The sequence below is a fragment of the Sorex araneus genome, chromosome X, assembly GCF_027595985.1.
Source record: "Sorex araneus isolate mSorAra2 chromosome X, mSorAra2.pri, whole genome shotgun sequence".
NCBI classification, from domain to species: Eukaryota; Metazoa; Chordata; class Mammalia; order Eulipotyphla; family Soricidae; genus Sorex; species Sorex araneus.
The window spans coordinates 84912351-84984439 of NC_073313.1; the positions used below are offsets into that span (position 1 = coordinate 84912351).

At 38.8% G+C, this 72089-nt stretch overlaps 1 protein-coding gene across 1 annotated transcript; it reads left to right on the top strand.

The window, feature by feature from the left end:
• Positions 1–24186: 24186 nt before the first annotated feature.
• Positions 24187–40610, top strand: IGSF1 (immunoglobulin superfamily member 1). The gene is made up of 20 exons (XM_055121568.1): positions 24187–24286; positions 26707–26812; positions 26966–26992; positions 27417–27698; positions 28053–28340; positions 30320–30604; positions 30847–31137; positions 31609–31887; positions 32230–32350; positions 34611–34681; positions 34766–34798; positions 35189–35479; positions 35807–36085; positions 36796–37083; positions 37901–38188; positions 38364–38651; positions 38782–39069; positions 39187–39465; positions 39881–40004; positions 40190–40610. The coding sequence occupies exons 2-20, from the start codon at positions 26779–26781 to the stop codon at positions 40323–40325; spliced, it is 3972 nt and encodes a 1323-aa protein (XP_054977543.1). The 5' UTR covers positions 24187–24286; positions 26707–26778; the 3' UTR covers positions 40326–40610.
• The last annotated feature ends 31479 nt before the right edge of the window (positions 40611–72089 follow it).

A 72089-nucleotide genomic window follows, 5' to 3' on the forward strand; every position in this document is an offset into this window, starting at 1 on the left:
CTCAGTGGGTAGGGCATTCGTCTTGCATGCAGCTGACCCGGGTTCGATTTCTCCCCCACTCTCGAAGAGTCTGGCAAGCTACCAAGAGTATCTCGCCCGCACGGCAGAACCTGGCAAGCTACCCATGGGTATTGGATATGCCAAAAACAGTAACAACAATGTCTCAATGGAGACGTTACTGGTGCCCACTCAAGCAAATCGATGAGCAATGGGATGACAGTTACTGTTTTTATGGACAGGAGCAATTTCACAGTGGGTAGGGTGTTTTCCTTGCATGCGGCCAACCCAGGTTCGATGCCTCCATCCCTCTCGAGAGCCCAGCAAGCTACCAAGAGTATCCTGATCGCACAGCAGAGCCTGGCAAGCTATCTGTGGTGTATTCAACATGCCAAAAACAGTAACTACCAGTCTCACAATAGAGACGTTACTGGTACCCGCTTGAGCAAATCGATGAACAATGGGACGACAGTGCTACAGTGCTACTGATTTCATAGAGGTTGAATTAGACCGTATTCCTAACTCACAGTGAAACATCGCTGCCAACACTAGTTGTTTTCAATATTTTGATATATGACATTCTCACTGGTGTGAGGTGATATCACATTGTTATTTTGATTTTCATTTCCCTGGTGACAAGCAAAATACATTGAGGAAACATATATGGCACTCTCAGGAACTGAGTCTCAGAATTTTTTAATAATTTGACTCCACTGGCAAAGATTTAAAAAATAAAAATGGAACCACATAAAATTAAATTGGTATTTTAAATTATTAGTTTAGTTTTGAATAAATTAAAATTTTCTCTTACATGGCAAAAGCAGCTCAGGATAAAATAGACACCCTTCTGAATGAAGAAAATATTCATACAACATGCTTCATTCAGATTAAGGATTAATATACAAGACACATAAAGTGCTCAAGAGCTCAAAAACAACAACAAAAAACAATAATGCCATCCAAAAATGGGGAGTGGATATAAACAGAAACAAACATTTTTTGAGAATCCATGCTATACTTAACACTGGATAGGGCTGATGAAGTAAAAAATGTCTCAGACAGACCAAAGATTCCAAATATTTCCAGTCCTTAGGAAGTACAAGAAACACCAAAGTCCAAAGGAATATAACAGGCTTTAGAATTTAACAGATGGAGGTTTATATGGTTGAGAATAATTATAAAGTAATTACTTTATAATTGTACCCTTGACCCCAAGACTAAATTTGTGTACAATTATGGTGTAATTGTGCCCTTGAGCCCCAAACTGAATTTGTACTTTTCATTCATCTGGTTACCTCTTCCCCTTTTTCATTTAGCTAACTAAGTGAATGGAGTAATTCTGTGTACCACGTTTTCAAAACAAACCCAAAGTCATTCTTTTTCACTTGCTTGTTTTTGAGGCACGTCCAACAGTGCTCAGGAATTACTCTGGTTCAGTGCTCGGGGATCGCTACTGGTATGGACTCAGGTGCCATATGTAGTGCTTGGAATTTAACTTGTGTGTGCAATGTAGCTGCGTGCAAGAAGTGACAAAGGAAAAAGTAAAGTGCCTGCTGTGGAGGCAGGCTGTGGGAGAGGAGGAGAGGCAATGGTGACAGGACACTGTGGACACTGGTGGGAGGAAATGTACACTTGTGGAGGCATGGGTGCTTGAACATTGTATGACTAAAACCCAACCATGAACAGCTTTCCTCCCCAGTTTTCCTCCCGTCACCGCCAAACCAGGCTGTCCCTATGGCAGACACCACTTCTCTCTCTTTCTCCTTTGCTCTTGCTCTCTCACTCTTGCCCACTTGCACACACATGCGTGCACGCACTCTGTCTCTTCCCCACTCCCTCCATCCACCAACCCCTTTGTGCATATGGTTTGCAATATAGATACTGAGAGGTTGGCATGCTTGTTCCTTTACCTACTTTCAGCACGCAGTTCTTATCCAGAGTGATCATTTCCAACTATCATTGCCATTATGGTTCCTTCTCTATCCAAACTGCCTTCTTCCTCAGTGCCTGAGTCAGGCTTCCAAACATGGATCAGTCCTTGCCTTTGTTCCTACTGTCATTGGGTATTAGTTTCATGCTGTGTTTTCTTTTATGTCCCACAAATGAGAGCAATCATCCTATATCTTTTCCTGTCCTTCTGACTCATTTCGCTCACCATCATACTGTCTATGTCCATCCATATATAAGCGAATTTCATGATTTCATTTTTCCTAACACTGTATAGTGTTCCATCGTGTAGATGTACTATATTTTCTTTATCCAGTCATCTGTTCTGGGGCACTTGGATTATTACCAGATTCTGGCTATTGTGAATAGTACTGCAATGAACATAGAAGTGCAGATGGCATTTCTGCTTTGTGTTTTTGTCCCCAGGGTGTATTCCCAGAAGTAACATTACTGGGTCATATGGGAGCTCAATTTCTAATTTTTAGAGGATGGCCATATAGTTTTCCATAAAGGGTGGACCAGTTGGCATTCCCGAAACAAGAGTCACTTTCTCCCCATATTCTCACTAACACTGGTTGTTCTTGATCTTTGTGATGTGTGCCAATCTCTGTGGTGTCCGTCTTTTGTCTCTTTTATCCTTCATGTTCATGGTATACACAAATTGTTAAAAAATATTTAACTTCCTTCCCATGTTTTTGCTTGGCTCCAGACTTTTCAGAATTCTAGCATTGAGTACTTCCTTGTGACCAGAGAATACCAAACTATTTTTCATGTACTTTTATGTTATTTTCTTAGAGAAACTATCCTGATCACTTTTGTTAAATTTAGGTTTAATTCCTTTTTCTGTGTAGTACTAGTATTCTACGTTGTTCACTACACATAATCCTTTCAAATTACATAGAAATAATTGACTCATATGTCCTTGTATTCCAATAGCCCATGAGATATATGAAAGCATAAAATTTAGGAGGCTTTATAATGTGTATTTGAGTATTAACACTTTATTTGACTTGCAAAACAGTTGAATGAATAAGCATTAAAGGCATACCAAAACATGGAAGTAGATGAGAGTCAAGAAAATATATTGAAATAATGAAATTAAGATGGCATATATATGCTCAGGTCGCAGGTAGGTAGGGCATTTATGAAATTATATATACTGTATCACTGTCATCTCGTTGTTCATTAATTTGCTCGAGTGGGCACAGGAATGTCTCCATTCATCCCTGTCACATGCTAGTGTAGCCCAATAGCATCTGCTTGCTCCGGGAACACAAAGAGCCTGAGATTTTAGCAGCCTCTCCTTACTCGTCCTTCCCAATGCTACCGCATTGGCAGCTCTTTCAGGGTCAGGGGAATGAGGCCCGTTATTGTTACTGTTTTTGGTATATCAGATACGTCAAGAGTAGCTTGCCTGGCTCTGCCTTGTGGGCAGGATACTCTTAGTAGCTTGCCGGGTTCTCCGAGAGGAAAAACTGCGTCACTCTCTTCAGGGAACTTTGTTTTATGGTCTCTGGATGTTGGCCATTGATGAGATTACATGGCGCCAGGGGCAGTTTGTGGGTGTGTGTAAAAATATATACAAGTGCTTGGAAGGGTGATGTGTATTGTTCACAGGCTCTCAGTGCAGCTCTCTCGCCACCCGCATTCTGTGCTCTCGAGCAGCTGTGTGTGGACTCGATTGGGATGGCTGTTGGCAATGGGCAGGCGAAAGAAGAACATGGACCAAGCTGGTTGCTGATTAGTTCCTTTTCACTCAGTCTCTCGTCTCTCCCATCTCACACACTCTTCCTTCCTAGTTCCCAGATTTCTTGATAAGTACATATACATATACAAATACATATATCATAATATACATATATTTATCATATGCATGGGTATATGCATCCTTATCTATGTAATTCCTTATAGGTATACCTAAATGGAGGCAGTTATTATGCTGTGGCGTCAAAAAGGACTAAAATTATAGAGGACCTTGAATGCCAGGATAATTAGTTTCAACTGATTAATAAGACAACATGAAATTCCACAGATTCCTCATTGCTTCAGGCTTCCTTCATATATTATTCCTCCTGGAATATAAGGGGGAAATGAGTAAAGTAAAAGTAACACAATTAATTAATAAAATGGCCTGGAATAAATTTTGTTTGCTCATTTTTATCAGCCATTACTAAGGTATAACTTAGAATTTGCCAATTCTAAAGATATACAAGCTATGATAAATATACAACCACTGCAAATTGATATACAGATCTTCAAATATATTCTTTATCTTCAAATATTTTATTGTACCCCATTGTGTAAACCCCTTATTTCAGACCAGCTCTTGGCAATAATTGATCTATTCTCTGTACCTATAGGTTGCCTTTTCTGGAATGTCATATAAGTGGAAACTTTTAGAATACATATAATATTTTAGGTCAGACTTCTTTCTTCTAATATAAGATATCTTTGAGATTGATCTATGCATCATATTTGCATCAATAATTCACCCCTAGAGATTATAACACTATTTACTTTTTCCTTAACATGTTGTTGGGCTTTTAGAGTGCTTGCCTTTGGGGTCACTATGAAAAAATGTTGCTAGATGGCTGAAGAAATTGTACAGGGTTAAGGTGCTTATCTTGGATGCTGGAAACTCCTGTTAAATTCCCAGCACCATGTGGTCCCCTGGGCACCACTGGCAGTAAGCCCTTAATACAGAGCCAGGAATAGCCCCAAATATTGCCAGGTATAGCTCTAGACACTATCCCCAATTTTGTTATAAACATTCAAGTAACAGTTGTGGTGTGCTTCCCTAGCGTCTCAACTCAGAAAAAGCAACTAGCAAGAGAATTAATGGTCCTGAAACAGTGTTGAACATATATGCCTCTCCTGCTCCATCAAATTATCATTTTTATGGCATATGAATATTGGTGACTATAAGTTTGAAAATGCATGAGTGATTTTGCCATTGAATATTTTTGTGAATACAGATATATTTTAGCTTCTCAAATATTTCTCTTTTCTTTCCATCCTGTTTTCTGTATTTTCTGATTTAAATTTACTTTGTTCTATTTCTATAGCTCTTTTCTCCTTATTTCACTTTTTTCCCCTATATTTTCCATCAGTCCTTCTCTTCCTTTAGTACAATCTCCATTTTCTTTCTCTCAGTTCTTTTTTCATTTTTAATTAAAGAACTATGATTCACAAAGTTATTGATAGTCATTGATAGTTGCATTTAAGGCATATAATATTTCAACACCAATCCCACCACCAGTATCAACTTCCCTCCACCAGTATTTCCATATTCCCTCTCCACCCCATCCCAGCCTGTCAATTTGACAGGCATATTACAAAGTATCCGTTGCTGCAATCTTAGATCTCATATTTTCACTTTTGTTGAGTTTAGGATATATGGCTCTTCCACTCACCCATTTCAACAGTATCACTGAAGCCCGGATGCCTGTTCACCCATTATTTCCCATTCTCTTCTCCCCCAGACCCTTGATTTCTTTCTTTCTCTGTCTTTCTCCTCTCTAAATTCTTAGGTCAAAGGTCATCCTTTTCTTTTCATCCTGTCACCTTCTAGTATAAAAATTTACATGTACAACTTTTTTAAGTTAAGGATGTAGCCAATTTATGTGAACTGTTATACATACAACATAAGCACTTTGCGCACCACCAACTCATTTTATTTGCTTGTTTAACTGTGAAAATACTAAGCACTCAGACCAATTTCTATCATAAAGATTACATCAGTCAATTATACCTAATTTCCTATAGTGATTCTGAGAATTTCTGACAGATAGAGCTTTTATGTTTTGTTTTAAGTAACACGTTGTTGATTCCTATGCTACATTCCACCACTAATACTCCCTACCCCCTCTCCCATTAAAACTCACATGTTTTGATAAATTGGAGTCATTAGTATTTCAGCCCTCTCTAATAGGTTTAATCATTCTGGCAGTGATGTTCTATGTTCAAACTTTTATATTAATGGATCCACCTCCCTTTTCCTTGTTAAATCGTAGCCTGATATTTAAGCATCTTATATTAGTGCTACAGATGCTCTTTCATCCACTCATCAGGATGTGTATTCAGATTGTTATGTGCATTTCCAATGAGCACCTGTGGGATCTAAGGGGTTAATTTCATAACTTTCTTAGAAATGCTTCTTTTTCACCTATTTTTTATTTCACAAAGGTCTGGCTTATATCTCTGTACTAGCTAACTAATATTCTGTTTCCTTTCCCAGGGCCTTCAAGTCCTTTCTAAAAATGAAATATGGAGACTGCAGGACATAAGTGCTTTTTGTTCTACAAGTGCAGAAGCATAAGAAAAAGTAAGGAATGTAAAGGAAGTTCATGGAAGTGTGGTGTTAAGGGCATGCATGGAAATAGTTCCAATACCAATTATTGAATTGATAGAACTGTAGCACTGTCATCCTGTTCATCGATTTACGATTTACTCGACCAGGCACCAGTAACTTCTCCATTATGAGACTGTTGCTACTATTTTTGGCATATCCAATATGACACGGGTAGCTTGCCAGGCTCTGCTATGTAGGCGGATACTCTCAGTAGCTTGCCAGGCTCTCTGAGAAGGACGGAGGCTTCAAACTTGGGTCTACTGTGTGCAAGACAAACGCCCTACCCACTGTGCTAGTGTATAATTTTATTACTGTATTGTTTGCTATTTTTTGTTAATGACCCATATTCATCAAAAATAAAGTTTTCTTCTTTTACTAGATCTTTGCTTCAGGTATCAGGGCAATTAGGGTGAGACATGATGGTGGCAGTTCGGTGGGACCCTGAGACAATGATTGAGAGAAACGGAACTCTGTAGGTTGGATGTGATGTTGGAACATTGTATGAAATCCTATCATTGGAGGTATTAGAAATCATAGTGATTAAATATTTTTTTAAAAAAAATTAATGAACTAGGAACCATGATTTACAAAGTCATTTGAAATTTTTAAAATTTGAGTAAAGAAAGAACAAAAGCAACCGCTGTTGGAGAGGACGTGGGGAGAAAGGGACCCTTCTACACTGTTGGTGGGAATGCCGACTAGTTCAGCCCTTTTGGAAAACAATATGGACGCTTCTCAAAAAATTAGAGGTTGAGCTCCCATTTGACCCAGCAATACCACTGCTGGGAATATATCCCAGAAAAGCCAAAAAGTATAGTCGAAATTACATTTGCACTTATATGTTCATCGCAGCACTGTTTATAATAGCCAGAATCTGGAGAAAACCCGAGTGCCCTAGAACAGATGACTGGTTGAAGAAACTTTGGTACATCTATACAATGGAATACTATGCAGCTGTTAGAAAAAATGAGGTCATGAAGTTTGCATATAAGTGGATCAGCATGGAAAGTATCATGCTAAGTGAAATCAGTCAGAAAGAGAGAGACAGACATAGAAAGATTGCACTCATCTGTGGACTATAGAATAACAGACTATAAGACTAACACCCAAGAATAGTAGAAATAATTACCAGGAGGTTGTCTCCGTGGCTTGGAGACTGGTCTCTCATTCTGGGCAACTCAGAGAAGGGAACACCAAGTAAAATGTGGTCGGAGGCCATGCGGGGGAAGGGTGATGTGTGCCGAATATAGACTAGAGACTGAACACAATGGCCACTCAACACCTTTATTGCAAATCACAACACCTAATCAGAGAGAGAGATCAAAAGGGAATAGCCTGCCATAGTGGCAGTGTGGGGTGGGGGTAGACGGGACTGGGGAGGGTGGGAGGGATGCTGGGTTTACTGGTGGTAGAGAATGGGCACTGGTGAAGGGATGGGTTCTCGTACTTTGTATGGGGGAAACATGAGCACAAAAATGTATAAATCTGTAACTGTACTCTCACGTTGATTAACTAATTAAAAATAAATTATTTAAAAAAAGATTTGCAATCTTCAAAAAATTAAAATAAAATGAAATTTGAGTAAAGAACAGTGATTTACCAAGATATTGAGAGTTGAGTCTTAGACATATAATATTTCAACTTTAATCCCACCACCAGTATAAACTTCCCTCTGCCAGTGTTCCCATACTAAGTCCAACCACTTTCACCCCCCACTCCTCCACCCCATCTCTTGCCTATCCCCTTTGATGGGGACATTTCAAGGTTCTGTGGTTCTAATTTAGATATTATAATTTTAGTGTTTTTGAGTCTGTGATTTGAGTATTTAACTATGCCACTCTCCCACATAAACAATATACCTGAGGTCCCTAATCCCTGTTCCCCCATTATTCATTATTCACTTTTCCCATATTCTAAGAAATAGCCAAATTGGAACATCACTATCTTAATAAATGGCTTCAGGGAAAAATAGGAGAGAATAAGGGCAAAGGGGAGAGAAGGGGAAAAGGAATGGGTGGGAGAGGGGAAAGGTGGGAGGAGAAATTTAAAGATAGTTTCTACCTGCACTTCTTCCGTATGGATTCCCTGTTTTGCAAATTAAGAAAGTTGCAAACAGACTCTCACTAGCATAGTTTCTCTATTCTTGCTCTCTCTTTTAGATGTATTTTAGTTGTGGTTTTACTCAAATGTCCTCCCATCCTGCTATTTTCATTGAACATTTCAAGTACAGGTCTTCCAAGTACAGAACTGTGCCATGCTATCACTCCAGTTTGTGACTCTATTTTTCTATTAGTGCGGGTGAAGATAAATTTACTTTGCCATGCACCCACAGACCATACCTGAATAATATTGAGCTTAAAATCCCTTAAATTTAGGGGTTGAGCTTTTTAAGTCTTTTTTCCCTAAGTCTTTTTTAACATGAGTTTCTTTGAACTTTGAATCCACATATTTCTGTCCTTTTTGTACTTCTGGTGCTTTGGGGATCCCCAAAACAGGATTCCGTATTTATTCCCTATACTTTGTAAATGTTTGCAAAAGGTTTGGTGCATGTATTATTGAGCTTATTTCAGAGACTTGTAAAGTAACTTTCGTCAATTTTTCGTCAAGGAAATGTTCTATTTCATTTTGGTTTTCATTCCAAATGTAATCACAGATAATTAAACTTCAAGGAACTTCACATTTTCAAAATAAATCTTTAAAATGTAAATGCTCTCAAATTTTACCTGTTGACAGATAATAGATTTGAACTATTCATGTTGTTGTCTATTTAAGGACAAAATATTTTTAAAAAGTGGTATATGTTTATGCTTTTTCTCTTCTCCTAAATTGGTACAATCCTAAAAAACACTTATAGTTCATCATTTCTCGTAAATGGACAGCATCACAAATCAAATTACTTTAATTTTCACATATACTTATCTAGCTTACTATTGATATGGTCACAAATAATGTATTTATTATATAAATGAAATGGATAATGTGTTTCAAGAAATTTTCAGATTTTACTGAGTGTTTATGTGTATCTAGTGTGATTTTAACCTGGGTAAAGATAAAATTTAATGTAATTTAAATTTCATTTTATTTAAAGATAAAATTTAAATTACATTAAAGTTCACCATCTATCCTTATTGCAAAACGTATGAATCTTAGATAAAGATTTCTGTTGATGTTGTACATTTGAATTATTTCTAGCAAGCGGCATCCAATTTTAAGGTGGTAGATGTATGGAACTACAAGATGATCTTTTCATTTTAAAGGAAATTTCATGTTATTATTACATTTGATTTCTCTCCCTAAATTCTGAGGGAACACAAATTCAAAGAAAACTTTTTCAATTTAAAATACATAATTACTTTATTTCTATTTCTAAACTTATGTCTAGTCCTTTTATAACTGGTTTGAATACTATTCAAGAAACATCATTCAAAGGTATCATAAGTTATTATGTTCATCATCAGTTATAATAACTATATTATGTATGACAAATCAAAATTCAGTACAAAGGCACCATCTCCTATAAATAGATTTGGTCTTTTTTCCTCCTGCAATTAGGTGCATATGCTAAACTACCTAAGAAAATAAGCTTTGGCCCCCTGTTCCAAGCCTGTATTTAGTAGTATTGTTGTGAAGTTAAATGAACAAAATGGATCTATGAGCACTTTGGGGGAAAGGAACAACGGTGCTGTACATAGATAAAGAATTATAATAACAGTAATGACAGTCATCAGATATGACCTAATGAAAATTGGACAACTGAGCTAAAAGCAATTTTAAAAACCTTTCATAACTATCCTCTTTTGTTGTTTGTTTTTTTGTTTCCATGGTGATCTGTATTTGACAAGAAAAAAAGCTTACAATTTGGATTAATTGTCCCTATTAGTTCAACCTCTCTCTCTATTTCACTCTCCAAAAGTTCCCTACCAACATTTTATTTAATCAAACCTAAGTAAAAATCAACTAATCAGCTAATTATCTTAATAAAATGTTCAAAGTACATCTTGATTATCCAAGATGATTTTTTAAAGAAGTTGAACAGAAGTTTGCCCTGAAAATGTTCTCATCGCCACGTGTAAAAGCTAGGAATGGTTTTCTTATGTTACCTAAGGAAGGATAATTTGACGGTGCAAGAGAAGAAAAAGCAACAGAATCAATAGTAAGAAAAAAATTGCTTTGACTCCATGTCTAATTTTTCCTTCTTTTTTCCGAAATTATATATATCAGCTATATACACATACAAACAGTGCATTTCTTCTTGGTTGTTTTGCTTTGCTTATTGAAAGTAATAATTTTTTAAATATTAGCATTAAATTGCATTTAGAGAAAGACTCCCAAGTATTGTTTTTATTCTAGAATCTCTACATTTAGACATTCTAGTGTGTTTATTCACTCTGTCTCTTTCTCTAGCAAGTCTTCAATGTCATTAATGAGATTTTGAAAACTGAGTCTTTAAGCAAAATGACTAATAATTAAAGGAAACAAAATTCTAGAGTAATTTCATTTTATTATAACACTGACAATAAAACAATCCCAGTTGGTGATAAATTATATGACATTATTTAAAGTTCTACTGCATATATATTTATATATATTTATAAGTGTGTGTGTTTGTGTGTCTGTAATTCTTGAACAACACAGGATTGAAATAACCAGATCCACTTATAAAGTGCCCAGATCTTCTTACAACTTATGGTTTAATAAAACAATATATTACTGCTAATGCATTTTCTCTTCCTTATTATTTTATTGCTAACATTTTCTGTGTAACTTGCATTATTGTGAGAATACATAATATGTAACATGCAAAATATGTGCACATTTGTAGGATTACATAGCCTCATGTAGTTTAGATTTATTGGGTTACTCCCGTCACAGTGCTCCAATTCCTCTGTGTTTATTTATAGCTTCTTTCTTAGTGTTCAGTTGACTTGTAAATATTGTTTTTCTCTTCTCCTTGAGTCCTTTGCATAGTTTATTCAGAGCAATGTCCTTTTTGTATGACACAGGAAGACTTAGCAAATGCTATGCTTTTGTAACCTGGGAGTCATTTGACTCTACATGATATTTTCCTCCTGGGCATCTATTCTCTCAACCTAAGCCTCAGCTGCCCTTACTTCCTAGCACCCTCAAAAGCAAGGTCCCGACGAGGGACGAGATGGACCCAGGGCAAGCGGTGAGTTGTGTGCTACCCTGGCATCGAGATGGGCCTGGCCAAAGTGCCTAATGCTTAACTATAAGTTAAGAGCTTGATCATGGACAAATGTTGTCATGATCCAAACAGTGATAACTAGATTTGGACCCTGCTAGGGTGAGAAATAATTAATCTGGCCTGAGTGCTGTGATCTGAGCCTGTGGCAAGATGTTGCCAGGAGAGCTGCCTTGCAAGCCTCAATGTATCTCTTACTATGTCCATACAAAAATAACTAGTATTAAGATGTTAATGAGTGTTTGGACTAAGGAAAGGGGAAAAACACTTTAAGAGTCAGGAAGGACTTTGGAATGCACAGCCTTCAGGAAGGGCTTTCTTATGTTGATTTTGCTACCTGGCTGTGTGTAACCTAGGGGCAAGGGCGAGAGAGGAAAAGGGGAGGAGAGAGATGTGAGAGGGGCTACTGCAGTAGATCCAGAGAGAGGACGGACAGAGCTGGGAGTGTGGGAGATGAGAAAGATGGAAGATTGAATAAACGGTAACTAATCAGCAACCAGCTTGGTGCTCGTTCTTCCTTCGCCTGCCCTTGGCCAACGGCCGTCCTGATCCAGCCCATACACAGCGGTTCCAGAGCACCAAAAGCCAGCGGCGAGACAGAGCCGCCCCGAGAGCCGGGGAGTGCACACGCCCTTCGGCGTGCCTTAGTTTTTTACACGCATTAACAGTTTATGTTATCAAAATCCATAAGGTTATTGTTAAAGGAAGTAATTAAGTTCAAGTGACTCAAAAGTTAAATGTGGGGTTGAAGTGATAGTACAGAGTTTAATGAGTTTAACTTGCATGCAGCTAACTCACGTTTAATCCCTGGCACCACATGGACCCCAATCATAAGAAGCTACACTGAAATACCATTGATATGGTAATATCCCTATCCCTTACCCCCAAAATTGTAATGTGGATTTTTACTGCACAGGGTTTGGTTCCCTAACCCCCAACATTGTTCAAGGATCAACTGTGTCCATGTAAATATACACAAACATATTTGTGTGTGTGTATATATATATATGTATATACTTTTCTATGAACCATAAAGATTAAAGTGAAAATATAGTTTGGGGTATATCATTATATATACATACATAAACATCACAATATTTCTAATTCTTCATATTAACATTCCTTGGTTTTGACTGGAAATATAGTAGTAGTTTTGCCTTTCACGGCCTATTTCATGAATGAGTTTATAGATTCCATGATTATTACAATTTTTCTTTCTTCTTTTTAAAATTTTAATTCAGTTAATTATTTAAAATTTCAAGTTCTTTCTATGTAGAAGATACTGAATGCAAGGTTTGGAATCAGAAGCACTAGATTCAAATTGCAGTTCTATTGCTGAATACACTGTGTGTTCTTGGGCAAGTTCCTTGACCTCTCTAGGCTTCAGCTTGCTCATGTGTAAGAAAGATACAACTAGCTACATATCTTTCTTAAAGCAGTGTCTGGCTCGCTCAGCATTCAACAAATGTTCCTGTTGTTTTTCGGCTGCCCTTTCTGCTATTGCTCCTGTTGCTGTATGAATTCCACAGAAGGGTTGTGAAGGTAAATATGACAATGTATAGAAAATGTTTAACATTGTGCCCAGCAAATGATAAGCCTATAAATGATAGTTGCTATTGTTAGCATTTATTTTGGTTAAGCAGAAGATATATATATAAATAAGTAAATAACCCTTTTTACTAAGAAAACTAACCCTCTAGTATTTATAGCTGCCAGATTAATCAGAACATATTTCAGAGTTCTGTTCAAATGTGACTGTATGCATGAAGCTTTCACTGATCCCCTTAGCTGGAACGAATACTAAGAATACTGCGCTCGACTAAATTTCCATGACCCCTTTTGCCCAACTCTTCTTATCAAAATTTAAGCACAGTGTACTTTTGTTTTCATTTGTTTACATATCCTTGTCCTACTTCTGATATTTAGTTACTAGAAGGACACTGAACGTGTTGCATTAATATTTTAGCACTCAACATACCCAGGGAGTTGCATTATTTTGTACTTCTTTCCTTCCATTTAATTCCACTTAATATTTCAGAATGCATTGTTTATGGTTGGATATGCAGTAGGTTGGTTAAAAGAATAAGCACTGGCGCAAGAATATCTTTGTCTATCTCATATTGATTTCAAATATATATAACAAACTATTTCTTGTGATCACTAGATCAAATTTCCACTTCGTTTTTTGTCTGTGCTAAGTTCTACTTGGTAACTTTTTGGAGCCATATTAAAGCTATTTCAAGTGGGATTCTTTCATGGTGTACATATTTTTAAAATATTGTCATGCTTTGCCCAGGATAGTCACAGAACTTCCACAGCAAGTGCTCCTTGTTGAAGTACAGAGTTATTAATAATGGCAAGTCATTTGGATACTTTAATTAGTATCCAGTACTATTTCCATTAGTGAATATGTATTTTTAACATCATAATGCCTAACAACAATTACAGTGTAGATTCCCTTGGCACTGCAACTTCTGGAAAATGTGATCCAAGGTTTTTGAAGAGTTTGTTAAAATGCTTTCAGATATTCTGCAGGTAAAGTTCACATGTTTAATCCAAAAGATATTTATTTTTAAGGGTCAAACTTTTCCACAACTACTTATTAAACACGTAGAAGACTTTCTATAATCTTTCTCCAACACATATAATTCTCCTCTCCAACTTATTTATTTAATTATGAATGAAGGATGTCAAGGAAAGATTTAACAGGATCATCAAAAAAATCTCTTCTGAGTCATGAACTGCCTAGACACTATTAAATGACATTTAAAAAATTCAGTGACCATAGTTTATAGCAAATGCTAGTTCTCTATTTTTAATTATGGGAATGGTAAACTTATAAAAACAACTTTTCAAGCATTTGGCAGTATATTTAGGAAGATATTTTGTAAAAAATAATTCCCCACTATTTAATGTGTGTTTTTTTCTATTTTCATCATTGATATAACCTCAGAACTAGAAATTAAAGGAGGTATGAAATACTTTTTTTGGTAATTATACAAATGAGTAAATCTTATTTGCTTAAGATGTCATAGTGCCAAAATACTCTGAACACTAAAAACTATTTTAAATCTGCAGACACCAAACAGCTCTTCTAATTTTATTAGGTGAATCCAATTCAGTAGTCACACAAATTTTTTGAAGCAATTTTGTGTACCACTGAGTATTCAGATGAAATCATCTTTTGCATTTGAAATTATTGAGCCTAATTTTTATTTTCTTTTTTCTTATATGTACTATAGTCCTCTGTAGTACATTAAGAGTTATATTTTTGGACATAAGACAGAACCAGATTTGAAAATTACCAAACCTCTGAACAGGGTCAGCCATTTCATACATGGGTATGTAATACCCACGTAACTCTAATTGTAGTTCCCCATATCCGGTTTTTGTTTACTTTTGAAACAGAAACCTGAACTACTTGGAGCATGAATAAGAGGGACAGGTGGACTGTCAGCTCAAAAAGTGGCCTCTGAACTCTGTCCCTGAGGATCTGTGCCCAGGATAGCATGACTAACATCAGGGACCATTAGAAGCTAGAGAAGGTCATTTTCTGCTTGGTTAGAAGCCCTCCCTTCAGATCTAGATCATGACCTGGCTTTTCAATTTGGCACAAATAAGAAATGTTACTAAAAAGTGCTAAGGGGCACACATGGTCCTTAATGATCTGGCTCCTGTCCATTCCTCAAGCTTCATTTCCAGCAACTTTCCACAAACCTTGTACTGACATATTATGTACTTCTTTGCTCTGTGTATTTTTTTCAAAAACAATGAATCATACAGTGAAAGTCAGGGAGATATCATGTGGGCGCAGTAAAATAATTTGAAGAAATAAGCATCACTGTGCCTAATGAGAGTCTGAGAGTTTGAGTTTCGAGAATGTAGATGAAGAACATCCTAATTATTGCCGGTCTGAATTAAATATTTTATTCTTTTTATTTCCATAATGACTAGTTTGATGTTCTGTCTTTCACAGCTTACCATTTTCTGTATTATACTTGTCTGTGAACATGGATACATGCCCCACTGGATTATAATCCTCCAGGCAGAGTTTTTCTCTCTTTTTGTCACACTCTGGGTAAAAAACACAAATATATAGCATTTAATTGATTAAAAATAGATACTATGCTATAGAACCTAAAATATTTGGAACCTTTGCTAATTTGGGACCTTTACAAATTTCTCCCTCCTCATCACTGTTGTGTTTTCATTCTACCATTTACATTAATCTAAATCACAGTTACTATTGGAAGGAGATAATTTTAAAATAACATGGTGAGGTTGCGGCTAACAGAGAGTTCTATATTCAGAATTAACTTGCAGTTATTGAATACTTATTTCACTGATGAGGAGATGGAGACTCAAATAACTTTCAGTATCTTGCCAAATGTCACACGATTACACAGCTAGTAAGAGGCTCTGCCAGCAGTGAAACTCAAGCCCTCTGACACAAAGTCAAAATACCTTTCCAAAACACTAAAAGGAACTCTTCTTACTCTGTATAATTCTAATGTACCTAGTCACTTAATCAGAAACATATTTAGTCGACCCTCAGTCAGGAAAGATCTGAATATTCTGAACACAAAAAGCTCATTTCATGTATATATTTATTTACATGGTTATGTATTTGTAATTACATTTGCATTATGTTTGTGTGCGTGTTTGTATATTTATGAATTTGGGTATTTAGCATACTTATGTATTTATATCTCTGTGTTTATTTTTTATTTATGCATTTATGTATTTTTTCATCTTACCTATAAGGCTATGAAATGCTTACTCCCAATACTATTATAGGAGAACACATCTATTAATTATGCTTTAATTTATTATAGCACTTCTGAGAATTTCAGCATGAAATTTGATTAAAAGACCTAGTTCTTTTTTTAAGCAAGATAGTTTTTATTGAAAGAAATTTTTTTAGAAAGACATGAGGAAAGAGAAGGAAAATATGTGTTCTAGAGAGAACAGTGGCTTCTCCAGAGTGGAAAAGCAGAAAGAGAGAAGTACGTGTTCAAGGCAAACACAGGCTTTAAAAAGCAAGCCCAAAAGGACCCAGTTCTTGAGCTTCTGGGAGAAAAGGACAAAAAGAGAGCAGCTTTGTTCAGAATCAAATTGCCTAGCTTCAGAAATATCTCAAAGCTAACAGAAGCTGTAGCTATGAGAGCAGGAAAAAGGAAAACAAAAACTAAAACGAACTAAGCTACAAAAAGGACGAGAAAATGGTGAAAACAAGCTTAGGAGCAAACAGGAAGGACTGTGATACCACAGAGGAACCAGGGGCTTCAGAGAGTTCAAGAGATCTAGCTAGCTTGGACGAGCAGCAGGGAGGATCCAGAGAAAGGACCAGTATGAGGGAGATGACATTTTCCACCCTAAAAGTGACAAAAACAATGTATAAATTTTAAAATGCACACAAGAAAGATACATCAGAAACTACTGGGCACTGATGAATGAGGTCACTGGATTGAAAGAAACCCTATGAAAGGAAAATTCCCAAATGTATACCATCAAAGACAGGATCAATACAAAAGAGTTATTGATAGAATGTTATTCTATATTGAGAGAGGAAACTTTAACAACCTTTAACAACCAAATTGAGCTTTAATCCACAAAAAACATAAGTAGTTTTAGGAAACTGGGACCAGAATGATAGTACAGTGGGTAGGGTGCTTGACGTGCAGGCGACCTACCCAGGTTCCATCCTTGGCAACCCATATGGTCCGCCAATCCCTGCAGTAGTGATTCCTGAGTGTAGAGCCAGGAGTAATCCCTAAGCATGACTGAGTGTGGCTTCTAAACAAAAATGTCTTATTAAAGAGCTTTGCACATTACAAGAAAATATAGATTTTGAATACATTTCAAAGAAACATAATATTTGTATATCTGGCATCCCTAGAAGGTGCAGCAAATGAGAATACCCTTGAACCCATTATTAAGGAAAATTATTGGAAAAATATTTTTTCATAGCTAAACACATTTCTCAGCTTAACAGAGAGAAAATTAGAGGTCCCCACTGAAATTTGATTCTCAATGTCCAAAGAATATAATTGTACAGTTCTTAAACTTGAAAAGAAAAGAAATCATCCTACAAGCTGTTCAGAAATAAAAAGAACTGATTGTCAACAACTTAAAGATAAGGCTCACACCTGACAATGCCTTAGATACAGAGGAAGAGAGGCAAAGTTGGGGCAAGGTCTACTACTTGCTGAAGTTCCTAGATCTAAAGTCCTCAGTTAACTATCCAGTCAAGTTCTCCTCACTTGAAGATGAGAGAGGAATCTTTTTTTAAAAAATTTATTTTATTTATTTTTAATTAGTGAATCACCAGTAAACCCATTAGTAAACCCAGCATCCCTCCCACCCTCCCCAATCCCATCTCCCCCCACCCCACCCTGCCACTGTGGCATGGAATTCCCTTCTGTTCTCTCTCTCTAATTAGCTGTTGTGGTCTGCAATAAAGGTGTTGAGTGGCCACTGTGCTCAGTCTCTAGCCCTCATTCAGCCCGCAACACCCTTCCCCGGCATGGCCTTGACTTCCATGGAGTCAACCTCCTGGTACTTATTTCTACAATTCTTGGGTGTTAGTCTCCCACTCTGTTATTCTATATTGAGAGAGGAATCTTTAACAATCAAGAAGACTTTGAGACAAAACTCCAAAATTACTGGCTTGACTTCAAATAGTTGCAGACCAGGGCAAGCATGTTTCTAGAGATAAGCAATTAAAATTATTATAAATTCAAGTTTGTTTTTTTATTATTTATTTATTTTTTAATTGGTGAGGATACAGTGAGGGTACAGTTACAGATCACACATTTTAATGCTTGTTTTTCCCTCGTGCAATGTTTGAGAGCCCATCCCTCCACCAGTGTCCATTCTCCACCACTTAGGAACCCAGTATCCCTCCCACCCCCCTATACCATCCCCCCCACCCCACTCCGCCTCTGTGGCAGAGCATTCCAATTTGTTCTCTCTCCTTTTGGGTGTTGTGGTTTGCAATAGGGGTTTTGAGTGGCCATCATGTTCAGTCTCTAGTCTACTTTCAGCGTGCATCTCCCTCCCCGCTCAGGATTTCCAATCACATTTTACTTGGTGTTCCCTTCTCTATCTGGGATGACTTTCCCCCAGCATGTGAGGCTAGCTTCCAAGCCATGGAGCCAACCTCCTGGTATTATATACTACTATTCTTGGGTATTAGTCTCCTATTCTGCCATTTTATATTCCACAGATGAGTGCAATCTTTCTATGTCTGTCGTCCCTCTCTTTCTGGCTCATTTCACTTAGCATGATACTTTCCATGTTGATCCACTTATATGCAAAGTTCATGTAAAGTTAAGTTTCTTGATTAAATTTTTATGCCATGATAAGTCGTAACAATTGTTGATTGGTGTAAAATGTGATATTGACTGAATTGTTAAGTATCTCTGTATAAAACTGTATATATACGTACATGTATATATGTGTATATATACATACATATGTCTCTATATGCATATATATATATATGGGAGTGTAAAAATATATAAGGGAAGAAAGAAAGTGAAGAATGGGAGTATAAACATATATAAGGGAAGAGAGAAAGTGAAAACAAAAGAAAATGAAAAGGTGACATTATCCTAGGGTTCAAAATAAGTAAAACTTGAAGAAATACATATACCTTGAAATGATTGTCTATAAATGTCTATTTGTAGAAACATTATAAACAGTGGTTGATGTTGCAGTGATGTGTTAATAAATTACTAATTTGTGTTGTTCTTGCAGTTTTGGACATCTCCATCTAACTTCAATGATATAATTGATTAATCATAACAATAAATGGAGCTAAAAGAACTCAATTGTTCACTGTTATACTTTCCTTTGGACAAGTGATTAAAATTCCCAAGTAGCATTCCCTAGCCATCCTCCCCCATTGGCCATGAAAATGCCTACAATTTGGACACACAGGAGGCTAGTCAGATTGAAACAGAAAAAAGCTTTCCTGGCACTGAAACTTTAAAGCATTCTGCTTGAATCAGACCTACACTGTTCATAGGAGCCACTTTACAAGTTTAGCCCAGGCAATGGGACTGAGCCCTTTTTCCTTCTGGGGCCATTAACCTTATCCAACACATGAAAGTGGGACACCAAAAGACTTTTTAACCCACCCTCCAAGCCTTTCTTTATTGGATGTCTTTTCTTATGCCCTTTACCCAACGTACTCAGTTGCACACAACATGCAAGTACACATGTAGCTTGTTTCTGTTTCTCATAAAGAAAATGCATCTTGTGGTGCTAGGAAGATTGTTATTTTGGGACAATGGACCAGTAATTTACCATTTTTGTAAATGGTGCATGAGCCAAACAGAACGTTGTATCCTTATTAGATCGGAACACAACAAAACCTCATCTTCTCTATTTACCCATAAAGCTTAAGCTAAATTCACCCTGGTTATCACACTGTTTATTTTCTTATCTTTGAGACCAGAACTCTGATCATAAAGACCTCTATATGACGTTTGGCTCACAATCCCTTATAGCTCACAACAAATGTTTTGATTAAATAAATTTCTGTTCTGGTTCAACACTTGCATTTGATTTATTCTTGGAATCTTCCTGCACAGTCCTAAAAATGCCCTCAGCTTAGCTTCTGGAAGTGACAATACCCCAAACTGTACCCTTAATTGAATTGCTTGACAAAGGGTATTTTGAAACCTGAGCTCTGTATGTGGGACTCTTTTTATGTCCAAAAGCAGTTACTTCCCACTTCTGAAGCACAGCACCCCAGTAGGTCTATCTGATTGAGCTACTTCAGTCTCCCAGAAGAACATCATGAGTCTCAACCTTCGTTCCTTGTTTCCATACTCCACATATACTTTCCATTGCAGAAGCGGATGATCAATAAAACTTACTTGGGGAGTGGGAAGGGCTTATTAAGCATACAACCTTTCAATGTACCAGAGATCTGACACCGTTCATTTGTGATTTAGCATAGCAATGAAGAGAGGAAGGAGTGTGAAACACAATGCTCCTCACTTTTTGGGGAGTGTACAAAAATTATCTGGATGCTTGATTGTTTGGAAAGATTCCAGAAGAATGTACTGAAACATCAAAAATAGAGGAACATGGTTTTCTAGTGAATATTTAACGAGTAGCTTTCTAAGTAGTGAAAAGTACTGATTTTCAGTATTTGCTTATTCCATGGGTCAATTCTCTGGCCATGGTAAAATTACAAATCACCAATGTAACATTTTTGAATACCAACTTGAGATATGATGGGTACCTATGGCTCTCTCGAGCCAGTACTAGCCAGCTCCAACACATCACTGGGTTGAAGTTAGCGTTACCCTGTGATTTTGTGGTCATATATGTTTAGGTCCAAAACAGAATTCACCCTATGACCAGTTAGTACAGGAGTTAAGGTGCATGTTTGATATGCAGCTAATCCTGCTTCAATTATTAGTACCACATGATTTCCCAGAGAATTGCCAAAAACAGTTCTAGAGGCCTCTAAGCACTGTTGGGATGTTCCCTGAGACCCCAAGCACTACCAGTGTTTCCTGGGTAATCCCTGGCTTCAGGACCCTAATACTCAGGTCACTGAATACCTAGTGCAGTTGGCCTAGAATCTCTGGAAGGGCACTTGCACCACACAAAATTATCCTCAACTAAATTCAACCATCCTTTTCATATGCCAGGTCCTTGGTATTTCACCTCCTTTGAGAACCACTTTATTGAAGCTTTGTGCGGGCTCCTCTGGGTCCCAAAACCAGTTTTCTCTTGCCCATTTTTCTCTCAATATTTCGAATTAGGAGAGCTTGGAAGTTTTTCTTACAAATCATTTTAGCCAACCTCTATACTTCACCACACTCCCCACCTCAATGTGTACAGTAAGTACTCAGTAAAATAATGTTTATGTTATAATGTCATGTTCTTTCAATTTAGAAGAAAAAATATTCTTCATCAAGAGCTTATAATTCATAGGAGGTAATTCTTAAGCTTTTAACAGGATGAACCCTCTTTTATTTGCCATATTCAAAGTGTAAATGTGATAACGGAATGGTCAAAGAATTTTTCTGGCATGACCACCAGCCTAGAGTAGGAGCTCTCATCCCTGCTCCTTCCTGTTTTTCTACCATTTCAAAAGGATGGAGAATAAGATGGAACCTTGTTATTTTCAAAATATTCCACAAAAGTGGAAGTTTTAATACCAGTCAACTCTAGAGTAATAAATCAGGATAGAAGCTTGAGAGAGGGAGAGAAATATTCAGAGTCACAGCCTGTTAGATTCCCGAGGAAAGGTCAACAAAGCAGAGTCAACATAAAGAATTTCATCTCACTGAGTCCTAGCTCCAGATTCAACTGGCCCATGAACTTTATGATACTGTGTCAGTCAAATTTTCTAGAGTGGTTGTCAAGAGAATTTTTCTCCTTTAGACAGGCTGAGAGTCTCAAGAACCACCAATCTAGCGATAGATCTTTTAGTATCTCAGTCACTAGCCATCACTTGAATGAGGTAATTTTATGGATACTAATAGGTATCTTCACGACTCGTAGTGCCACACAGGGTTGTAACTCAGTAGTAGAGTTGCATGTGTTGGGAACCTGGGAGCCACTACCAAGGATACTTTGCCCTGCTGTGCTAGACTAACAACTAAGGGCTGAGATTAAAAAAGAGATGCTGTTCAGGTTCAGTTGGGGATTTTGAGGGCCACAGTCACACTCAAGGATTACTCACAGCTCATTATGGATTTTATCCAGCAGTTCTCAGGGGTTCATGTGTGCCTATTCTAGCATTCAGTGCCTTGAACAGTGTTTCTTTGAGCTGCCTACCCAGTCCCAAAACCCAGAATCTTTTTATGCTTCCACTGTTTTAAGTGACCAACATATTTTACCATTTCCTCTTAAATGTTGAGAGGAACCTTTGCTCTTTCTTCATTCCCTGTTTCTACTGGTCTCAAGAAGGGCAAACTATTATCAATTCTCCATGACTTATTTACAGTTTGTGCTATTGCAATACTCTGACTCTCCTTGGCACCCACTTGACTCTGGCTATCTCCTACTCCTTTCTATCACTGTCCATCCTTAGACTACAATCTCCTTAAAGTCAGGAACTTCTATTCTCTATGAATCATCAGCAGGATGGATAAAAGTACTCAACAAACATTTGCTGAATTACTGGATATTTCCTGTGTTCCAGACAGTACTGAATAGTTCAGAGGAATATTTTCATTTCAATCCTACCCCCAAAACTCTGTATCATATTACATACCATTAGAAAAAAAAAACCTGTTTGCATTTTCTTCTATTGAATCACCATAAATAAACAAGGAAAAGTACTCTAAAAAGGAAAGTAATCTGTCTCCTTAACATACATTTATATTCTTATGACTATCCTATGCCTTATGTGATAATCTACAGGATGCTATAATGTGTATTAACAGAGGATGTCAGAAAACCACATTTCATAGCACCTAGTGCATGAAGATAGAGTATTCAAATTCCCCACTCAAATATATTGCTTTGTTTTTTATAGTTTTTAAAAATTTCAGTGTTTTCTGTATTCAACACTTTTGTTATTAAAAAATTCATACAAATATGGGGCAAAAAGAACAGTATAGCAGATATGGAGTTTGCTTTGCATACAGAACAAGAGCAGAGCCAGTAGTAAGTCCAAGCACTGGCAGGTGTGGCCCAAACATCAAAAGTCAAATTCGTAAAAAGAAACTGTTGTGACTTTTTAGAGCAAGCACAATTGAGTTCATTGAACACAATGTTTTAATCATATCAGTCAGGAGCTTTGCTGATATCCTTTCCCATCATATCAAAAAAGTTTAAATTTTTGACTTTTTAAAATTTTAATGTCAACTAAATTTAACATTCTATGACAGTCAGGAAATCTTTACAGGTTGATTAATAGTAGTAGTGATGGCTGGATAGTGGCGGTAAAAAGTGTCAGTTACTTATTAATGTTATTGTTACCTATTTATTAAGTACCCAAAATGTACTGATCCTGTGTTGACACTTTCCCATCAAACAGCCCCTAGAAATGTGTAGTTTTTCTGCTTTTTCAGATGGGATAGAGAGATTAACTTATTTACATGAAGTCATAGAGCTATCAAATAGTGGGAGCTGGTCTGAAACCCAAATTTCTGTGCCTCTAAAGTCAAGGCTTCTGTCCCAAGCTGGGTTTTGAAGACCGCCCAAGTGACTTAACCCTTTATGAGATTCAATTTCCTCATTTGTAAATCTGAGGGAAGTGACATATCTTGTAAGGTGGTTAGAAATAATAGATTCCCCAGGACTCGGAGGAACATGGTAGGCATTTAAACCATAGTGGAGCTATTGGGACAGAAACGGGACAGTAAATGGGCAGACAAAAAGCTGCAATCTCTTTAAAGGCATTAGGCAAGCGTGGAGAAAGAATCTCCTGCCATCAGGGTCTTAAGAGTTGGCCCTGTCTCTCGGCTCCAGTATGCAGTGACTGGAGCTGAGATACAGCCAAGGGATCAGGGGTCCGAGTTGGGCTTCAGTAATCTGCATGAAGTCGTGAGGCAGGAAGGGCACAGAAATCCCCGTTGTCAGAGGACTGCAGGTGTCAGACAGAGTTGGTGTAGGTGGGCTCCCAGAGCCTCGCGGAGGGAGGGGAAGTCGTAGAGGGAGGGCCGGCGAGTAGGCGGGGTAGAGAGGGAGGCGGGGCGCAGAGCCGAGAGGCCGCGCTTAGACAGCTCTTCGCGTGCCTGCCGGCCGCTCGCCGCAGCTGGTGGAGCTCGCTGGAGAATCTCCAACAGCGGAGCGGGCCTTCAACTACCGTAAGTACCTGCAAGCGAGCGCATAGTCTAGTGGCTGCAGCTTAAATACTGGCCACCAAATCCTAAACAAAACCCTGAAATTGTCCCCTTGCTGTAATTAATTGTCATAAGTCAAACTGCTTCCCATTTGGTCCCCCCCGACTCCCTTCATTTCTCCCTTTCTCCATCCGTCCCCGGATCCCAGACTTCCCTCGCTGAGAATCTCTGTCCACTGTTGGACATCTTCGCCGTTTCTTCTCAGCCTTCCCTCCAAACCCTCAGCGGAGCCTGTACCGGGCATCCAGCTGAGCGCAACCCCTTGAATTCCTGGAACCCTCGAGGCTATGCAGGGGGCGAGCCGTTAGGAATTTGTCTGTCACCTCAGAAGCACTGCGGCGCTGCCTAAGGGTGGGCAAAGTGCTTTTGGGAAAGTGGAAGGGGAGAGGGAAAAGGGTTAGAAGCTAAAGTTGGGGGAGTAGGTGGGAAGGGAGAAAGGGGGGGTATATGGATGTGATAAATTAACCTGAAACTTGCGGCTTTCCCCCCAACGTTTTCTGGGTTCAAGAGTCTGCTTCTTGGCTGGATAGAAATGCTAGTTTCATCAGTGACTGGGGAGGGGGGCTCTGTCCTACTGAGAATCCCAGCTTCTGTGGTGCCACTCAATCCTCTTAGGAGGCAAATCCCCCGTTTTGAGGGTAAAAGTGGCAAAGCTGGAATCTCAGATGGGATTTCCTGGGCAAAATCCCAGGTGGAACTTCTCCTTTGGCAGTACAACCTGGCTTTTCCAATAAATCTTAATCAAATCAATATGGAAATAAAGCAACAGTGTAGCACCCAGAACAGGATCTGGTCCTGATCCTGCAAGAAGCAAGAAGGAGCTGAAGGAGCTGAGATTGAGAGAGCATCTTAGGGTACTGCATCAGGTTTATTGCCCCTTTGGGAAGAAAAAAAATACTCTGATTTTCATGAAATATTTAAAATGTGCCTAGTATTGGTCTTATGCATAGTATACTGTCTTGGATTCAATACCACAATGCTAGATGAATATTATTTCCTCACTTTACAGAGAAGTGTTCAGAGAGGGCAATATGGGCATACTTCAATGCAAAGTATTGAATGTATAGAGTATATTGTCTTTGATTCGGTACCACAGTGCTGGATATATATTATTTTCTCAGTTTTCAGGAAAGAGATCAGAGAGGGCAATGTGAGCATCCTTCAATGCAAAGTAATAAATGCAAAAGCTGTGCATTTTGTATCTCTGTCTACCTGCTTCCTAGAGGGTAAATGTTTCTAAGATGAATATCCCCCTTTTTTTAATCCTGATCCATCAAATACAATATTAGTCTGGAGCAAGTTGGAAGCTGGGGTTCAATTTGGGGAAGTGAAATCAGCTCCTTTCTTTTTCTAAGACTTGCCTCTATCCCACTCTAATGAGGCAGCATTAAACAGCTGGGATCAGCCAGAACCTCAGCTTTTGAATAGAGTTGGTGAAAATTAATGAGGTTGAGTTTTTATGGTGAAGATATACCTTCCTTTGGCAAAAAAAAAGCTTCTCTGACTATAGGAGAGGGGAGAGAGGCCAGAAAGCATGAGGAATCTAATTATATACATGCAGGGACTGAGAGTCAACAATGATTTTCAAAAAATGAGAAAACCTCCCTGAAACTCAAATATTTTTGCAATGTCCCCTGAAATTCAAACAATTATTTTTATTTTTTTCTCTGAGTGCAACAAATACTTAAAATTATGTATAATCAAGAAATTTTTACTCTTTATTTTAGCTCAAGCTGCTTTATTGACTACCATCTACTTGAAACAGGGCTTTTGAGCTGGGGGGGCAGGGGGTAGAATGAGAGTAATTCGGATATGTAGCATTCCACAGAGCTCAATGCCTCAATGTGATGAAATAGAACAAGTGAGAAAAAGTGAGAAAAGAACAAGGGCTACTCTACAAGTTTAATGTTGGTTTTAGAGTATAAGGAATATAGTGTGGATTTAAATTTTGGCTCTTACTACTTAATGTCTTTTAACTCTGGGTAAAGTTTCTCCTCTAAGCCTCAGCTTCTTGCCTCTTTTCGGTGTCTGAAAAATGGGGGTAATAGGAGCAGGCTGTTGGAGGAAAATTATGCACATGAATAATGAATTTTAAAAGACAATTCTCTGCTAATTTCCCTCATTTCAGAAGGTTTTTGCTGGCCTGCAAAGGGTGGCCCCAAGGAATCCATAATACCTGGGGAGAAAACATTTAAATTAATCCTCCATTGTAGATACCAGCAATGACCTGATGAGAAAAGAACAAGTTAGCATGTTGCAGAAAGCATTGTAATATCTTGTGTGGTTGCCGGGTCATTGAAGTCAGGGTTGGAAAGCACATTTCAGTGATCTAACTAATCTTTAAACTGCAGAACAAGTTCTGAGTAAAAATGTTTCATTTTTAGATTTCACCAACTGCTGAAGGGTCAAGTCCTCCAAAACCCATTGCATGGCATAAATCAGTGAAGAGGTTCACCATGTTTCGATTCACATACCTGCTGTTGTATTTATGTGAGTACAGGGAGGGGGTGAGGGACATGTGATACTGCTATTGATACCCTGTGAGTGGGTACTTTGGGGAGGTAAAAGAGGGATTTGAGATTTCAAAGTCGGTGGATGGGGAGAATGAAGAATCTCTCCTGATTCCTGAATCTCTCTTTTTAGGGCTAAGCCTGGGTGTGACACCAATAGGTAAGTGAGTTCTTCCAGTAACTTCCTTCTAAAGACTCCAAGACATTAGTCTGCCTCCATGCAAAGAGACATAACTTCCCAGATAACTTCCAGATTGAGTGAGGTGATTAGGAATCAAAACTTCTCACAGTATGATTTAGTTTCCTATAGAATAGTAAAATGTTTTATACCTCAAATGCAAAGGAAGAAAAACTTGCACTTTATTCCTGAATTCACTTGTATTCCTTGAACAAATATGCTGGAGTCATTATTTCTTCTGCACCCAACACACCTCCCCAAAGAAAATTCTATCCCCAAGGGTGAATTTGGATTGAGGCTCTTTTTAATGGGAGGATGTCACATGGCAGTGAAATGGGGAGGGGATTCTCTAATCGGGGGAAAGGGCTGGACTGATTTTATCTTTGTGATAATTTTGGACTAACAGGGATGCAGTCTCAACCAGAATTGTGGATAGAGACCAACTATCCCAAGACCCCTTGGGAGAATATCACACTTTGGTGCAAAAGTCCCTCTGGATTTTCAAGCAAATTCCTGCTGCTGAAGGATGAGACACAGATTACCTGGATCCACCCTTCTGACAAGACCATCAAAGTTTCATTCCCCTTAGGTGCCCTTACTAAGATGAATTCAGGACGTTACAAGTGCCTCTACTGGACGGGAAATGGCTGGTCAAAACCTAGTAAAGTTCTAGAGTTGGAGGGTCCAGGTAAGATGACAAAGATAACAGTAAGAAACTCTAGTTCCTGGAATTCAAACTTGCCTTCACAAAGCAGGGATTTTTTAATTAATCCATTTGTTTACCTCAAATGCATGTATGTAGGTATTACACAATTGGTCAATATGTGCTTACTCTCTTCAGGTAATGCACAGTGAGCATGCAGACTCTGAAACAAAGTGACAGGGAGAGATTTTAACATAGGGAAGATTCAGATATTGGAATTGAGGGGTGACAAATTAGGATCATACAAAAAAGTTTCATTTCACTAGATCTCTGTTCCACTAGTTCATGAGCAACATTTTTCTTGCTGTATTTGAAAATCAATTCATTCTCTCCCTCCAGGCCAAAGTTCCAAGCCCATATTCTGGATCTCAGCTAAGACTTCCCCTCTTCCTGTATGCAATGTTGACATGCTCTGCAATGGCTGGATAGAGGATTTAGTATTCATGCTATTCAAAGAGGCATCTCCCGAGTCCATGGATTACCAATCCTCAACTGGAACAGTAACCATTTACTCCATTGCCAATTTAACACCTAGAAGCAAAGGGATGTACATGTGCCGTACTCATATTCATATGTTCCCTACTCCGTGGTCAGAGTCCAGCAGTCCCCCGAAGCTAATTGTGGCAGGTGGGTGTAGCAATGGCTGCTGGGGTCTGATAATTGTTGTCCCTGAGATAATAGCTGGATGAACCAGGGTTTCTAGTTTTACTTGACTATTCCAGTTCCTAAATACTAGCTTATGAGCTAGAACCAAATGACATTTTATTGAGATTATATAGAATCACATGTTAGAAGTATACATACATATACACATATAGGTATAGATATGTATAGATACATGGGAGCCAATAACTTAGGAAGTGAATAAGCCCATCTGAATGCCCAGAAGTTTCAATTCTTCTGTTTTGTTGTCCTCTATGTGTCAAATATTTTGCATTCATCCATTCATTCAAGCATTATTAATTGAACACCTAATAAATGCCAGGCACTGTCACTAACAATCTTATGAACTGATGTTTAAAATTATGAACCTGTTTTATTCTTTTTTGTCATTATTTTTCTTAGGGGTAAAGAAAAAGAAATTTGTATGGCTAGTGATTAAAAATAAACAAAAATGACACCCCAAACTTGTAGCTCATGTTTAAAATGACATCATAAAGCACTCTAATCCTTATTCTACAGATCTTATAATGCAGTTCTTAGACTTAAAATAGAAAAAGTCACTCCTAGATAATCATACACCGCAGCAGTAAAATTCTGCCTAAATTCCCTTTTTCTCTCATAGATTTCCCCATTCAATCTAGTCTGCCACAATCAGACGTGCAGGAAGCATGCGGACACTTTCCCTCCCCCCCATAATTGTAGTGGAAACTAAATTCTTATAAACACAATTTATCAATTCTTCTTTAATTCCTCCAAAAAACTAGTTTTGGGATAACTGATACCACTACATAAAGTTCCCTGAACTTAAAAGCAATAATCCCAATTTTCTACTTCTATTTCTGACACTGTTCCCAGTGGAATCTTAAGCAAGTAACACCACCTCTCTATGTTTTTTTCCAATATAACGTGGGATAACAATAGCTATTCAATCTACTACATGATGCTTCTCTGTGCCTCAGTTTTCTGATTTACATTTTTTTCATAGTAATAATTAATGCCTACCTCACAGGGTTGTTGTGAGGACCTGACTAAACATAATATGTGCACAGTACCTGGCATGAATTTCTCAATAAATGGTAGATAGGTATTAATTTGCTAGTATAAATTTGTACTGTAAGTCAAATATCAAAGCATTGTTTGTTTGAAATATGTGTATGAATGTTTGTTGTATGAATTATCTTCCTGCATGTATTCTCTTAATGTATTTTCACAGTTATATGTTCACTGTTAACATCCACCAGGATATAGTTTTTTTACTGATAGGGACTTTATTTTTATTTGTATTAAACCAAGCCAATATAATATCTGATACATACTATGTATTCAGTGGACATTTAATGGAGTTGATCCTTTCATTAATGGATGAGTGGCTCTATTTTGGATTGGGGTAATTGATAAACAACTGTATGCAGTAAGGTTTGCCTTTTACTTAACAAAACAATTGTCTTTGGGGAATAATATGTGGGGATAACGGTTTGACTCAATTATCAGAGAGTTATTTAAGTTGCAGACTTACTTGTTAGACTCTCTTTATTAGCTTTCATTTGCTAAAATGAAATGTGGGTGGAATGTGTTCAGAAACCTACCTTAATACTGTAGTAATTTTCATGCTCTACATATGGAATCAGAGTAATTTTCAGGAGTTTGGTTACTTTGGTGGCTGGTAAAACTACATTTGACATTTCCTGTACTTGGGAATACAGGGAATTACAGATACAGCTTTTCACCAAGACCCATAAACTAAATTAGAACTAATGGAGCTCATGGAGGTATAAGCAAACTTACTCTTGATTACCTTTTAGAGGAAAGAGGGAATAAAGGAAGGAAGAAAAAAAAGAGTAAGCTTCAGCTTCGAGGTTTGATCCAAAGAAACTAGGAAACTAAGGCAGAAGATAATAGGAACTAATGAGCCTACCTCTAATTTGATGTTTTCCCCTTTATAGGACTGTATCCAAAACCAACTCTTACAGCATATCCTGGGCCCTTCATGGCACCTGGAGAAAGTATGAATCTCAGGTGTCAGGGGCCAATCTATGGAATGACTTTTGCTTTAATAAGGCTTGAAGGTATGAAGAAATCCTTTTACCTCAAGAAACCAATAAAAAATGAGGCATATTTCTCCTTCCGGTCTTTGAAAATACATGATACTGGACGATACTTCTGTTTTTACTATGATGGATCATACAGAGGTTCACTGCTCAGCGATGTTCAGAAAGTTTGGGTAACCGGTAAGAAAGGGGGAATGCCATGGGGCCCATGTTAGGGGACAAGAATATACAATTCCCTTTGGAATCCCTGGACAACCTAATATCACAGACAGGGGTAATGCTGGAAAAGGGAACAGAATATGTACAACTCGGTTGAGAATATGATTCCCCAAGGGTGGACTGAAGGAAGCAAAGGAAAGAACCCTAAGTAGTAGGAGGGGAAGTCAGACTATACGCCCTTTATATTTTGGCTCTTGTCCTAGATTCTTTCCCTGAGACCTGGCTACTTGTTCATCCAAGTCCTGTGGTACAAATTGGGCAGAATGTGAGCCTGTTGTGTCAAGGGTTAGTGAATGACGTGGGACTTGCACTTTATAAAAAAGAAGATAAAGCACTTCAGCTCTTGGATACCACTACCACTGATGGCAATGAGTCATACTTCCTCAACAATGTGACCTCCAGAGATGCTGGCATCTATACCTGTCACTATTTGCTCTCCTGGAAGACCTCCATCAAGGTGACATCTCACAACATTGTGAAGCTTGAGGTTATAGGCAAGTGCTAACCATTGTTGATTTTTTATCATTACAGTGCTCTAAAAAGAGGTAGTGGCCTCATGCCTTCTTGAAGTTATGAAACAAGGAAAAACATACCAGGAGGGAAGTGAAGAATTTTCTCTGAATATATTGGGTGTCATCTCTCCTAGAATTGATACTTAAGTCTAGTCTCTCAGTATGAATTAGTCCTGTTGGGGGTCCCTGTTATTTCACTTCAGGCCAAGGGAAACAAAAGTAACTTAGGGATGCGGTTTTTCCTGATTCGGGGTAGATTCACAGAAATCTTTCAAGCACCAAAGAGTAGGCTAATTGGTACTAACATAATTTCAAAGCACTGACTAAGTGGAAAGAAAGACAAAATATTCAGGTTCATTTGTGCTATGATTCTTTTGTTTGTGTGTGTGGCAGGTGGGGAAAATTACCAATGTCATGGGTTGCTTCTAACCCTGGTCTCTGGATTGGTTGCAGATAAACCCCCTAAACCTTTTCTGACAGCCTGGCCCAGCACTGTGTTTAAACTAGGAAAGGCCATCACCCTTCAGTGTCGAGCACATCGTCCAGTAATTGAATATTGTCTGGAACGGGAAGAAAAAGCAACAGTCAAACAAGTCTCAGTGAATGGAGACTTTATCATCAGTAATATTGAAGGGAAAGGCACAGGGACTTACAGTTGCAGCTACCGTGCAGATGCATACCCTAATATCTGGTCATATCGCAGTGAACCTCTGAAGCTGATGGGACCAGCAGGTGAGAAGAAAAACTCTACATAGGAACATACCTCTATGTCTTAGGCCAGCATTTCTCTGGGTCCTCAGAGCAGTGCCAAGAATTACCTGGAAAATGAAATCAAAGGCTTAGAAGCCAGGATCTTTGGGTGTGGACATTCTTCTCTTGGGATGGTCTCACAATCACTCAAGGGTAGCAAGAAGGGTACTTGTAGGTCATTCATTCTTTATGAAAAATAAAAGTGCTTCTGCATCATCTTCCCTTCACTCTTAGTAACATTCACCCCTTTACCCCATGAATGTGTTCCTCTGTCCCTATTCCCATCCCGTCAAGGTTCCTACTTCTGGTTTTCTCTGGTCACAGGTTTTCTCAATTGGAATTATGTTCTGAATGAAGCCATCAGATTGACCCTGCTGATACAGCTTGTTGCATTGCTGTTTATAATTCTGTGGTTAAGATGGAGATGTCGGAGACTCAGACTCAGGTAATGGTCTTGTGCCAGAAACTTATACCTCAATCTAACTTTGTCCAGGCCTACCAAAGACTCAGGAATTGGCTAAGCTCCAGTTGAGACAAATCACAGGGGCACACTAAACAAAATTCAGAAGCCACATATTCTGGGCAAAGGGAAAAGAGACTTTTAATTCCAGGATTAAAAATATAGTACAGTGGTTAGGGCTCTAGCTTTGGTTAAGGCTCTAGCTTTGCATGTGGCCAACCCAGGTTCAATCCCCTAGCACCACCAGGAGTAATTACTGAGTGCAAAGCCAGTAGTAATCTCTGAGCACCACTGGGAGTGGTCCAAAACCCAAAAAACTGGAACTTTTCATTCCAGTTGTTTCCCAAGGTCAAAGATGTAGCAAAAGGGTTCAGGCACTCACCATTCTTGTGGTCAACTCTGGTTTAATTCCAAGCACTTTATATGATCCCCTGAACATCACCAGGAGTAATTCCTTAGCACAGAGGCAATACTGAGTACTGCTGGGTGTGACCCAAAAGCCAAAAGAATAGAAAGAAAACCTCTGTAGTTGTTTTTCTTTTGCCTAATAGAGGGATGAGGGCATAAGACCTAAAGACAATGGGTGGAAAAATTTCTCAGAGGCTGAAGAAATTACCAAAACCTTCTTCACTGATTCCTTACCCTTGGAGAGCACCCACACTTCCCCATCAACCACTTATCCCCTCAGAGATGATTTTATCAACCACATCAACTTAGCATAAACTTTTCTTCTTGTAAGGAGTTATGCTATTCTTTCTCCCAGGTCATTATCCAACCACCATTCCAATTTTTCATCTTTACCCTTAGCTCTAAGGGGCAAGAGACCTTTGTGGTTCATTTCTATTGCTACAGGGACCAATATCTCTGCCACCTTGCCTCCCAATGTTACCTGTGAATTCTGAGAATATAATCTTTGGCAGATGAGCTTCTGATGAGATAATATCTGGAGCCAGATAATCAGTCTGATTCCCATGGCCCACAAAATTAAATGACAAGCTCCAATATTTCTCCTTTCATTCGATATGTCAGTGTCTTCTGGGTCACTTCTCTTTGTCTATTTGTTATGGCCTGTCCTCAGCCTGGTCTGCTTTAAAGTAACCGCGTATAGCCTTGGCTTTTGAATAACTTGCCTATTTGTTTGCAGTCTCAGCTCTAGCATCACTCACTAGCATCACGATCATAGGTCTTTATGTGCCCAGGAATAATTAGTGTTCTATGGCTGATAACTACGATTCTGTGTGTTTGTGTTTTCCACTAGTATCCATGGGACAGAGATCTTGGGTAGTTAGACAAGATCCCCCTAAGTCTTCTGCAAAAGCCATCAAAGTTTTAGTTTACATAAAGTTTCTATGGGGTGCAGTTCAAGCTGTCCTCAGAATATCTCCTAATTCCCCCAATGTGATGGTAACTTCCCATCTTGGGGTTAGGGAAAATTGAACCTGAAATACTCCATTCAGCCCAAGAACACTACTGCATCAAAGAATGAGTTCAAAACTAGATTTCAGAGAAAGCAGCTTGACAAAATATTTTCTGGACCAGGATGTAAGGAGGGAGAGTGTTTCCTAATTAAAAACCATTAAATAGACTTCAGATTAATATTATCAAATGCTTCAAGGCCTATAACTCAATGTTGCTGTACGTTTCTAGCTATAATCTGAATAGCAGTAGGGAAGTCCCACTCTCTGACAAGTTTAGCTCTACCCTGACAGTCCTCTGGTAATTCACCTCTGCTGCCTAGGCAACCTATCCATAACAAAAACAGGTGAGCGGGTATGTCTGAGGACCAATACTACCATAATAAAACTTGCTTCCGAATTTAAATTTCATGACAGAGAATCAGCCAAGATTTCTCCCTCCACTCTCACACCCACCACCCAGAACTGCCTATCATACTGAGCTCCAGGGGTTCTGAGAGCTGAAGAAACAAAAGCATTTTTTTTTTGCATCTGACATCTCAATTCCAATAACAGACTGATCAGGAACCATGGGGAGCTGACATATGATATAAGCTGGGGAGGAGGAAGGGGCGGGGGCACGTGGGTCACGAAAGAGCAAAAGGTTTGTAGGTGGCGAGGCCCTCAAAAAGAAAAGTCATTGATGTCAGAAAAGATTATATTCCATTAACCTAGCTCTATCCAATCCCTATTGGTTAGTGAGTAAGCCAATGATATTAATTGCCGCCCCCTTCTCTCCGCCCTCCCCTTAATCCCAGCAACTCCTCTCATCTTTTTTCTGATCTCATTAGAGAAGCCTGGTTGCTGGGAACAGCTCAAGGGGTCACCATGCTCTTCATAGTCACAGCCTTGCTCTTCTGTGGTGAGTACTAGGGAGTGGAGAAGGGGTCCGGACAAAAGCCCCTTGGGAAAAGAGGCAGATCACTGGCAGCCGTTTCTTTTGCAGGACTGTGCAGTGGAGCATTGACAGAAGAGACTGGTGAGTTTTCCCTGCTCCAGACTGGGACATTCCTCCCTGGAGATCTGAAATAACTCCAGAGTGTCAGTGTCGGTGGCCAGGGAGAACAGGGAGGAACTGGTTAGAAGGGAAGGACGAACAGAAAGGGGCACTTGCTAAAACTCCTGGCAAAATACTGCTTCCAGTTCTGCTTTTCTGCCTGCAAGATTCCCCTCGGGCTTCTGCACTTTCCTGAGGCTCAGCTGAGACATTAGCTTTCCCTTTCCCAGCACCTGCGGAAGAAAAGAGATTTTGGGCTTTGGATTGAAAGGGGAGGTGGGCAGTGTGCTCTGGATAAGGGGGAATTTCTAGGGCAAGGAAAGGGGGAGGGGAAAGTTGGGAGGATGGCTTCATTAACTCTGCTGTTTCTAGAAATAATCATGCCAACTCCTAAGCCTGAGCTGTGGGCAGAGACCAACTTTCCTCTGGCCCCGTGGAAGAACTTAACCCTCTGGTGCAGAAGCCCTTCTGGTTCAACTAAGGAGTTTGTGTTGCTAAAAGACGGGACCGGGTGGATTGCGACCCGCCCGGCCACAGAGCAGGTCCGGGCAGCTTTCCCCCTTGGCGCCCTGACCCAGAGCCACACCGGGAGTTACCACTGTCATTCATGGGAAGAGATGGCTGTGTCCGAGCCCAGTGAGGCCCTGGAACTAGTGGGAACAGGTAAGAAAGGCAAGAGATCCTCCTGGAGTGAGCCACAGTGCCCCCCAGGACCACAGCATTGTTTCGGGGGTGGGGGGGGAGACAAGGAAATGCATTGAGACTGTGTTATCTGTGAGAGGTGGAGCTCACCGAGGAGCACTGTAATAGGGGTGGGGGTCGGAAGTAGGGACTGAGAGAAAAAGCCAAGGATTAATCCAGGAGGTTTTTGTTGCTGTCACGATAGTTGTTATTGTTGTTACTTTTTGTCTTTCTGATAAAGTTGCTCCAAGAGTCCCATCCTGGAGTTCCAAACTTCAGGCTGCTTTTCTACCCCATTCTATTTTCCAGATATCCTCCCCAAGCCTGTCATTTCTTCTTCTCCCCCTGTCCGAGGACAGGAACTGAAAATTCGGTGCAATGGATGGCTGGAAGGCATGGGGTTTGCTCTGTATAAAGAGGGGGTACAGGAACCTGTCCAACAACTTGGTGTGGTTGGGAGAGAAGCTTTTTTCACGATCCAAAGAATGGAGGATAAAGAGGAAGGCAATTACAGCTGCCGAACTCATACTGAAAAGCACCCCTTCAAGTGGTCTGAACCCAGTGAGCCTGTGGAGCTTGTCATTAAAGGTAGAAAAGAGTTTGTGTGAGTGTGTGTGCTTTAGTACGTGCGTCCATGCTAGGAGCACTTGTGTGTGTGTGTGTGTGTGTGTGTGTGCACGCACAGTCCTGCAGTGGGGGAGGGGGGAAGTGCTGGATAAGACACTGCTTTCTCCACAGCAAACTTTATTGCTGGTCTTGCGAGCCTGTGTCCAATCTTAGAGCCAGGCAGGCGTGGCGCTGGGAGTGCCAGGGCCTCTGGGCTGCAAGATATTAATAGCCATAATCGTTATTAATAGCTGGGGTTTGTGGAGGGTGATTTAATTTTTGTAATTATTTTCATATCAATCTCTCACTTTGCCATAGAGCAAATATTCAAGGAGGTGGATCAGGTACCATTTCCCCTTCCCTTCCAAATGGGCAAACTGGGGCTCAGGAAACTAGCAATGCCTTTCAACAGCACACTTTCAACTCTTTTCCACTGCTAACCCTTAGGACAGTGGGGACTCAGCTGGTGCAGGGGAGGAATGAGGCTGAAATGGCTTTGTGTGAGAAATTCATCTGCAAAACAGATTTTCCTTGACTTTTAAAATGCACCTAGTTCTGAATAAAATGCTATGAAAAGCAAATCCACTTCCTAGAACCAATATTTACAATATTCACCTTCTCTCTCTCTCTCCCTCTCTATGTCTCCCCCCCCTCTCTGGTCCTGTGTTGTGTTTTATTGTTTTGCTTTTCAGAAATGTACCCCAAGCCTTTCTTCAAGACATGGGCCAGTCCTATGGTGATTCCTGGTGCCCGAGTAACTTTCAACTGCTCCACTCCCCACCAGCACATGAGCTTTATTCTGTACAAAGATGGAAATGAAATAGCATCCAGTGACAAGTCTTGGCCAAGTCTGGGCACCAGTGCTGCTCACTTTCTCATCATTTCAGTGGGCATTGGTGATGGAGGGAATTATAGCTGTCGATACTATGACTTTTCTATTTGGTCTGAGCCCAGTGACCCTGTGGAGCTTGTGGTGACAGGTGAGGAGAGGAAAATCCAGATACAGGCTAGGGTATGAGGCCGAGTCAGTGGGTGGAAAGGCTATCAACTGGAAAGGAAAGAGGGTTCCTCCTAAGAAACAGAGTAAAATCTTAGGACTATTCCTGGCATATAGTAAATAGTCTTTGAAAGGAATATTTTTTTAAAACAATGATAATAGTTATTATCATTAAAAAGACAAAGAAGGAGGTGGACACAAGTAATTCATTTCTAAGGAAGAGCAAGGAAGACAGGGTGGAAAGGAATGAGAGTCCAATTCTAAAAATCAAGTTTATATTGCTTATTTCTGAATTTTTTTGTGCTTTGGCCTTGGTCTTTAGGCTCACTGTCCACTTTTTCCTTAGTTCAGCAATCAAGAGACTGGCGGGCTGGATGGCCCTCAGAGAAAAGGAGATGGCCTTGAAACGTCAGCTGCATAGTATGCAGTCATTACAAATGACAGTTTTCAAAGACTATTCAACGTCATAGGGAAATGTTTACAATACAAAGTGGAAATATCTAAATACTTAACTCTGAGGGCTGTAGGACCTCAATTATGGAAATCAGTAACATTTCCATGTCATTGACTTATGTCAAAAAATAAATAGAAAACAAAGGAATAAAAATATATAAAGAACAGTTATCTTTGGTAACATCTTATTTTCTCATTTGGTATTATCTGCATTTTCTAATTCTCTTCATAAATATGTGTTGTTTCTTTGACAAAGCATTTTTAATATTTCTTACAATAATACAAAAAGGCAATTTTCAGAGTGTCAGTGGCATGCTTTTATCATGTTTTGTTCTCTTTAATATCAGATTTCTACCCCAAGCCTACTCTCCTGGCTCAGCCAGGTCCTGTGGTACTTCCTGGGAAGAATGTGAGCCTGCACTGCCAAGGGCCTTTTTGGGACATGAGATTTGCCCTCCTGAAGGAAGGAACCCAGGTTCCCATACAGATCCAGAGCACTTCGGGGAACTCAGTTGACTTCTTCCTCCACACTACTGGAGTAGAGGATTCTGGGAACTACAGCTGTGTCTATTATGAGACAACCATGTCAAATAGGGGATCGCATCTCAGTGCACCCATTATGATCTGGGTTACAGGTAAGGAAAGTCAGGAGAAAGAACTGGTTTGGACCTGACTAGAATAAGTGCTTATGGAGGATAATCCCCCTTATGAAGTAGTGTGTAGAGAAAGGGAACTTTATATTAGAAAGGGTTAATTCAGGAAGTAGTAAGTTTCTATACTCACCACTTTATATCTTTGGTCTCTTCCTAGACACATTTCCCAAACCGTCACTGTTTGCTGAGCCCAGTTCTGTGGTACCCATGGGACACAATGTTACTCTCTGGTGCCAAGGCCCAGTCAACGGCGTAGGCTACATTCTTCACAAGGAAAGGGATGACACTTCAGTGAAGCTATGGGGATCTACCAGTGACGATGGGGCATTCCCCATCATTAATATTTCAGGTGCCACCATAGGACGCTACAGTTGTTGCTACCATCCTGACTGGAGCAATTCCATCAAGTTACAGCCTAGCAACACCCTGGAACTCATTGCCACTGGTAAGGGAAAGATGCTTTAATTAGCATCAGCTTGTAGAAAGGAGAGAATATAAGTCTGTTCATCAGAAATTGTTTTCACAGTGCTGAACAAGGGGACTTTTCTTTGTAACAAGAAGTTAATTTCTTCTAGGTTTGCTTCCTGAACCCAGTCTGTTAGCCCAGCCTAGTCCTGTAGTAGCTCCTGGAGAAAACATGACCCTTCATTGTGAAGGGGAATTGCCGGACTCAACATATGTCCTGTTGAAGAAAGGTGCCCATGAGCCTATAGGGCAACAGAGGCCAAGTGGGTATAGGGCTGACTTCTGGATGCCATCAGTGAGAAGTGAGGATTCTGGAATCTATACCTGTGTTTATTATTTGGACACTGCCCCTTATGCAGCTTCCAATCACAGTGAGCCCCTGGAGATCTGGGTGACTGGTAAGTTCTGGAGAATTCAGTAAGTATCTAGAATTTTTAGTTTTTAGTACCTAATCATAAATGGGTAAATGCTTGGGTTCAGGGCCACTTCTAACTCTGTATTTTTATTGGTTGTAGAAAAGCCCCCCAAACCCTCCCTCTCAGCCTGGCCTAATTCTGAGTTCAAGCTAGGGAAGGACATCACACTGCAGTGCAGAGGACCCCTGCCAGGTGTTGAATTTGTCCTGGAACATGATGGAGAAGAAGCACCTCAGCAGTTCTCAGAGGATGGAGACTTTGTCATCAATAACATGGAAGGAAAAGGCATTGGAAACTACAGCTGCAGCTATCGCCTCCAGGCATATCCTGATATATGGTCCGAGCCTAGTGATCCCCTGGAGCTGGTTGGAGCAGCAGGTGAGAGGATCTGGTCCTTTTGTGACTCACATTGGGATCACAGAAATAGTTCCCATGGAAAGAGTCCAAATATGGAAAGGGGATGGAAATTGGAATGAGATACCTAAAATTGGGTCATATTTCTTCCCAGAAAGGCTAAGGGTAAAAACTCAGTTTCACCAAAGATTGTAATCCTAATACTTTTAAAGTTGCCCAACCACACACACACACACACACACACACACACACACACACACACACACGCACACAGCAAAGGGCTGTTCCTGCCTCAGCATTAGCACTGCAAGTGACTACCCATTCTATAGTCTAAACACATAACTCTATGGAAAAGGCCAGCTATGGGGCCAACAACAGGTGAGGGTAGTATACATGACTAATCACTATGGGATTGGTTTTTGCTCTTTTATTACCTCAGGGCCTGCTGCTCAGGAATGTACTGTGGGCAACATTGTCCGAAGTAGCCTGATTGTGGTGGTGATTGTAGCCTTGGGGATAGTGTTAGCCATAGAGTGGAAGAAGTGGCCTCGACTCCGAACCAGGTAAATACTTTCTATCAGCATTCTCTGAACCTGGGGATGCTAAAAATCAATAATCTGAATGACGCTCTAGCATCTGAATACCTGTTGTCAACTTGAGGATTTTGGATCCTTCTGAAGCCCCACAATGCAATCTCTTTTCAGGTTGATAGTTCTGAAGCCTTAGATGTATGTTTTTCTCTCCATAGGGGCTCTGATTCAGATGGAAGAGACCAGACCATAGCCCTTGAAGAGTGCAACCCAGAAGTGGAACCAGACACTAATACAAGCTCTCCCTCATCAGCCTCTCGGGGGACCTCAGTAGAAGGTCCAGTCCCTGTGTAATAATCTACTCCTTGACATGAGTTTTTCTCTATTTTCCCCACAGAGATCTGCAAACCTGCCTTGTTACCCTGGGTGTCAATATTAGCTAGTATTCCTTGGCCACTAATAACCCCAGCTGAATTCAAGAGATTCTGGCAGTTGAGAGTTCTACCAGGATTAGATGTTTCTTGAAGAGAGATCCCCTGCTCCTGTAACTCTTCACTTTACTGATTTACTGATGCATGAAATTCTATTAAAATGTATTCTTATGAATAAAAAGTATTCATTATTAAATTGCAAAAACCATAGCATTGGTTCCTCATTGTCTTGTAAAGTTACAGAAATGTTGTATTAGAGCTGGCCTCTGACAGAATAAAAGAGCATGGGGCTTCTTGTAGAAAAAGGATCTCAAGATGGGTTGGTAGAGGAGGGAAGATTAAAAAAAAAGGACTTTCCAATTTGGTTTCAGTAGTGGACATCAAACAGAATGCCTAGTTGTCCTTTCATACCATTAAATAAATGGATGAATGAATAAATGTCAATATGATCTCTAAGTTGTGCTTGAGGAAGACAAACACTGAAGTTGGACCCTTTTCACCATTTTATTTCTAAATCTATATTAAGCATAACCTAAGTACGTTGGTAGAGGGTCTTGGGCTTTTCTTAGTGGTTACTCTGGGGGAGGCTGTGTGCTTCTTCTAGCCCCTAGACCAGAGAGTCATCCCTTCTGACATCAGCTCCAATTCTCCAAACCGAAATTGAGATTTTTGCTGAAAACACTCTTCATATTGAAGCCAGTGGATGCAGCAATCACACTTTAGTGAACCTATATAGTCATATAGCTCAGTCAACTTAACAGTATAAGTATTTCAAAAACCCCCTTTCATCGTCTAATAACAGTACAGAGTACAGGGGGAAATCTGAGCAGCAAAGGTATTCTCAGTAGCCCTCTAGTCTAAACAATGGAACACATCAACTCTTAAGTAACTGGAATCTAAACCTCCAGCATCAACCCACATAAAACTCATAGAACAATGGGGAAACTTAGATGCAACTGCTATGGTCAGACAGAGAAAGAAATTCAGCAAATTGGGAGGAAAAGCAGCTCAGATAGAGAAGGGATCACTAAGTAAAGAGTGCTAGGAGGGCCCATTTGGGATGGGAGATGCGGACTGAAAGTAGACTATAGACCGAATATGATGGCCACTTAATACTTCTACTGCAAACAACAACACCCAAAGGGGAGAGAGAGAGAGTGAGAGAGAGAGAGAGAGAGAGAAAGGGAATGCCCTGCCACAGAGGCGAGGTGGGGTGGGTGGAGGACGGGGTGGGGGTGGTGGGAGGGATGCTGGGACCATTGGTGGTGGAAAATGGGCACTGGTGGAGGGATGGGCACTTAACCATTGTATGACTGAAACACAAGCACAAAGGTTTGTAAGTCTGTAACTGTACCTCACGGTGATTCACTGATAAAAATTTTTTTAAAAAAGAAATTCAACAAATCCTCAAGGCCACTAAAACTCTTTTTATTTTAAGGACATTAAAACCCTTGAGCCTGATGATGAGGATCTAAAATCAATACTTATTACACTGGAAATCAAAATCAGACAAACACTGGTTACTGAAATTAAGATGTGGTTACTTTGTCCATCATAATCTTATGATGTCAACACTACTGTACACACATGTTCCAGACTATATTAATTTTTTAAATTTAATAATTTTTCTAGAGGGTGGGTATGGGGGAGCCTTGAGATATTGGATGCTAACACTGGTGGTTGGTGTGCAGTTAAAACATTTGTTGCCTAAATCTCTATAATTAATGATATTGTAATAAAAATTGGGTAGGGGGACAAAGATCTGAAATCCTTCTAAATTTTCAATATATTTTGTGACTCTTCTTAGCAATCATAGGATGATCACTCCTAAGTGTGAATGGTTTACAAAAGCCCTCCTTAAAAAATAGTTTCCTCATAGGTAGTGGGATCTCAATCAAGGAATACGTAAATAGGTTTGTAGCAGGAGATATTTCAGTGTCTGTTCCCAGCATCCCCAAATAGAGGCCAGTTTTACTCTGAGCACCTGAGTTTTCTCCATGTCAGCTTGCCATTTGCTCCTTTAGTAAGAATTCAGAATACATTATCAATAGGAGTTGGGCTGGGAAAGATTTCCCGACGTCTTTGAACCTGGTCAAGCAAAGCCACAAAATAATTTACATACATATCAGAGAGAAGGACATGACCCCTTCAAATGTGACCCTAGTATTTCTTACCATCTAGTACAATTCAATTCTAGGCTGTCTCCTCAATAGGTAACATATAAAGGTGCTGCACATAATAAGCTGTTAGTCCATGGTTAGAATGAAGTTTAGAAAACAGCTTCTGTATTTTTGCATTGATATTCTTATTTATCTAATACCTCTTAGAAATGCATCCCATTTCCCTTAATCCTTATAGAGTGAAACACTCTAAGTACTATTTGCTAATTTGTATTAAGCTCTTTGGAATGTAGAAGTACGAAGTCTTACTCTGATTTCCAGTTGATGACATTCTATTAGTTGCTCATACTAATTTCTTATAAAAATTGTGTTTCCAAAAATTGCATTTTAAAACTGCTTTTGCATTTGAATTCTGCAAAGCCTAATTGTTGCTTTCTGCTGAATACCACTTCAAACTCTTCATCCATAACCTTCAATCAAGTTGTACATTTTCAACATGGGAAGGAGGCCTGTACTTGGCCCTTTGTTCAGGGTAAAAGTCCTTGGATCAGGTCTGATTTTGTTTTCCAATCACTGGGTGTTTCAAAGTGTATTGTCAAGGCTAGTGGTAGTTAGCAAGTTGTGAAAGTTACCGAGTGATCACTTGATTGCTTTAGCTTTTACCAAGGGAAAGAAAAATGGGACATAAGTACAAGAAGCCAAGATCTGAAATTTAAAGAAACATCTGGGTTAGAAAAAAAAGAACATAAGCTAATCAGGATAGAAAATTACATTTGCAAAATTCAAACATTAAACATGATATCTCCTGTGTCCAAAAACTCAACCATAGATATTTATGCAACAGAAAAAATTGATAAACATTTCCATGGGGAAAAATAGAAATATTATGACAACAGACTGCTAGTTTGTGTTTCAAAAACACATAGGTAATTGGGAGAGGAAGGGAGTACACTACTGACGTGTATGCTGTTGGAATTACATGCATTAGAAACCATAATTAATGGTATTGTAATTGAATCTCAATAAAAATTAAGAAGAAGAAAACTAAAATAAAAATCAATCACGTAAAACATTTTTCTACCTAGGGAACAAAGTTCTTTATATCTTGGGTAGGGTGAGGGGAGCGTGGTCAATTAACTGTGAGATGCTTACATACAAAGAATGGCTTTGGGATTTAACTCTACTTCTTGTCATCAGAGCTACCTCAATTAGGTGTCTATTTATAATGCAGATGTCGTCATAAACTATCTCAATGAATTTAATATCTATTTATAATGGAAACGTAGCTTGTTACTGACAGTGCTCCACATGGTGTTTTTTTCAACCTGGTTGCCATGGGAATCAGTCCCTTTACCCCTGGCTGGCCTCTAATCATCAGCCCAGCATCAGATAATTTCTGGGAAACGGAATATCATTTAGGGTGGAATGGACCTTTGTGAGGAAAATTTGTCTCTGGGAGTCCAAGAAGAAAGGCTAAAGATCCTCCTTCAGTTTTAAGAATTAACTATAAATTGTACCCAATTCTTGGGCTTGCACAACTTTGGTCCCAACATCTCAGAGCTACAAATCCTGTCAATAGAGTGTGGTTAAAATTTCCACCCGTACAGAATCTCATTTATAGCCAAGCCAAAACATAAAAACACAAATTCTTTCTTCTATAGACATTTAGGAACAAGGGATTCATTACTATTTTGCACACAAAATAATTCTACAAATTTTGAAAAGATGTGTGTTATAACTCCTGAGTTCAGAAGTTTTTACTCAGAAAGGAAAATGAGGCGCATATGCTGCCTGAGCCCATGTGCTGCTTGTGCCCATGTGGCTGTGCACATGTGTTGCCCGCATCTCCCCTCTTGAGATGTGTACTTTCATGCTTTCATACTTTTATGTCTAAAGCTCAGTTATGTGTAGGGGCTTCCTCCACCCCTGGAGAAGCCCTCATTCTCTCTTGAGCGCGTTACTCTTACTATTCTCTCTTCCACTTATTCCTTCCTCCTTCCCTCAGAAACCTCTGAATAAAATAAAAAAAAAGGAAAATGAGATTTTGCATTCTTTCATTTTGTCTTTAAGTAATGGTTTATTATTCAGGATTTGAAAAGGATTGAACTCATACTCCTGACCTAACCAAAGTGAGCAGTTCTATTGTATTCTTTTGTATATTTCACATACCTACTGCTATGTAATGTGAGACCATGAGGCCATGATCAACAAAATTGACCACATCATATTCAATCAACAGTTTTGCCTGACCGATGTCGTTGTTGTCCCAAAATTCCAAACGGGATCGGACCAACATCTCCTTCATGTGAAATTCTACTTCACAGAGCAGGAAGAAAGGGCTGCAAAGTTTAAATTTAAGAAGAAAATGACCACCTCCTAGAATGTCCACCAACTGGGAGCTCTTTGGCACTATTGAGGTAATGGGGGAAGATGCCGTCCTTGACCACATCGATGAGGAATACAATCCACTGGTTCAGCACCTCCATGACTGTGTGGGGAATGCCAAAAGTAGGCAAGCCACAAACAGATGACTGTCCTCGAAAACACTTGAGCTCATTCGCCAATGTGGTTTGGCACAAGCCTCAAGCAATCACAAGCTAACGTCAAGGCTCTCAAAGCTGTGCATAGAAGCAATAAAGGAAGGCCTCAAAGAGAGAAGAGCAGCAGTGTGGGCCGATGTGGCAGAAGCCGGGAAAAGTATTCGCAATGCTCTCCTGTCCATCGCCAACTACAAGACCAAGATGACTGCCCTCCAATGTCCTGATGGATCTGTCACATCTTCCAGAAGAGCAATGGAGTGCATTATTCAGGACTTCTACTCAGATCTCTTGATAGCCACTCCACCAGCCCATATACCAAATTCTGCAGAATAGATATGTCGTTCCCAAAGTCCTCCCTTCCATTGGGTAAAGACGCGTACAGCACCCGGTCCAGACAAGGTCAGACCCGAGCACCTGAAGAATCTGCTGCCAGTACTCGTCAATACACTAGCTCGGCTCTTCACAGGCTACCTGTCCAAATGCAAGATTCCATCCCAATAGAAAACCAGCAGGACCGTTCTGTTGTACAAGAAGGGAGACATTGACATCGGCAACTATTTCCAAAACTGCCTGTTATCCATTGTCTACAAGTTGTTTACTCGAGTCATTCTCTATAGAATAGGCAGAACACTAGAAGAAGGACAACCATGTGAGCAAGCTGGGTTCCGAAAAGGATTCAGCATGATCAACCATATCCACCCAGTGACCAAACTCATTGAAGTTTCGAGAAAGTTCAAAATGTTGCTCTGTCTAATATTCATCAATTTAAAAAAGGCCTTTGATTCTGTTGAGATTGAAGCTGTCATTGAAGCCCTAGCCAAATAGGGCATTCAAATTCAATACATCATGGTCCTCCATGAGCTGTATGATGGATTCACCACCAGGATCTCACCATTCTACAAAAAAAGTAATCATCGATATAAAGAGAAGGGTTTGGCAGGGCGATACCATTTCACCGAAACTCTTCAGTGCCATCTTTGAGAACGTCATGCAAAGACAGAAATGGGAAAGAATGGGAGTGAAAATAGATGGTAGGCAACTACACCACCTCCACTTCGCTGATGACATCGTTCTAATAACACCAAATATTAGCCAAGCGGCACAAATGCTGGCTGACTTCGACCGCGAGTGTGGAAAGGTTAGACTGCAGCTGAATCTCACCAAGACAATGTTCATGAAAAAGGAACTAGTCCCTGATGTTCCATTCGCTCTCAATAGAATGAACATTTATGAATGCAGCAGCTATGTGTACCTGGGTCAAGAACTCAACATGAGGAATGACTTGGTGCCAAAACTGGATAGGAGGAAGAGAGCAGCATGGAACGACTTCAAGAGCGTCAAAGAAGTTGTTAAGATGACAAAGAAACTCCGGCTCCAGTCACATCCTTTCAACTCCACCATTCTTCCTGCACTAACATTTGCCTCAGAGACCTGGGCCCTACAGAAACAGGACGAGAACGCTATTCAGGCATCCCAAAGTGGAATCGAAAGAGCTCTGCATGGAATATCACATTTCACTCAAGTCAGAGAAGGAATCAGAGTTCCATCCTCCGACGATGATCAAGAATCAGGGACGCTTTCTCGTTTGCCAAGGTGTCGAAAATCAGATGAACCAGACATGTAATATGATTTAGAGAGGACCACTGGACTAGAGCTGTTACAGACTGGATTCTACGGGACGTCAAAAGACCACGTGGTCGCCCACCTATGAGATGGTCAAACTTCTTAGTTAAAACACTGAATGAACAGTTTGAGGCTCTTCATGTTTCTGGAGTGAGCAGATACCATTGGGCTACACTAGCAAGCGACAGGGACGAATGGAGACACTACTGGTGCACGCTCGAGCAAATCGAAGATCAATGGTATGACAAGTGATACAAGTGATAAATTATGTGGTAAAAATAAAAAATGAAGAGGTGTACATTTTGGGAGAGTTGGTAATATTCAAACAGGGTGGTTGAATCAAAACTTCAAGAAGTGGAGACAAGATGAATGAGCAGAGGGGTCATTTTGATCCTGGGCTGGACTGGCATTGGAACTTTTATGGTGAGACAACTGTATTCATATAAGATTACAAAGAAAAAATCCTGGAATTCCATAGTATTGAAAATCAATGATAAGTTAATTAAAAATTAAATTAAACAGGTGACTAAGAAGTCTGCTAAGACATTAACATTTGACTTACAATGTGAAGGATATAAAATAGCAAGTTAAGTAGATGTCTACGGGAGGTGGGTTCTGATGAGAAAGTTACCTAGAGTAGCCTTGAGACAGAAAAAAGGCCCCTCTAGCTTGAGGAACAATGAGCAGATTACAGAGGCTGAAGAAGTATTTTTAGGGTAGGGAAGAAAGTTAGAAGGAGATGAGATCAGAGAGGTAATGGGAAACTGAACAAGAAAGATGTTTGTAGGAATTCATGTGAACCTTTATTTCCACTCTGAATGAAATGAGAAATCCATTGAAGTAGCATGATCAGCCTTACATTTAACTAGATATTCATCCAGTCTTCGTATGGGCAATAGACTGAAGGGCAAATATACAATCCAAGGTCTGCTATGAAATATTACAATAACTTAAACTAGAGCTATAGATTAGGTCAACATAGTAGCAGAGAGGTGATGAGAAATAGTTGGATTGTTCTATTGACATCTTCATTAGAAGAAAGGACTGTTTCAAATGGTGCCTTAGTGTTTCCTCTCTGGGTTATTTTAGTCTAATCTTCAAGAAAAGGTTTGCCAATTATTTCCATTCTAGGCCAACATTTATGGACAATCTATTGTTGTCAATTTAGAAACATTATAAACAGTAAGTAGTTGTGCACAACTGAAGTGATATACCCAGGACAGAGTACAAAGGACAATAAAGTGATTATTTTTTCTTGTATCTCAATTAACCATTTCTATTAAATTAAAATTACATAATTCTTGAATAGCTATATCTCACTATTGGCACACAGGAAACTGTGGTCAATATAAACCCACAATTTTTTCATACACCGCATCGCCAAGTCAATCTTTTCTTATCATGCACTTATTTGAGTAATAAGTTATTAGGCAATTCAGCTTTTAACACAAATTTGGGTCTCAACATTTAATCCTTTGCTCATTGCATAGACACTAGCCTATAAAATCACATTTTCTCATCTTGTAAGACCCTTCTATATGCCACACACATAAACACTACCTCATTTACTCCTAACAAAAATACTGTGAAGTGCCATGTTTTAATAATCCCTGTTATACACACAAGGAAACAGAGACTTGAAGATGGAAGGCCACCCAGTTCCCAGGCAAGCGCAGAACTTGAATTGGAGTCTAACTTTTCCTGGTTGCAAAGCAAGATTCTGTCTAACTAATCTTTGGATAATCCAGTAGTGAAAAACTAACCATAAGTATTTACTATCTTGACCACCTTTGCAACTGATATTAAATTTTATTCCACTAACACTCATATTCACTTTTCATTAAACCCTGCTCTTATAATTTACACTTAATTTTCTTAATCTTTATGTATATTTCTGAGGTAGGTATTGTCATTATTCACATTTCTAACAAAGAAAGAAGTGGATTTTCACATAAAAATTAATAAGCAATCTGCCTAGGTGACACAGCTAGCAAGCACTGGAGACAGAATTTGGACCCAGGCAGTTCGGCTCCAGAGTTTGTGTTTATAACCACTAAGCTATGCTGTCTTGAGCTATTCTGAGATACTGACCTTGCACTCTTAAGAAAAGGAGTCATCTGTAACAGTCTAATTCAATATCTACTGCCAAACACTAAATCCATGTCTTTCCTCCTGAAAGATTCACTTTATTTCCCTTCCTTATCAATGGAATCTAGCCTTCAGGCTTATTATGAAAGACTTATATATGTCCCCTGACTTAGTTTTGATTGTTCTCTTTCCCTCACAAAGCTCCATACCACCCTGCTCTGCTGTAGTTAAATTTATTTTGGTACTCTGTGTGATGAAATGGTCCCCACTCTGGGAAAATCCCTGAAAAGCAAACTATATGGGTGGTGATTCTGAACTTGAGACAAAGAGTGACATGTTGCAGGGAACTTTTCAAAACCAGCCAGAATTCTCTTATTTTAGTTTAGTTTGGAAAGTATACATGGCTGTGCTCTGAGCTTACTCCTGTATCTCTAGGCAGGGGTTATTCCTGGAAGGGCTCATAGAACTACACACAGTGATGGTGATGAACCAGAATTGGCTCTGTGAAAAACAAGTGACTTAACCCCAAGCACTACCTCTCCAACCCAAAAGTTGTTATATTTTTGTGGGTTCTTTTTTCAGTATCATTCAAAAAAAGTAGTTTTTTCTTTACCACAGTTGTTGATCTTAGGAAGTTTATTAATTTGATATCCCATGGTTGAGTTCTATGATATTCATCTAGACACAAATGATGAAATACTAGAATTAAAGAACATTAGAACTGGAAGGCCCATCAGAGATAATACAAAACACATATTTTCTGCATAGCACCAAACAAATGGCTGATCATCATCTGCTGGAATCCTTCTACAAGAAGAGTGTAGTGTGGGGACAGGGGAAATTTAATATTTACAAGGAATGACTATAGCTTCAATGATAAGGTAGCTATAATGGTACAGAAATTCTTTCAATGTTATGAGATCTTCTTTCTTCCACATTTCACAGCCATGACGCAGAGTATGAGCTGTGTAATGTATAATGTGAAATGTGTTGCACAAAATTCTTCCTTATGTCTTTTTTTCCGAGTAAAAGACTCAGATGTAGTTAATATAGTAAAAAAAATATTTTAGAGGTTTTAATCAAATTTTGATACAAAGAAACTATTATATCCAGTTTGATGGTCTTACACTTCCATTAATATATTCCTGAGATCTCAAAGGCATATTTAGCAACAACGTAACAGTATGGGTTCATACTAAGTTTGAAGCTAATTGATACCTCCATGCCATTTATAGAAGCACTTTTAAGCCTTGCTGTCACTCTAAATTATGTACCGCACTTTAAAACTAAGATATTAGACTTCATATTTGTACCAAATACATTAGAATAAGAGGTGTGGTTTTGATATTGATATTAAAAATGTGATATTGATCATCTTAGCCATCACTTGTCTAATTATTGAATCTAACAATCTGAAATTTCATATATATTAAATGGACATGATCACTGTTTTAATTCTGTATAGTTGTGAGGATAAAATGAAATAATATATGTGAAAGTGCTCCATAATTAGAAAAGTAATGATAATATCAGGTCTAATGTTTCCAGTAATGTTAAGTACTAATTCATATACAATATACAGAGATATCCTTCCAAGTGTAATTATTAATTCTAAATTAGGTCAATCTTCTGTCTTTATTCTTAACAAAGTGTTGGAAAGCATGTTTTAGTGGATTAAATGTAAACATTTAAGTGATCATTTGACAAGTTAAGCATACAACAATCCATACTATCCGCTAGTACCCATTTCTCTACTTTCTCTAAAAGGACATCACAAAATTATTCATCAAGACCTTTGCTCAAGACTAGGTAAATTATTTTCACAGTTTCCTCTTATAAGCCAAACCAGAAGGAAATGAACTTAGTCTGGCATGACTTGTTCCTAATGAACCCACGCTGGTTCCTAGTGATTAGTAAGTCCCTTTCCAAGGGCTCAGAAATCATCTTCTTAATAAACCATTCTAGAAGTTTGTTAAGGGTAGACATCAAACTCGCTGGGCTAGAATTTGTACATTTTACTTGCTTTATGGGGGTAAAATCATCAGTTTATTTAGTCTTTTGGCACCTCTCTTCTTACCCACACGCAATTAAAAATCGCCAACAGAAGTATCCAATCTTATAAGACAGATAAGAACGAACCAATACCTAGCAATATAGCCCCTTTTCCTTATTTTTCTTGGTGATAAAATTCGAATTTGCTAGGTTTATGTAAATATTTCATCTGCAATTGTGATCATCAACATTACATGCTATATTTTAGAAAACATAGAATACCAGTGAGCTAATTTGCAAAAAAAATCTTTCATGAGATACTTTGCAAGAGTTCACACTTCTAGAGCAGTACTTTTCAACCAATGTATGTATGAATCAATGGATTCTGTCAAAAATTAGTACAGATTCAGTAGTCTAGGATGGGGCCTGAGTTAAGCATTTCTCACTATCTACAAGGTACATTTCCTTGCTTTGGTTATGTAAGATTAAACTCTGTAAATGCAGGCTTTAGATTAAATATTCTAGAGATTGGATGCAAACTAGAAATAATACCTGATGAGTTTCTCAAACTCCCCATGACCAGACTGTTTCTTGGATTAAATAAATCAGAATCTCTGCTACTGGGACCCAGTAATCAGTATTCTTAAAGATTTTAAAACTTTTTAACGTTTGATCAATTTGAGAGCACTATTCTAAACAATGTTTAATATTATGAGTAGTAGTTTCCAGGGGGGCTGGAGCGATGCACAGTGGCAGGGCGTTTGCCTTGCACGCGGCTGACCCAGGTTCGAGTCCTCTGCCCCTCTCAGAGAGCCCGGAAAGCTACCGAGAGTATCTTGCCCGCTCAGCAGAGCTTGGTAAGCTACCCATGGCGTATTAAATATGTCAAAAACAGTAACAAGTCTCACAATGGAGACGTTACTGGTGCCCGCTCGAGCAAATCAATGAACAAGGGGACAACAGTGCTACAATGCTACAATAGTTTCCAGGAATACTCAAAATATATCCTCTAACTCAATGAATGCAACTTCTGGAGTGTATTATAATAGGTTTATCATGAGGCCACACATGGAGACACTCTTTTTAGGAAAATTTTATTAATCAATAATTTTGAAAGTTTTGTACCCTACTTAAAGACTATATTTTAGAGTTGTTATTTTTAGGGTTAATTTTACTTTCCTACTGCTGCCTCTTACTATAATTGAAGGGCAAGAAAGGTGGTATGTGTGGGAGGAAGGTTAGTTTAGAAATATTTTTTTGGGCAATAAAATCTCACTTTTCCCAGTGGGTTATTTTATATAACACTAACACTTGAAAATACTTTAGAAATGACCAGGTTGTGATTTGTCTCAGACCTCTACAGAGAACTTCACTTATAGTAGACATCTCTCTTTTGATCAGAGTGAGTACACACATAAAATAGAAGACACTTTATTGTAGAGGAGACCTTGTCTTTATTGATAGTGGGTCATTGACAGCAGAGGTGGGCTAGTCCTAAAAAAAAACAAAAGAAACTAAGACACAGAAAATTAAATCTAAGCTTCAGAGACAAATCAAAATCAGACGTTTGCAAAGATTCTCCACCATAAAGGCTAAGGATCAACACTTTAAAAGTAAAAACATGTTACAGAAAGCAAACATCAGTATTTTATGGAGCTGGCTATTTCTTAGTTGAGCAATCCTGATATAAATCCTCTCCCTGGCAGTCAAGCAAAGAAAGACAGCATATCGGTCTCTGGGTGGGGTGTGTGAAGGGCACTGGCTTGGCTGTCACTCAAGCTAGGGGCATACCAGAGGGAGAAGAGCCAAGTGAGCGAGGCTCAAAGGGGAACAAAGAGCAGACTGGTTGGTGGCAGGTCTCAAAAAAGTTCTAGGCAAGAATTTTCCCTCGGCAGCAATTCTTGCTGGCGCCAGACCTGACAATCTTTTGGGACAGCATGGAAAAGGGCCACTTTGAGATCTGCTGATAGGATTACAGTTATGACACTACTGACCGTTTTACAACGTTAAGAGAGTCAGCTTTCAGCAACTCCTTTTTCTTTACACACTGAAGCTACATCAGAGGGTCTAAAATGGGAAAACCTGGTAAGGAGAATTTGTGGCTTCTGAGAGATTTTCATTAAGGGCCCTGTCACAAGATTTTGCAGTGACTCATATCCTTCTAGAGAACTTCCTGTAGACAATGGAGAGATGAGATTTCAATTACCTTTGCCTCCTCCAGAACTGAGCTTGTCTCTACTCCTCGCTCCCTCCAAACCTCACACACTTGTAACATTTCATTCTTAGCCTTCCATCAGTCTGGGAGACTTAAAGAAAAAGAAATTTCTCCTTGTAGCACTACTAACTCCAAATGCCACTCCATAGTCCAAAGAGTTCTTTCTGAAAAAGAAAAGTCTAGACTGAAGAGGTTTTGGATATAAATGGAGATCCTTCGTTGTCTGACAACAGCTCACTTCTTACCCTCTTTCATCTATCTTCCAAGGTATTTTTGGTGGCCTCTGTTAGATACTCCCTGATATGCCTTCCAAGGCTAACACACAAGGCTCATGCCTTTCTTTCTCCTTGCCTGGTCACAAGCAAATCATATACACTTCTGAGGCAGCACAGCACACATTTTTTTTTAACCTCAAGTATGGAAAAGCATAAACTTTAGAGTGGGCAAATCCTGGGTGGAAATATCCCATTTTTTTCTACTTAACCAGTGGCACCAGTTGTATGCCTTTGCATGTTAACTAAAATTCTCTGAGCCCCAATCTCTCCTTATGTAAAATAGAAGTGAATGATAAAGCATTCAATTCTGAGTATTATTATAAATGCCTCATATGTAGAAAATACTATAAAATGGTAGTTTTATTTTTATGCAGAATTTTCTCTTGGAAACTGTAGAAAAATAAATTGTACAGTTTAAAGATCTACTCGCAAACAAAATCTAAGAGCTACAAAATCACACCAATTTAAAAGAAAATACAAGAGAAAAATTTTAAAACTTATGACCCGAGGTAATCACGGAAAGATGAATAAAAATAACCTTGAGCTGCCTCTGCAACAGGCTTGCTCAACTTCAAGGTTTTTTCTTTTTCTTTAAACTGCAGTCTAGGTGAGAGATGAAAGTCTCTGGATCTTAGCAGACATTTCTGGGTTCATTTGCCCACACTGCCCCTTACCAGCTCTCTGTCCTTGGACAAGTTCTTACTTTCCTCATGTCTCAGTTTCCTTATCTGAAGGAAGATAATAATCAGAGTACACAAATCCTATGAGTACAATGAGTATAGAATGTGTTTGTCATGGTGTCAAAGCTCAATTTTTAAAAAACTGCTCTCAATACCTGTGTTCAAACCCAGCTGTGTGATTTTCTAGGGCTCTGTTCATAGATTGCATCCACAGCTGAGTTGTTTCACCATACATTTAAATATCAGGTACTCCTTTGCCTTCTGGAAAACTTTACGTTGACATATTCCTATGCAATAATTGAGAGTGCCATTTTCCACCACTCATGTCAAGGAGAACAGGAGCAAAAGAAATATATCCCCAAATTATAGGAGATGCTTCTATGGGAGATTATTGGATACAAAGGGGGAAGGCAAAAAGGTAGGATGGAAAGCTTAGAAATGAAATCCGTACACTTCTGCCTTCTTAACCCGTCCTCCACACCTGTTTAAAGCAAGCTGAAGAACTCTTAAGAGGAGAGCAAATAGTGTTAGCTCTGCTGCTCCCTCCAGTGGTGGGGCCTGGAGAAGTTAAGAAATGGAGACTGAGGAGTCTTAGTCCAAAAATGACATGCAGCAAAGAGCAAATAATATCAGTGTAGATCACAATAATAACAACAGGAACAATAATCTACAGTAGACCTCATGGAGAAGAAGGAACTGTTTTAATTAAAGCAACAATAATAGTAAAATTTGCTGGACTAAGGAAGAGCACAAGTGTTCTAGGAAGACTCATGAGTGAGAATCGACCATTGTAATTAATAGGACAAAGATCATGAGAATCCTGAGTGGGCTCATGCAGAAGATAAAATAGCACTGGTTTTAAAAGATAAAAACCTATAGGTTACTCCCTACAAATTGGTGCTCAGTGTTTCACATGTGTTTTTTAACACAGTGCTTCAAGGTACTTGCACCCCAGAAATACTAAGTAACTTGTAACTTGCCCACGTTCAGAGTTAGCAAGTGTCAAAACCAGTGTGAAGTACAGATCTGTAAGTCTGACTGCAAAATCAATGCACTTCCCCTGCACTATGTAGTGGTAATGGAGGGAAGCCAGTCAATTCTAGCTGGTTAGGACACATGTTTGCCTCCCAGTTTCTCTCAGTAACAAATGTCCACAGGGTTCTGAGCACAACTGACTGGTTACCATGGGAGCCACCCTCTCTTCCTAGCTTATTATTACCAGTCTCAGTTAAGGGGACCTCAGGAAAATATAATCCTCCCCCACCTCCAGTAGGGTGTCAGATTCCCCACAGAGGAACACAGTCTGGTACCCAGAAAACCAGGTGTTTCATCTTCTCATAAATGTGTGAATTGAGGGACATGAGGGAGATTCTTCCTCCCTAATTACTAATACTTGAAATTGGACCTTTGGAACATCCTGTCCTTTATTAAAATGTAAATACCTATTTTGATTCATTTACACCACAGTGTGAATGTTTCAGTTGATCATTTCCAAGAAAAGTAGTCTCTGAGACTTGAACGCGGTTATATATTTTTTCCTCTAATCTGTTATATAATGTTCAAAGAATAGATGTATCATAATTTCCTTACTTATTGAGGAAACTCTTCTTTATTTTGTTTGGTTTGGTACTGTTCTTGGTTTGGTTTGTTACTAGAAACTATGTTGCAAATTTTTATAAAAATATGCTCATATCTGGAGGATAAATTCTCAGAAGAAGAAATATTGGATTTAAGGGTTTTAAATCATTTAAATCTTGATGAATATATCAGACAGCCCACCACAATTATATTCAAAAGTATATTACAGTGATTGTGAATGAGCACTGCTCCATTGCTCTACTTACAAAAATGTATTTTAGGTTTGTAAGTAAAATATGCTAGGGGAAATTGTATCTCATTGCTTTTATTTGTCTTTAAGTACTTACAAGTTGAGGAGAAAACGTCTGCTCATTAAACATTTATATGGAGCTATAGCACAACGGGTAAGGTGTTTGCCTTGCACATGGCCGACCCTGGTTCGATTCCTCCACCCCTCTCAGAGAGCTCGGTAAGATACCGAGAGTATCTCGCCTGCACGGCAGAGCCTGGCAAGCTACCCATGGTGTATTCGATATGCCAAAAACAGTAACAACAAGTCTCACGATGAAGACGTTACTGGTGCCTGCTCAAGCAATGAGATGACAGTGATACAGTGATATTTGATTTGAGATAACATGCTTACAACAGTGTTACCACTGATATCTTTGGTGTACCGAGTTACTGCATTACCACTCCTACCAACCAAGGGCCAAAATCCATCCTCCATTGTCTCTGTATCACTTAAGTCTCTGCCTCTTCCTGGCCAAATAGTACATACCTATAGTACAGTGGATAGGGTGTTTGCCTTAAATGTGGCTGACCCCTTGTTAGATCTCTGGCACCACACATAGTACCCCAAGCCTGAGGGCCAGGAGTAAACCTTGATCACTGCCAAATGTGGTATGTTCCCCCCACCCCCAAGGCAGCCCAAAGTGATTCCTGAGCCAAAGACCAGGAGTAAATCCTGATCAACAACAGCTATGTCCCAAAAACCAAAAAAATGTTTCTGCCTCTTTGTTCCCCACTCATGAAATCCTGCCCGACACTGCTTGGTACAGCTTACAGTTTTCAATCCATTTTTCCCTTAATATATTTCACTTCAATGGAGAAAAACTGTAAATAATTTTTATGTAGTTTAAATTTTTTTTAAGAATCAAAAATTGTATTATGTTTTTCTTGGTTTGCCATTTCTTTTTATTTAATAAACACTTATTTGCTATTTCTTTGGAAAAATCATATTTATGTATTTAAGTGTGTATTTACGTGTGCCAATCTTTTCCTTTGATATCTGATTTTGGGTAGCATCCTTAGTTAGAAAGACCACTTTCTATAGAAGATTACAAGCTTTTATCTAGCATTAAAAAGTGAAGGTTTTTCTTTTATTTAATATTTCAATTGTTGAGCTATCTAGAATCTATTTTGGTGTAAAGGGTCAGGTAGGGATCTAGATCTTTTATTCAAATGCCAGCCCGTTGCCCATTCACTTTGTATTTTTAATGCTTACTTGTCTGGTCGCTTTGCCTCTGAAGTCTTAGAATAAAATAACTCTATCTTATTAATTGTTTTAACTTAACATCTAACACTACATCTGGAATATAATAACATTTGCTGAATATATGTTGAATAAATACCATAGATAGTTTCAATTTCCTCTGTTGGTGAGCAAAGTCAGCTTCAAGACAATTAGTAGCATATATGTGTCATCTTTTGCTAACTCTACCACTAACCCAGTGGGAGCCTCGTCTCATCAGCTACTGCCTAGTGCCTATAACCTCTTATCCAAGCTAGATGATTAAAAAGGCCAGGTAGACGTGACTAGATTCTAATTAAATACTGCAGGGGCATGGTAAAAAGAAACATAATAAAGCTCCATCTGGTCAAGAAGCCCCCTACTCCATAATTACTAGTGACTGAAATTCTATCTTTAGGATTTTATGTTCTTTATTAAAATGCAAATATCTTCTTGGGCTTGGTTTCGTTATTCCTTCACACCACAGTGTGAATTTTTGTTACTTAATTCACTGATTCAGTGTAAGAAAAAAATCTATCCATGAAAATGTTTTTGAGAGAAGCTGGATAGAAGTAAAGACCATAAGAGAACATGAGCTAGATCATTGAGAATTAGGGCAGCCAAAGGGGCATGTGCAGGAGAGCATTTAAAATTTTTTATTTTAACAACGGTACATTAATTTTATGCTTAATCACAAAATACATCATCCCACTCATGTCTTCCTGAATCTAAGCAATCTAAACTCTCGGAACTCATTTGAACAAATTTGTAGGGGACTATTTAGAGTAAAGATTACATCAGTCAGTTAAAAGCTAATTTCTTTTGAGTGGTTTTGAGAATTACGTTTGGAAGAGCATGTAGGTATTGTGTTCTCATTTAAGGAATTGAATAGCGAATTCCGCTGTTCAGTGTACCTTTTTGTTCTGTGTTGACCCCAAATTTAACAACCACCTGATCAAAAGCACTTTGGCAAAGGAAATGGCAAAAGTAAAAAGGTCAAAATGAACCTCAATATTCTCCTGATTGGGATCTTGAAACTTTATTTGTCAAACTCCCTAATAACCTCTTTTTTCTGGCTGGAAAGAAACCTATGATTTGAGGATCTTAAATTGGTGTGTCTTATATACTTTATCAGCACATGGATGTGTATTTGGGGGGTTGACGTCAATGAGCAACACAGGTTAAGAAAGTCATTTTCCTGATTTATTAGAATCTCCCTCTTTTGGTCCAGGTCATTTCTCACATGGCCTGGTCACATTGGTCTGAGCTGCTTCCATCACAAGCTGTTTTTCATTTCCTAATTTGTATGAAAAATTGACCATAAAAGTTTGTACATGAGCCACTTGTTTATTGCTAATCCATTCCAGGAGTTTGAAGGGAATGAAATAACTAATTGACTTTGACATTAAACCCTTATTAAAAGTGTAAATTCAATGGAAGACACAGCATTTGAGTTAATACCCATTAATATCTTAACATGAATTAGTGTTTGGAGTCTTCCCTACAGAAACTGAGAGCACATATTATGAAATGGCAAAGACTAGAAAGAGATACAAGATATTGGACCCCTGGGGTGAAAGTATCACCCCACCTAAAAATACCCTAAAACAAAAAGTAACCAATGTTCATCAATTTTCCCTAATTAATCTGTAACCTCATATCAATTTTGATTTATCTGAAACTTCTAATTTGCTAACCCTAGAGTATGATAATGATCAAGTTGATAATGAAGTTGATAATAATAATAGAAACTGTTAAATAACTTTCACAGTGGTAAACCAGAATACTTCAAACAATAAAAACATTGGATATAATTTACAGAGAAATATGTTACCATTTTAAAATTCCTAAAAATTAATATATGCTTGTAGATATTTAAAACAATTGTAACAATAATGAAGATGAAGATGTGATTAATGATAAGTTGTATTTACTGAGCATTATTTTTGTGCCAACTACTGTATGCTATATACTCTTTTAAACCTAACAATAAATTTTAGGAGGACACTATTCCACTCTCTTTTACCCTAGAGGAAAGAACAAGGTTCAATAGTACTAATAACTTTCCCAATATCACGCAAATAATTAGCATAGTTCTCATCCATAATCAGAGAACCAAGGAAAGCTGGAAAGATAACCAAGGCTGAGCTAAAAATCTCATCATTACTTTTTCAGTAGTTTGCACTGTGTTGTGTGTGCTATCACTAGTCACCAGGTAAACACAAATCTCCGAACTGAACATAATTTTGAGTTACGGGTCTTTTTGTATCTCATTCTCCTTGATTTAGCTACACTCCTCTAGATACGTTAGAGGAAAAGCCTGTTACCCACCTTGGCACCTCCCTACAGAGTTCACTGATATAATTGATGTGAGGGCACATTCCTTGCATGTCGGTTATTTTTTGAGATATTCTCACATTTGAATTTATTATTTAATATATCAGTCCTTGAGGTAGAGTATATCCCCATTTTACAGGAAAGCAAACTATGTTAGTTTACTAATCTGGAACTTCTAAGATTCTATCATTGTGGGGCATAGTGGGAGGTAGCCACTGGTGCAGAGTAGCACTGTAGCACTGTGGTCCCGTTGTTCATCGATTTGCTCAGGTGGGCACCAGTAATGTCTCCATTGTGAGATTTGTTGTTACTGTTTTTGGCATGTTAAATATGCCACGGGTAGATTGCCAGGCTCTGCCTTGCGAGCGGAATATTCTCGATAGCTTGCCGGGCTCTACGAGAGGGATGGAGGAATCGAACCCAGGTTGGCTGCTTGCAAGGCAAGCACCCTACCCGCTGTGCTATCATATGGTGTTGGAATGTTGTATGCATAAAACCCTATCATTAGCATTGCAAATCATGATGCTCAGAATTTGGATGCCTAGTAATTTTTTATATGAGTCTCATGTTGAAGAGTTTGATATGCTAGAGAGATATTAATTTCTTCCCTTTAGCAGTTAAAAAACTGTATGACTGATGTTGGTATCTCTGATAACATGAACAGGTATTGAAGGGTTCTTTTGAAAATGAGACTACTCTATGGGTCCTTTTCATAACAACCTAAGCAGGTGTTATTTTTTTAACCATATTTTTTAACCCTACCCTATTCCTGCCACCAGCAGAAACCAGTAACACGCATATTGCTTGCTAGGCTGGTCCTGTTCCTGATCTGTTATTTTCCTTGCTAAGATTACTTTATTTAAGTCAGAGCTACTTTTCCCCTGATTCAATCTACCTTTTACATGAACACAGATTTCAACATACATTCAGAAAGTTAGAAGGAGGTAATTGGAGATTTGTCTAGCTCCTCAAACTGGGACAAAGTTCTCTGGGAAAAAATAAGTGATTTCTGGGAGAGTTCTATTGACTCAAGTTGAATGACAACTCAAATCATCTCTATTTATCAAGTTAGGAAACCACTATAAAACAGTGCCCTCTCTTCTGTATCCCCAACTTTTGTAAGCCATTAACTTCTTTTTCTAATTTAAATAAATTAAAATAAAAAGTCAGATTTTCCAACATTGAGAATTATATTTACCTAGTCACTTAATGAAAAATGCATCATTGAAGTTTTTCTGTACCTAAGCTCTTGGAGCACTGCAGATTAACTTTATTAAGTTGTTTGCCTTTAGGATACCAAGCACCTACTCTAAATTTTATTAGATGAAAGCCCATCAGGCATGCATGTTAATTATATAGTGAACCTAAAATTTTCAGCTGCATATCACCTCATGCTTTGTCTTTAATGAAAATACTCTGATATAGCAAAAGACTCTTCATAACTCCCTAAACTCGTTGCCCTGATTCCATTAAAATTTCTGCCTTAACATACTTAACACAATGAGTAATCAGTCCAATCTTTAATGGAGGATCAAGATATGTGAAAAGTGTTGAATTTTTAAGCCTTCGATTCAAATGTTTGGAAGAACTCCAAAGTTTTGAACTCTAAGACTACTCTCAATCTTCCATGAGGACATACAGACTAAATAGTTGTCTACGATTTTAGTAACTCTTTTGTATTTCTTGATTCAGGTATTTAGCCTTAAGTCAAGTCTAAAAGTGATTGCAGGTCATAATTTTTGTAGTTTATTAGAATTACTCCCTTTTACACAGGACAATCTTCAAAAATCATTGTTGTGTGGATTGTTCACTTTATTCAAAATTTAGGTGAAGAACTTCTTAGAAAATTGTTTTAGTACTGGATATAAAATATAGTTGGAAAAGAATGAAGCATGTCTGTAATTAGCCTATTCCAGTAGAAAATGTTTAAAGTTATATTTGCTTCCTGGTGAAGATTCAAATACCCAGGCTGGAGCTATAGAACAGCAGATATGGTGCTTGCCTTGCACACAGCCAGCCTGGGTTTGAACTATGGCTCCCCAGATGATCCCCAAAACCACACCAGGGGTTATCTCTAAGTTTAGAGTTGGAACTAAGCCTTGAGCACTGTAAGGTGTGGCCCAAAATTCAAAAAAGAATCAAATACCTATATATGACAGAAAATGTGCTTTTGAAGTTAAGAGCTCTACAACCTATATTGAAGAAACAACTTACACAATGTGCACTTCAATGTTATTTTTATTCTACTTTTTTTGTTTTGGGGTCACACCCAGCAGCACCCAGGGCTTACTCTTGGCTCTGTGCTCTGCACTGAGAGATTACTTTTAGCGGGACTTGGGGGACCATATGGCAGGCTGAGGATTGAACCCAGTTTGGCTGTGTGCAAGGCAAATGCCCGACCCACTGTACTATCATTCCAGTGCCAATAATTTTTGTTCTTAAGGTGGAGAGAGTAAAGAAAATATAGAATAAAATTTAAATAGTAGAGAAGATCTGAATCCACTGTATATGACACCAGATGATCTCCAAGTCCAGATATAAGAAACAACGTAAGCCACAAAAAAATCACAATTTGTCAAGGCACACCATTTTAAGCAGCTAAGTTCATCCATTAATTCTCTGATCAAATGTACCTAGGTGTTTTTCTGCTGGTTAGAACAATTATTATGAATGCATGTGCCAGTTAAAGCAGGACAGAGGCCCAAGTGGTTGGACAAATTCAGGAAAAACAGGTAGATATAATGCCCAGGGATGAATTATTTACATGTTCAGCTGCATGCTCTGTTCCTTCTCAAACTCTTTAATGACTACACAGACTGTGAAAAAAGAATCATCACCTAGAGTTAAAACACAGGTTGTGAAAACTCAAGACTGAGATAGCACTGACACAAAATTTACTAACATTTATGAAAAACAAGTAACACAAAACAGAACTGCTAAACTCAGAAATTAAGAGCATCACAAAAAAAACAGTAAATAGGAGATAAAGAGTAACACTAGTGTGGCATCACTGCAAGGTTAAAACAATGATTTCAATACTGTTATAAGCAATAATGCCTCAATAAATAATTTTAGAAGAGTAACTAAATGTAGCATACAAACAGGCAAGTTTTCATTAATGCACACCTAAAATTTGTGTAATATTATAATTTAAACATTACTTTAAAAGCAAGCAACAAGCATTTAAAAGCAAAACTGTGATTTAGCAAATAATACAAAGAGTAAAATTTATCATAGCTGAAGAAAGACAACAATTTTCAAATCAAAATCATACACCAACTCAGAGAAAGCTAGCTTAATAAAATGTATCAATACCTAAGACACATAAGACACATAGTGAGATTTCAGAGATGCAAAGATAAGAGAAAATAATGTGATCATTTCCAGTGCAACAAATAGAAAACACAGGAATTAGGAAACTAGTATCAGGTTGCTCATAAGCAATACTCAAAGTTAGTAATCAGTAATGAAGTCCTTTCAAATTTATGAAAAAATTATTATATGGAAGTAAAGATATTATATTTTGTAAAACTATCATTTAAAGGGAAATTTGAGAAATGAGCAAAATAAAGATATTTTTCAATGGGCATTTAAGACACTGATATTTCAACATCAATTTACGTTTGAATTGCTTAAAGATACACTCTGTTAAAAAGAATGAATCCAAGAGGGTGATGTGCAATAAATGAAAATATGATGAAGCGAGAAGCTAGTAAAATTCGTAATGAAGTTTAAGTATTTTCCAGTTTTATTGATAGACTTGTATCACTTGTATCACTTGTCATCACTTCAGTCTTTGATTCGCTCGAGCAGGCACCAGTAATCTCTCCATTTATCCCTGTTGCGTGCTAGTGTAGTCCAATGATATCTGCTCGCTCCAGGAACAGGAAGAGCCTCAAGTCGTTCATTCAGGGTTTTGATAAAAGTCTGACCATTTTGTTGGTGGGAGGCCATGCGGTCTTTTGACGTCCTGTGGAATCCAGTCGGTAAAAGCTCTAGCCAGCAGTCATCTCTGAATCGCATTACGTGTCCGGCCCATCTAATTTTTGACTTCTTGGAAAATGAGACAGCGTCCCTGATTCTTGACCGTCGACAAAGGTTGAAACACAAGATTCCTTCTCTCCCTTGAGTGAAACGTGATACTCCTAGCATGGTTCTATCAATTCCTCTTTGGAATACACAAATAGTGTTCTCGTCCTGTTTGCATAGGGCCCAGGTCTCTGAAGCATATGTTAGTGCAGGAAGAAAGGTGGAGTCGAAAAGGTGTGCCCGGAGACGGAGGTTCTTCGTCCTCTTAACCACTTCTTCAATGCTTTTGAAGGTGCTCAATGCTACTCTCTTCCTCCTCCGCAGTTCCAGCGCCAAGTCGTTCCTCATGTTGAGTTCTTGACCCAAATACACATAGTTGCTACATTTGGAGATGTTTGTTCCATTGAGTGCAAGTGGAACATTAGGGACTAGTTCCTTTTTTCATGAACATTGTCTTGGTGAGATTCAGCTGCAGTCTGACCTTTCCACACTCATGGCCGAAGTCGGCCAGCATTTGTGCCACTTGGCTAATGCTTGGTGTTATGAGAACGATGTCATCAGTGAAGCAGAATTGGTGTAGTTGCCGACTGTCTATTTTCACTCCCATTCTTTCCCATTCCAGTCATTTCATGATGTTCTCAAGTGTGGCACTGAAGAGTTTCAGTGAAATGGTAACACCCTGCCAAACCCCTTTCTTTACATCAATGATCACTTCCTTATAAAATGGTGAGATCCTGGCGGTGAATCCATAATACAGCTTGCGGAGGATCTTGATCTGCTGAGTTTGAATGTCCTGTTTGTCCAGGGCTTTGATGACTGCTTCAGTCTCAACAGAATTGAAGGCCTTCTTTAAATGGACGAACTTTAGACAGAGCGGCAACTTGAACTCTTGCAAAACTTCAATGAGTTTGGTCACTGTGTGGATATGGTCGATCATGCTGAATCCTTTTCGGAACCCACCTTGCTCGATGGCTGTCCTTCTTCTAGTGTTCTGACAATTCTATTCATGATAACTCAAATGAACAACTTGCAGAGGATGGACAACAGGCAGACTGGGCGAAAGTTGACCAATGTAGTCGATGTCTCCCTTCTTGTACAACAGGACGGTCCTGCTGGTTTTCCATTGGGATGGAACCTTGCATACGGAAAGGTAGTGTGTGAAGAGGCAAGCCAGTGTATTGACGAGTACTGGCGACAGATTCTTTAGGTGTTCGAGTCTGACCTTGTCTGGACCGAGTGCTGTACATGTCTTTACGGATGAAATGGCGTGTTGGATTTCGGAAGGGAGGATGTTGGGAACAACATATCCATCCTGCAGAATTTGGTATGTGGGCAGGTGGACGTGGCTGTTGAAGAGATATGAGTAGAAGTCATGAATAATCCTCTCCATTGTCCTTCTGGAAGATGTGATAGATCCATCAGGACATTGGAGGGCAGTAATCTTGGTCTTTTAGTTGGCAAAGTACAGGCAAGCGTTTCGAATACTTTTCCTGGCTTCTGCCACATTGGCCATCACTGATGTTCTTCTCTCTTTGGGGTCTTCCTTTATTGCTTCTTTGCACAGCTTTGCGAGCTCAGACTTTATCTTGTGATTACCTGAGGCTCGCACGAAACCATGTTGGTAAATGAGCTCAAGTGTTTTCGAAGACAGACGTCTTTTTTGTGACTTTCTCGCTCTCTTGGCATTCCTCGCATGAGTATTGGGGGGCTGAAGCAATGCCAAAGAGCTCCCAGTTGGTGGTCATTCTGGGAGTTCTCTTTTTAAACTTAAACTTTGCAGTTCTTTCTCTCTGCTCTGTGAAGTAGAATTTTGCACGAAGGAGACCGTGGTCCCATCCCGTTTGGAAAACCTTCGATTGAATATTTCATTATGGAACTGTGCACCAGGAGACTCCCATGTCTAGTGTTTAGATTTGGCCTACTGGAACTGTGAGTTACCATGGATGGTCTTGGTCGACATGATGAACTCAGAGAGTCTATTACCCTGTTCGTTCCATTCTAGGCCATGGGACCCAATGTGGAGTTCTTTGGGCAACCTTCTCAGTCCTATCTTGGCATTAAAATCACCAACAATGATCTTTTCAAAGGTGTAGTCTTCTTTATAGAAGTTCTAGAGCTCCATGTAGAACTCAATTTCTTCTTCATTGTAGTTGGATGTTGGTGCATAGACGACAAAGATAGAAACTGTCAGCAGTGAGCCACATCTCTTCAGGTGTAATCATCCGATTCGTGTTGTTAGGCATCATTCGAATGAATCAATGCTCATGGCCAAGGTCGTGTTGACAAGAACACTGACACCACCAATGCCTCTGTTGTCACATGTTCCAAGGAACAGTTCTTCTCCAGTATCGAAAATGGCGTGATGTGATTGATGCCTTCTCATTTCGGTCAGACCAATGATGTAGTACTTGATCTTCCATGCTTGCTCCATCAGGTCCTCGATGGGTGCTTTCGATACCAGCGTACATGCATTGAAGTACAGAGAGTCATTTTAGTCTTTCTTTGTTCTGGCATTCTAGTTTGTCCCTGAGATTTTATCAGCCTTTCCTTGCTCATCTTTCTTAACACTGCCATATTGGGGGTTTTTCTGTGTCAGGCAGATGAGGCACATTGTTGCTACTGTTTTTGGCATATTGAATATGCCCTGGGTAGCTTGCCTGTGCTGGCTGGGTGCTCTTGGTAGCTTGTCGGGCTCTCCGAGAAGGATAGAGGCTTTTAGGGTGGCCTCTAATCGTCCTTACAGGTGTTCCCATGGCTCACACAGTATTTGAAGCCCATCAAATATGGTGCAAAAATTATGGAAATTGGGTATTAAGTGTCTTATTCTCTGTCAGTCTGGAAAGCTGCCTGGAGCGTGGCAGTGCCTGGGTAGTGGAGGTAATGGAGGCCTGCCGGTGAGGTATTTATCTGGCTCTGCTAGGGAGGGTCGTCTGAGTTTGATCCCTGGGGCAGGGCGCTGGAGATTGTTGGAGTTTCCGCGTCTCGTTGAGCCTTGAGTACAAGGTCGCAAAGCTTTGCTTTACCTGGTTCTGTGGGCTTCATTCATGTGTGAGGTTTGGCCCAAGTGTCTGGAAAGTGGCCTGGATCGTGGCGGTGGCTGGGTAGATATTGGTGTTTATAGACAATTGACACTTATCATTGTGCAAGTTACCTTAGCATGCAGCATGTTAGTTTGAGATATATATATATATTGAAGATCCCATGACTCTTTATAAAACATATATTGAGTTGGAAAAGGCTCTGGAATAATTAGTCAGACTAATACTATGAAAATTATAAATCAACTAAAGATAGAAGAAGACCTTATGAAATGAAGATATGGCTTTTGGATTGGAAAAATCAATATTGTCAAAATTATCATCCCACCTAAATTTGAGGCAATCCCAATCCAAATCCTGATGACATTCATCAAGAACTTAAATCAGTCAATAATGTGGTTTGTATAGAATCATAGAACAAACTTATCAGCCAATACCATACTGAGAAGAAATTGGGAGGCATCTCATTACCTAACTTGAAACTATATGATAAAGCTATGATAATCAAAACAGCATGGTATCTGAATAAGAAAAAACTCTCTGACCAGTGTGTTAGAATCAGATACCAAAAGACAAATGCCCAGATATGTGGTCACACATTTTCGACAAAGGAGCTAGTTCATGAAGTGGAGTAAAGATAACCTCTTCAGCTAATAGTGTTGGAAGACCAAAATAACTGCATGTAAAAAATTAAGCACGATCCATTTCTCACACCTTAAACAAAAGTCAGTTTAAAGTCATCAAAGATCTTGAGATCAGACTGAATCCATAAAATACACTGAGAAAAATATTGGCAGAGTTCTCTTACATTTGAGTCTCAAAGGTTTTTTCAGTAATATGGGTTCATTGGCAAAGCCAACAGAAAAAATCAACAAATGGGACTTCATCAAATTAAAAAAATTCTGCTTAGTTAAAGAAACCTGAGCTAAAACTAAGACATTCAATGAATGGGAGAAAATGTTCACAATCAACACATAAATAAAGGATTGGTTACTCTCGATGTATAAAACACTCTCAAAGATCAGCCCCAAACAAACGAAGCTTGAAACAACTGTATGCTCATACTTAACGGAATAAAGCTATGCTACCTCATAGCATATTAAGAACAAATTTGAAGTGGATGAACAACATCAATATATGTGTTATAAAACTCTTAAAACGTAGTATTGGTGCAAATTGTGACCTTATATTAGGCAAAACATCAGGAACCACACATAGAGTACCAGCAGGTATCACGCATAGTTTCATGCCTGGGGTGCTGAGCCACGCATTGTTGGACCAAGTCACAGAGCCGTCGGACATAGAACTGTGGTGGCAGTGCACACAGTAGCTCATACACTGTGGGGTGCTGTCAGCCAGCCACCTGGTAACCTGGGACTCGGCGCAGGTGTTCAACCTGGCACAGACTCTCTGAGATAGGGTCCTGCTCTGCCAGTTGCACAACAACCTATGAGTTCACTCCATCAACCTCAAGGAGATCAACCTGAAGCCACAGCTGTCCCAGGTGCTGCACAGAGATGCAGGCAGGTGCGTGTTTGTCAGTGTGCAAATCGTTAAAACATGCCAGTCATGCCAGTCGACCAAAAGCTTACATTCGGTAGACTAGGAACAGCTGTAAAGGCGATTAGAAGCTTCCCCCAAAGCCTCCATCACTCTCGGAGAACACAGCAAGCTACCAAGAGTGTCCCACCTGCACAGCAGAGCCTGGTAAGCTACTCTTGGCGTATTCCATATGCCAAAAACAGTAACAACAACAGTCCTCATTCCTCTGACCCTGAACAAAGCCCCCAATACGCCATCGGGTTACACTAGTACACGACAGGGACGAATGGAGACATTGCTGGTGCCCGCTTGAGCAAATCAATGAACAATAGGATGAGAGTGATACAGTGAAATATATATATATATGGGTGTGTGTATATATATGTATATATATATGTATATAGTAAAATGATTGCCATGGTAGTTTCAACTAGCATCTGTCTTCTCTCACAGATACAATAAAAAGAAAAGAAATAAGTGGGGGAGTGGAAAGTTTCCTTATGATTAGAAATCTTAGGATACATTAATTTAATGCGCCTCTATATTCTACAGCATGGTGTCCATACCATCATGTAGTACATCATATCCCCCATACTTTAACTGAGTACTGGCAAGCAAATAATAACAATATGAAACTAATTTCAAATTGTCCCTACATAGAAAATTATGCTAATTATGTGAAAATAGAAAAGGAAAGTAATATATACCTATAGGTTTATATTACTAAAAGGAAACCTATATACCTATAGGTTTTTTTATTTTTTAAATGAGAGCATAAATATTTACAAATTTTGGAACTGTACAAAAATTGTTCAAATAATTGTTCAAGAAATTAGGATAAAAGGGGACCAGAGCAACACTAGGCCACTTGCCTTACATGAAGTTAACCCAGATTCTATCCCCTGCATCTCATATGGTCCCCAAAACACTCCAGGAGTAATCCCTCAGCATAAAGTCAGTAGTCAGCCATAAGCACCTGGGTATATGGCTACAATGCAAAAAAGGACAAACAAAAAAGAAAAAAACTTATGGAAAATGGATAGATCAGATTGATATTACATCGATTGATGTTAATATCAATTGAAAATGTTCCAAATAGTTTGACATAACAAAAATAAAACAAAGGCCACTACATTCAAAGAAGTTGTTAAAATATAATAAAAAGAATGAGGAAAGAAAAAAGATTAAAATACACTAATTTAAATCACGTCAATTCTGAATGAGTTAAATTTAAATTTATACTACTATAAGATTTGGGAAGTACAGCTTATAACTCTACAGTTGAGTAAATTATGCAAAAGTTCCATTCAATGCCATACACTACAAAAGCAATTCCTAGATCCGTTCTCCTTTCTCCCTTTTCTTTTAGTAACTACCAAAGCATTCAGAATTCTAAGAGTTACACCTGTTGGGTTTTGCCAGCTAGTTTAATTTGGTTGTTTCTATTTTACATATGAGTGAAACCATTCAGTTATTTCCTTGAATTTCCTGATTTACTATTTGGCATAATTATACCTCAAGTTTAATCCATGTCATTGTTAAAGGCATGGTGGCTTTATTTTTTAAAAATAATTAAGTGGTGTTCCATTGAGCATACACACATATATATGTATATATGCATATATAAGTATATATATATACATTATATATATCACAGAAACTTTATCCTGTCTTCTGTGGATGGCTGTTTAGGCTGAATATCAAGTTTTTGCTATTGTGATTTATGTTATTATGATTGTACATGTGTCAATATTTATTGAAATTTGTGCTTTCATAAAATTCAGTTAAATGTCTAGCAATGATGGTACTTTGGATCATGCGGATATTTCCATTTTTGTTTGTTTAAGGAATCTCCAAAATGTTAAATGTTTTCTATAGAGGTTGCACCTATTTAAATCTCCACACTATTAAAGACTTCCTTTTTGCTCTTCACATCTTTCTAGTACTTTTTACAGTCTTATAAAATGTGTGTATGAGTGTGTGTGTGTGTGTGTGTGTGTGTGTATTCTATGGATAGAAATTAGGGAATGAATTTGACATTTTATCACAGAACCTAATTTCCAGTCTCTTTTACAGTATTTTTGATTTAGATCATTTTCAAACGTGTGAAGAGATATTTATTTGTGGTTTTGATTTGTATTTCCCTAACAATTAGTGAAGTTGAGATTTTTCATTTGCCTACAGGACATTTGTAAGCCAATGATGGAGAAGTATCTAGTTAGAATTCTTGCTCCTTTTCAATTATGTTATTTGGTTTGGTTTTGTTTATTGGTTATGTGGTATCACTGGTCTCACTGTCATCCCGTTGCTCATCGATTTGCTCAAGCGGGCACCAGTAACATCTCCATTGTAAGACTTGCTGCTACTGTGTTTAGCATATCGAATACACTATGGGTAGCTTGCCAGGCTCTGCTGTGAAGGCGAGATTTCCTTGGTAACTTGCCTGGATCTCTGAGAGGGGGGAGGAATCCAACTTGGGTCGGCCTTGTGCAAGGCAAACACCCTACCCACTGTGCTATCACCCCAGCAGGATATTGGCTATGTGAGTTTTTAAAATGTTTTTGTACAAACCCACCCATTTTTGAATACAAAATATAAAAACACTTCTTTCCAAATTGATAGTTTTAGTTTTGATTTTGTACTCGTTTCTTTAATTGTGTTTTTTTATTTGATGTTGTAGCATTTATTATTTTTTACTTTCATTTCCCTTGTCTTTGGAATTGGTTCTCCAAATACTTTTGATGTTTCAGTCTTAGAATATATTTCGTATATTTTATTCTATGTAGTTCATGATTTCAGGTCTCCTATTGAAGTCCTTTACCAACTTTAAGTTTATCTTTTGTATACAGTGCAAAATAGTGTTATTATCACTCTTTATTTCTTTTCTTCATGCTGATATCCAACTATGAATAAGTGGATCAAGAATTGTGGTATAAGGCAAATATCATTCTCAATGGGGAAAAAATGAAAAGACTTCCCTCTAAGATTGGGCACAAGGCAAGGTTGCTCGCTTTCGCCACTCCTATTCATTATAGTACTGGAAGTTCTGGCCATAGCAGTTAGACAAGAAAAAGATATCAGCGGCATACAGATAGGAAAGGAAGATGTCAAGTTATCACTATTTGCAGTCAAATGATACTATACTTGGAAAACCCTAAAGACTCTACAGAAAAACTCCTAGGAACAGAAAGTCGATATAGTGAAGTGGCAGGCTACAAAATCAACACCCAAAAGTCCATGGCTTTCTTTCTTTCTTTCTTTCTTTCTTTCTTTCTTTCTTTCTTTCTTTCTTTCTTTCTTTCTTTCTTTCTTTCTTTCTTTCTTTCTTTCTTTCTTTCTTTCTTTCTTTCTTTCTTTCTTTCTTTCCTTTCTTTCTTTCCTTCCTTCCTTCCTTCCTTCCTTCCTTCCTTCCTTCCTTCCTTCCTTCCTTCCTTCCTTCCTTCCTTCTTTCTTTCCTTCTTTCTTTCTTTCTTTCTTTCTTTCTTTCTTTCTTTCTTTCTTTCTTTCTTTCTTTCTTTCTTTCTTTCTTTCTTTTGCTTTTTCGGTCACACCTGGTAATTCACAGGGGGTAGTCCTGGATCTGCACTCAGGAATTACCCCTTCAGGTGCTCAGAGAACCATATGGGATTCTGGAAATTGAACCCGGGTCAGCCGTGTGCAAGACAAACATCCTACCCGCTGTACTATTGCTCCAGCCTCAGTCCATTGCTTTCTTATATAAAAATATTGAAAGAGAAGAAAGAGACATTAAAAAACAATCCCATTCACAAAACACTACTTCAAGAAATAAAGGAGGACACTAGGAAATGGAGACACATCCCCTGCTCATGGATAGGGAGAATTAACATTATCAAAATGGCAACACTGCCCAAAGCACTATACAAATTTAATGCAGTCCCTATCAGGATACCCATGACATTTTTCACAGAAATAGACAAAATACTCCTGAAATTTATACGGAAAAATAAACCCTCATGGAAAGCTAAAACAATCCTTGGAAAAAAAGAAGATGGGTGACGTCACCTTCCCCAACTTCAAACTCTACTACAAAGCAGTAGTAATTAAAATAGCATGGTATTGGGATAAAAACAGACCTGCAGACCAATGGAACAGAGTTGAA

Coding starts and splice junctions, on each gene's coding strand:
- IGSF1 (XM_055121568.1), top strand. CDS start 26,779: ATGTTTCGATTCACATACCTGCTGTTGTATTTAT. Junction 26,993..27,416: donor CCTGGGTGTGACACCAATAG/GTAAGTGAGTTC, acceptor TTGGACTAACAG/GGATGCAGTCTCAACCAGAA. Junction 28,341..30,319: donor CCCGAAGCTAATTGTGGCAG/GTGGGTGTAGCA, acceptor TCCCCTTTATAG/GACTGTATCCAAAACCAACT.